This window comes from Elaeis guineensis, chromosome 8 (assembly GCF_000442705.2).
Source record: "Elaeis guineensis isolate ETL-2024a chromosome 8, EG11, whole genome shotgun sequence".
NCBI classification, from domain to species: domain Eukaryota; kingdom Viridiplantae; phylum Streptophyta; class Magnoliopsida; order Arecales; family Arecaceae; genus Elaeis; species Elaeis guineensis.
The window spans coordinates 18,763,160-18,835,248 of NC_026000.2; the positions used below are offsets into that span (position 1 = coordinate 18,763,160).

Genomic DNA, 72,089 nt, shown 5'->3' on the forward strand with positions numbered 1-72,089 from the left:
TAAATTTTTTAATATATGTTACATAGATTGATCTGACTAAGGATTTGGATTACTAGTTCTATTAAATATATATTAAAATGCTAAACTAATAATTTGATTTAAGGATATTTTAAAAATTTGTTGTTACATTACCAGTAATCTGATTATCATATCCAATATGTCAATCAAGATTTTCAATAATTTTACTATAATATTACCTGCATGTACCAAACACATTAATCAATATTACTGATAATCCACATTACTGGTAATCTATATTATTGACAATCCAAATTACCTGGTGATGTACCAAACGCCACCTTAGTGAAAGTCAAAAATTTCTTGATAAAGAGATTCATTGAGGGATTTCTAAGAAGATCCATTTCTTAGAATATCTTATGTTGGTGAAAGTTTTTCTCAGAAATCCTTCAGTAATTACCTAGGGATCGAAAACTTTCAGTAAAATTTTTTTTTTTAATAAAATTGAAAGCTACTTGCCAAGAACTGAGCATTTTCTAAGGAATTCAGTAACCAAAATGTACTCAAAAATCTCCCGAGGGATTCATCGAAGGAATATCTTTTGCTAAAAATTGGCTAGCTAAATAATTTATGAGAAAATTATTCCTCGCAGATCCCTTAGTGATAACCCCCAACGGTCCCTTGGTGCTGGTTTGAGGTTTGTTAAAAAATTTTTTGATAAATTTTTCATCTGACATTCTATTTTTCTTGCAAATCCCTTAATAAAGCTTCCACTTGGAAGACTATTTTGCAAATTAGTAGCAGGCCTGTATATATCATAATTCTCAATATATCAGTCATAACCTAATTTTTATAACATAACACAACAACACTTTTGAGTAAACACATATAAGCAAAACATATGTGAGTAAAGCTTCCACAAAATATAAGTTTAGCATCTATCAAGATTTCAATCAATAAGCAAACATAACACATCAAAATATTAAATAATTCAACTCCAGTTAGTATCCTGCATCAAACATAAGACTACATCTAATAAGTGCATAATCAAACATCAATTACATGAAGGATCGGTTGGAGGGTTATCTGACTTGCAACCTTCTTATAGAAGAGGTGACAATTACTCAGAGGATGTAAAATCAAGACTAGAAATAAGAAATCGCAGCATCTCCCTGTGTTGAGGGTTTATCAAAACCATTATAATATACTCCTATATAATCTTTATAGCTCCATAGGCGGCAGGGTAGGCAGTGGATGCACTCTTTGAAGGGCCGTCTGGTTGAGAGTAGAGCATGATAAAGGAGTTCTCGCGAGTACACTGGATGAATATGCTTGCAGCCTAAATCCGTCCACCTTATTCTTAGAAACACCTCATGTGACTTTCACCCATATAATAGCATCAAATGAAGCATGTGATTCAATTTTTGAGCCATACTTTTCTATAAAAGTAGCCTTATATGCCTCCTGCAACCATACATTGAAAAGGTTCAAGTTTTTTTTAAAAAAAATTGGATTAGCAAATATCTTTATTTTATGGATGATATGCATAAAAACAAAACAAATAGAACAATCATAATTTATCTGTTAATATAACACCTCAACTCTACAAACCTGAATATCCAAAATCTGTTAGGTATTTCTCAAAAATCTGACAAACTTTAATTAAAAATTATGACTTTCCAAAATAGCAAATGCACAACCTGTTAATAATGCAAACCAACCATTCAATATTTAATGCCTAACCATTCAATACTTATAAACATACATATGTTAATATATAGTAACATATAGAGATACTTAGATATAAAATTGAGAACTGTTGCTCCAAGAATTGATTTTGATGATCGCAAACCATTTGAGGGAACTACTAATGTGTTTCTTATTTTTGAAAAATATTTTTATGAAGTTTCAGATAGTTCAAAAGATTGAGTTTGAAAAGCTTCATCAAGCGTGCCACAATTGAAGCTTCTATAAATTGGAGAAGTTTTCGAAGCTTTTTGAGAGTGTCAAATTGATTTGAATCCATTTGAGAGTATTTGAAAGTATTTTGATAAGTTTCGAACCTTCAATGCATGAAAAATTAGATTGCAACAATATGGGGTGATCCATCTGGGTCATCCCTTTTCATTGAGTAGCCGACATACTTCTTTTTGCCCATGGTATGCAGTGGGATGACCCACTTGGGATGACCCATGCAGTGGGACGATCCACCTGGGATGACCCCTGAGACCCTGAGATCAAAACAGAAAGTCTAATTTCAGACTGGCCAAATGAGGCATCCCATGGGACTTTCCAATCATAGTGGGATGACCCATCTGGGACGATCCATTCTGGATGAGTTTGTAACGGCTAGTTTTCAGCCTATTTTTGGTACATTTAATACGCATCAAACACTATCCAACGGCTCTAAACTAACTCTAAGATATTCTCAAGGATAAATGGTGACTATAAATACTCTCTTGAAGTGAAAAATCATAAAAAAAAGCAAGCATTCAAGTTTAAATTCGAGAAAAGCTCTATCAGCCCTAAAGAGAGAAAAAAAGTATTTAATCACTTCACCAATCACTCTCCAGCTGCAATCAAGTATGAAATTTATTGAGGATGTTCAGTAAGAATTTCTTCTCCTTAAGTATTATATTTCTATTACATTTATTTTATTTATTTAAGGAAATAGTGTGCTGAATTTTCTATATCCTATTTTTCTTATATTGTATTTGGGTTTTTGAGTTTTAGAGGATTCCAAAGCTTGATTGGGTTGATCCGAACCCTAAATCAGATTACTGAGGATTGGTTTATTTTTGAAAAATAAGTATTCTTGCTTAGATAGCAAGGATCGGAGGTGTCCGACGTAGTGTAATCCTTGCAATCCGTTTAATTGATTGAATTTTGAAGTAGGGACTTGAGGAGTGGACGTAGGTGCAAGGTTGGCACCGAATCACTATAAATTCATTATGTTTGTTGTGCTTGTCTCTCTTTACTTGTTCTTTGTATCTTATACTTGCAATCTTATCATTTGTGTTTGAATTTATTTTTATTGAAAATCAACTCTCTCCACTCAAATACTTTAGCACATTGTTTTAGTACACTAATCTTTAAATTTTTAAAAAGATCCAATTCACCCCTCCTCTTGGGCTCCATATTTGGACAACAAGTGGTATCAGAGTCCGGTGCTCTAGTTCTTACTTGATTTAACCATCAAGAGCTAAAGATCTATGGTAGCCCAATTTGGCATATCCCTAGCCAAGGGGCAATTCACAAACCGACCTCCACTTTTCAATAGGTAAAACTACACCTATTAGAAAGTTCGGATGAGAATTTTTATTCAAGAACTTGACTATGACATATGGAGTGTCATAGTACATGGACCATACACACCCACTAAATTAATTGATGGTGTGTCTCTTCCTAAGCTGGAAGGTGAATGGGATGAACTTGATAAGAAAATGGCTCAGCTCAATGCTAAAGCCATGAATATTTTATATTGTACTTTGGATGCTAATGAATTTAATCACATTTTTACATGCAACTCAGCTAAAGAGATTTGGGATAGACTAGAAGTCACACACGAAGGCACAAACCAAATAAAAGAATCTAAAATCAATATGCTTGTATACAACTATGAACTGTTTAAAATGGAACCTGAAGAATCAATAACTTAAATGTTCACTCATTTCACTAACATCATAAATGGTTTAAAAAGTCTTGACAAATGTTATTCTAACAGTGATCTTGTGAAAAAAATACTTAGGTCCTTACCAAGATCATGGGAGGCAAAAGTCACTACAATCTAAGAGACCAAGAATTTGAATACTCTACCATTAGAGGAGCTGCTTGGATCCCTCATGACTCACGAACTGACCATGAAGCAACACACTGAGAAGAAAATCAAAAGAGAGAGGACCATAGCTCTCAAGTCGACAGCTCAGGAAGAAAAAGACACAAAAAAATCAGACAATAGCGAGGAAGATGAGGACTTGGCCCTGATTACCAAAAAATTTAGATGCTTTATGAGAAGAAAAAGACAAGGGATCAAGAGAAGACCACCAGTTAAGGGGGAGCCGAACAAAAAAAAAAGAAAAAGAACAATCCATCATCTACTATGAATGTAAGAAGCCGGGCTACTTCTGATCAGAATGCCCCCAGCTCAAGAAAGGCCAAAAGAAGTTTAAGAAGAAGAAGGCCATGATGGCTATATGGAGCGATAGTGATGACTCCATCACTGATAAAGAATCTCATGAAGAAGCCAATCTATGTCCTATGACATATGAAAATGAGGTAACATCCGAAACTCAAAATGAATTTACTTATGATGAACTGTTAGAAGCTTTTCATGAACTTTTGAATGATCTAAAAGAATTAGGAACAAAAAATAAAAATCTAAAATCAAGAAACCATGCATTAGCTAAGGAAAAAGAAGAAGTTGATAAAAAAAATGAAGAATTACAACTAAAGAATCAGTTTCTAATAAAAGAAAAAGATGAATTTTTTAGTCAAAATAAAACTCTTATAAAAGAAAATCAAAAATTAAAGGAAGAGGTAACCAAGTTAAAATCTATAGTTGACAGATTTACATTAAGTTCAAACAAACTTCAGATGATCATTGACAGTCAAAAAGCTGTATATGATAAAATCAAACTTGACTATAACACTCTAAGAAAGCAAAAATTTTTGAAAAATATTTTTATCAATACATCTACCAGAAAACTACCAAATATTACTTGTTTTAGATGTGGTAAGGTAGGACATAAAGCTTATTCATGTTTATTAAATAAATTTGGTATTAAAAATATTAAAAAAATATGAGTTCCAAAAAGAACCATTATGACTAACTCCAAAGGACCCAGTTAGCTTGAGTACCTAAGGTTAAAAGTTGATTTCATGTATACAGGTGTGTCTTGCATTCCAAGCAATAAAACGGAAGTGGTATCTGGACAGTGGATGCTCAAGACACATGACTGGTAATGAATCTCAATTCATTATATTGGAAGTCAAAAATGGAGGGATGGTTACTTTTGGAGATAATGACAAAGGAAAGATCATCGGTATTGGTAACATTGATATCACTCCCTCCACTTGTATTGAAAATGTATTACTTATAGATGATCTTAAGCATAATCTTTTAAGTATTAGTCAATTATGTGATAAAGGCTATAAAATAGTTTTTGAATCATCTATATGCATTGTAACTAGTCCCATTGATGTTAGCATAAGATTCATTGGACATAGGTATGACAATGTATACATAGTTAATTTGAATGATCTATCCTTACGAAATATGCAATATTTTATGGCTATGAATGCTAAAATCAATGAGACTAGTTGGCTTTGGCACCATAGGCTTGCACATATTAGTATGCACATACTTTCTAAAATCATTAAAAAATATTTGATTTTTGATTTGCTAAAAATTAATTTTGATAAAGACAAAATTTGTGATGCATGTCAATTAGGTAAACAAACAAGAGTTTTCTTTAAATTCAAAAATATTGTTTCAACTTTTAAACCTTTAGAACTCTTACATATGGATTTATTTGGTCCTACAAGGACAACTAGTCTAGGAGAAAAAAGATATGATTTTGTAATCATTGATAACTTTTTGTATTTTACTTGGGTTTTATTTTTAGCTTCTAAAGATGAAGCATTTTCAGCTTTCTCTAAGTTTTATCGAAAGATTTCAAATGAAAAAGGTTTACCAATTGTTTCTATTCGAAGTGACCATTGCACCAAATTTGAAAATAAAAATTTTAAAAAATTTTATGATGAAAAAGGCATAGATCATAATTTTTCAGCACCTAAAATATCACAACAAAATGAAGTTGTTGAAAGAAAAAAATAAAACTCTAGAAGAAATGGCCCGTACCATGCTATGTGAAAGCAGGCTCCCAAAGTACTTTTGAGCAGAAGCAATTAATACAGCATGTTACATTCTAAACCATACTTTAATAAGATCAATTTTTAAAAAAAAATACCTTATGAATTATGGAAGGGTAGAAAATCTAATATAGGCTATTTTCATATTTTTGATTGTCGGTGTTTTGTTTTAAATAATGACAAAGATAGCTTAGGTAAATTTGATGTTAAATCTGATGAAGCTATCTTTCTTGGCTATTCCACTTCTAGCAAAGTCTTTAGAGTATTTAATAAAAGAATACTAGTAGTGGAAGAGTCAATTTATATAGTTTTTGATAAAACTAATGATCTTCCATTAAGGAAGAGAGAGTGCTGATGATGCAAGTATCATAGAAGATGGAATGAAAGAACTCATTCTCAATGACTCAAATGAGCAAAATAAAGATCAATTGGATGAAAGCATCAATAATCAGAACATTCAAGAACAACCTCAAGACACAGGTAATCTTTCAAGGGAATGGAGGTATGTCTACAATCATCCTAAAGAATTAATAATTGGTGATCCGACACAAGGAGTAAGAACTAGATCCTCATTTAGAGATGTTTGTAATTATGCAGCTTTTGTTTCACATCTAGAACTTAAAACAATAGATGAAGATGAAAAAGATCATAATTGGATAATTGCCATATAAGAAGAGCTAAACTAATTTGAAAGAAACAATGTATGAACACTAGTTGCTAGACCTAAAAATCATCCCATAATAGGAACTAAATGGATGTATAGGAATAAATTAGATGAAGATGAAAATATAATAAGAAATAAAGCAAGATTAATTGCTAAAGGATACAATCAACAAGAAAGAATTAATTTTGATGAAATATTTGCTTCTGTTGCTAGACTAGAAGCAATAAGAATACTACTTACTTTTGATTGTTTTATGAACTTTAAATTGTTTCAAATAGATGTTAAGAGTACTTTTCTTAATGACTATATTGCTAAAGAAGTATATGTAGAACAATCTCCTGATTTTGAAAATCATAAATTTTTAAATCATGTGTTTAAGTTAAATAAAGCTTTATATGGATTAAAACAGGTACCTAGGGCATAGTATGAAAAATTAAGTAAATTTTTGTTAGAAAATAATTTTTTAAGAGAAAATATTGATACTACTCTTTTTATAAAAATAAAAAAATAAAAAAATTCTAGTTATACAGATATATATTGATGACATTATATTTGGATTTACTAATGAAGATTTATGCCAAGAGTTTGTCAAGCTCATGTAGGGGGGTTCGAGATGAGCGTGATAGAAAAATTTACTTTTTTTCTCAGACTCTAAATTAAATAAATGAAAGAAGGGATCTCCATCACCCAAAGTAAGTACACAAGAGAACTATTAAAAAAATTTAGAATGGAGAGCTCAAAAATTATAAGTACACCTATGATCCCTTCCTGTAAATTAAAAAAAGATGAGTATGGTAAAAATATTGATTCAAAGCTCTATAGAGGTACGATAGGCTTTTTATTGTATCTTATTGCTGGTAGATCTGATATAATGTTCAATATATGCATGTGTGCTAGATATCAATCTAATCCTAATGAATCTCACTTAAATACTGTTAAAAAAAATTTTAGATATTTAAAAGAAACACAAAACCTAAGTCTTTGATTTTTAAAACAATCTTCTATGGACTTAATAGATTATTCAGATGCTAACTTTGCTAGATATAAACTAGATAGAAAAAGTACTAGTAGAACTTGTCAATTTTTAAGAGTAAACTTAATCTCTTGGTTCATTAAGAAGTAAAATTTAATGGCATTGTCTACGGTCGAAGTCGAATACATTACCGTTGAAAGTTGCTGTGCTCAAATCCTGTGGATTAAACAACAACTCATAGATATTAATATTGAACTTAAAATATTCTCATAAAATTTGATAATACTAGTACCATCAATTTGACCAAAAATTTAATTCAACACTCTAGGTCAAAATATATTAAAATTAGACATCATTTTATAAGAGAACATATTCAAAATAATGATATAACACTTGAATACATAAATACTGAAAAACAACTAGCTGATATTTTCACCAAAGTATTAAATAAAAATAAATTTTATGAAATTAGAAGAGAATTGGATATTTTAGATCCTTCTGCTTGAATTTCAATCATAATTTCACTCCCAAAATTTTTTTAAAATTTTTTGACATCATTATCTTAATTTTGAGAGCCATCTATCTTTTTTTGAGATTTTTTCAAGATAATTAAAAATCATCAGTGCTATTCAGATACCTTTTTAGATTTTTTTATTGAAATACTCAATCAAAAATTATATTAAAATTTATCTGAACTTTTTATGATCATCTCAATTCGATTTGACCAATTTCAAATTCTTTTTTGAATTTTTTTTTTATTTTTAAATTTTTTTTCATCGTCTGAACCTTTTCTGGATGGGATGACCCATGTGGGACATCCCAATTGATCAGACAAACAGATTTTATGAGAGCCAACCGATTTTCTATTCCATTAAATGGGTTTTTGAGACATCTCAAACCTCAAAATGCTTCATCTCCATCTCATCCCAAACCTAGGAATCTCATTCTAGATCTCTCAAAAATCTCAAAAATCTCATGAAACTATGAATCACTCTCCTCAAATTTTTTGATCTCACGGCTCACTCTCTTGATTTCCCCAAATTCTAAATCCTAACCCACAAAATCTATGAGAAACTCTCCAAAATCATCTTCTCCTCTTAGTTTCACTTCAATCCACATCCTTCTCTATCCTCTTGACCATTATCCATCCTCTCCTTAGGACATGGCCCCCAAAATGAGGTTGCTGCAGAGAAGAAAGTCGGTTAGATCTTTGGAGGCTGAGGAAAGGAGGGAGAAGGCAGCATATGAGCCGACCCAAGCATCTCCACCGATCACTCCAAGTAAGATTCTCCTATTTGTAAGGAAAGTTGCTTTGGGTAGAAACGTAGACTTCAAATTTTTTAGGCATGATAGTTTTTTTATTGGAGAAAAACTAATTAAGCAAGGATGGAAATTTTTTTTAAGTTTGTCTGAGCCAGTGTATATTGATTTGGTTAAAAAATTTTACTCAAATTTGGTTTTCTCTAATGGTGTTTTGAGGTCTACTGTGAAGGAAGTCTAAATTATTTTGAATGCACCTAGGCTAGGTAGACTCCTTCAGATGCCTTATGAGGGTAGTTGCCTAGATAAACTACCCAAAAAAAAAATTAGACTTAGAACTATTCTTGAGAGAGATGATGTGGAAGGTTTCCTGAAGATTGAGGCCAAAGATTTTAGTGTAGAGATGAGGTTACTCCACCACATGGGGTCCAGAATTTTCTTCTCCAAAGGAAGAAGATATGATTTGATGACTGATAGAGATATCTACTTGATGCACCATATTGTTTCTGAGACTCTCTTGAACCTACCTTTCCTGATGATCGATGCCTTGAGGGAGGCCTTGAACAGATCCAAGGCTCTCTTGCCATATGGAATGGCTCTCATTGTGGATTTTAGAGAGTCTAAAGTGAGTTTTGAGGGAGAGGTTGTTTGTAGACTGTCATACACCGACACCTACAATAACCACTCCCATCGGTGCATGGGGTTTGTCAGAGTAGATGGCCGTTGGGCCAAGGGCCGAGCTACAGTAGTTGAGGAGGAGGAGCATGCTGAGGGGGGGTCCATCTTCTCCTGTGCTCAGGTCGAGTCCAGTTGATCACCATATTTCAGAGTCTGAGGTAGGATCCTCGGTCAGAGTACCTCCATTGAGCAGTACCGTACCTACTTTTAGCTTGGGGGATGTTGATATGGGACAGCTAGCTAAGAGAGTGGCAGGGATCTTATCTGTTCAGCTGCAGCGGTTTCAGGATCAGCTTCTTCAGCAATCTCACCAGTTCCAGCAGCAAATCCTCCAGTTGGTGCAGCAGCAGTGGCGGTAACAGTATTGTCAGACTCCATCGAGTACTTTCTCTGATCCTTCCTCAGACCTTTTTATAGTGCCACACATATCTTCACTGATAGAGCTCTTGTCTGATCTGAGTACTAGACTGGAGAGTGTGAAGAGCTCCCCACTCAGGTTCAGTGGCAAAATTTTTGATATTGAGAAGGAGATCAGATGGATTTTAGTTTCTCTATCGGGAGGAGCAAGCACTTCAACCACCACTTCACCTCAGCTGGACGATTTAGCTCGAGAGATAGAGAGACTCTACAGCCAGCTTCATTCTTCTCTTGAGTTGATTCAGATAGACATCAGAAACTCCAGAGACTTTATATCTGTTGATCTAGATGGGCTCCGACTTACAGTGAGGGAGATCTTGTCCCAGTTTGATGCCATTAGGACTCAGCTTCAGTCTAGACCCTCTGCATCTAGTGAGCCAGTCTTTGTTCAGCCCATTACTTTCCATCCTCCGGTATCTTCATCTCAGACCAGACCTTTCGATCGAGGATGAGGCTGATCATGTCTCACCTATCTTGATCTCGTGCTCGATGCCCAGTCTCACTGATTTCATTATTTTGTATTAGGTTACTTAGTTATATTTTGTAGATTGGATGTATGAGAGCTTTATGCTCATTATGACTCTTGTAACTTCTCTTTTTGATATTAATGAATGAGGTTATTATCATTTTATTTGGCTCATTTCTTTTTTGGATGAATGAATAGATGAATGTCTATTATACTTGAATGAATGCACTATTATATTGATACCTGATATGCAATCATAAAAAATCTTACTCCCTTTAGTTCATTTTTTCTTGATGATGTCAAAAATGGAGAGAATGGTATCATAATGGAGAAAATAGTTTATTGCCTATCTGAATTTTTAAAATTTACATGCTCTTTTAAATTTTTTGCTTTGATATAGTATTTTGCACTGATACGCCTCTGATATGTCTATTTTTACTCTGATACATCTATTTTTATCCTCATTTTGATACTATTTAAAAAATTACTCGGATACATCTATTTTTCTTAAGTGCTCTGGTATTTCTGATAATTTTATTTTTACATGAATGCCAAAATACCTCGATACATTTATTTTTGCTTTTACAAAATGCTCCAAATTCTTCTCTTTTAATTATTGATTTCATTCTTGCTTCAATATCAAAACAAGAAAAAGAGAAAGAAATATTCTTTTTACATTTATTGCTCTGATACTAAAAATAAAGAAGAGAAGAACAAAATTCTTTTATGAACCATCTCTGCTTCAATAAGAAATTTTTTTTTACGAATTAAACACTCTTTATATAAGAAAGGGAGAGATCTTTTTTAAAATGATCAAAATAATTATTTTTATCTGTTTTATATAAGAACGGGAAGAATTTTAACTGACTAAGAACAATCCTTAAAAAAACTCTGATACCTTCACAAATGAGTTTCAACAAAATGAATTGAAACATTAAAATTACTGAAAATATGTATTTCATGATTTTTTTTTCTGTTTAATCTTTGATATATTCCTACAAGTACTTCACAAACCCAAATTTGTTGAGCTTTAAGGACTTATTTTATAAACACTCAAATATTTTATCATCATCAAAAAGAGAAAGATTGTTGCTCCAAGAATTGATTTTGATGATCGCAAACCATTTGAGGGGACTACTAATGTGTTTCTTGTCTTTGAAGAATATTTTTGTGAAGTTCAGGTAGTCCAAAAGATTGAATTTGAAAAACTTTATCAAGTGTACCAAAATTAAAGTTTCTACAAGTTGGAGAAGTTTTTGAAGCCTTTTGAGAGTGTTAAATTGATTTGAATCCATTTGAGAGTATTTGAAAGTGTTCTGATAAGTTTTGAATCTTAAATGTATAAAAAATTAGATTGTAACAATATGGAGCGATCCATTTGGGTTATTCCTTTTCATTGAGTAGCTGATACGCTTCTTTTTGACTCATGACATGCAGTGGGACGATCCACTTCGGATGACCCATGCAGTGGGATGATCTACCTGGGACGACCCTTGAGACCCTGAGATCGAAATAGAAAGTCTGATTTTCAAACTAACCAGATAAGGCATCCCATGGGACTTCCCAACTTACAACCCATTTTTGATGCATTTAATGCACATTAAACACTCTCCAACGGCTCTAAACCAATTTTAAGACATTTTCAAGGATAAATGGTGACTATAAATACTCTTTTGAAGTGAAAAATCATAAAAAGAAGTAAGCATTCAAGTTCAAATCCGAAAAAAGCTCTATCAGCCCTAAAGAGAGAAAAAAAATATTTAATCACTTCACCAACCACTCTCCAGCTGCAATCAAGTGTAGAATTCATTGAGGATGTTCAGCAAGAGCTTCTTTTCCTTAAATATTATATTTCTATTGCATTTATTATGTTTATTTAAAGAGATAGTGTGCTAAATTTTTTGTACTTTATTTTTCTTATATTGTATTTGGCTTTTTGAGTTTTAGAGGATTCCAAAACTCGATTAGGTTGATTCGAACCCTGAATCGAATTGTTGAGGGTTGGTCTGTATCCGAAAAATAAGTATTCTTACTTGGATAGCAAAGATCGGAGGTCTCCAATGTGGTGTAATCCTTATAATCCGTTTAGTGGATTGAATTTCCAAATAGGGACTTAGGGAGTAGATGTAGGTGTAAGGTTGACACCGAACTACTATAAATTCTTTGTGTTTGTTATGCTTACCTCTCTTTACTTGTTCTTTGTACCTTATACTTGCAATCTTATCATTTATGTTTGAATTTATTTTTATTGAAAATCAATCCTCTCTACTCAAATACTTTAGCACATTGTTTTAGTGCATTAATCTTTAAATTTTTAAAAAGATCCAATTCACCCACCCTCTTGAGCTCTATATCTAGGCAACAAGAACCTATGCTAAATTTTTTGGATTTTGCATCCACGAACTCTCCTATCCCTTTCTTTTTATGGGTGTAGACAAAAAGCATTGCAATAATAAGTTTTGCATCATTCTCTTACATCAGTAATAAGTTATGATATCATAAATATATGATCGAATATAGACATCAATAATAATAGAAAAATACTTAATAAATTACCATCCTCCATTTATACATCACAAAAGGAACGAAATCCTTTGAATGCTTAGTAATCAATTATTTTTTTACTTCATTCAATTTTTTGAAGTAGCTTTAGACTTCTGCTGCTACTTATCTTGAAGCCAATGCTTCTGACACAACTTATCCCGTATCTCTTGCTTCATCTAATTAGGATGAACTTTGTCGATCATGTCTGCAAGTATAGCTCACGGATTCGTCTCCTTAACTCATCAACACATTTCTTTCATGCCTCACTCATCATACTAGTAAGTAGACATCTATTGGTACTCACCTAATATTTTCTAACATTATGATCTTTTACTGGAGACCATCTATACCTTGCCTACAAAACATGTCAAAGACTTACGATGTGTTAGCATAATAACTTACTCACATTATAAACTAAGTAAAAGCCTAATACATCATCTCAAATTTGTGCAACAACTCATCCTTGGTTGTTTGCTCCATCATTCCCCATAAAGGCCAAGTTTCTTTAAAGCATTGCTTCAGCCAAACATTCATCTGAAATGACACCTCAGTCTCGACAAATCTGTGCATTAAATATCAACCAAATTAATCATATGAAATAACCACAAAAATAGATGTCAAATAAAAACATATAATTACAAAATCTAGTTATTCATTTTTATTGTGATGGAAACTTTATCTGCTTCAATGGTTGGCTTAGAGGTAGGCTGGTTCGACCCTTTTGTACATATAGGGTCAATCGAACCCATATTGTCAGGCACATAAGTTGAAGGACGAAGGTATATTAAATAGCCTATCGTTAATCTATGAGCAATGAGCCATGCCCTTCAGCAGACGAAGGTATATTAAATAGCCTACCGTTAGATCATTGTGGGTGTCTCTCAGTATCTCCATCATGTTCATCTCAAAATCATTATCGAGATACTTCTCTTCCTCTACCAACCCTTTGATCAAGTTTGGATGCTCCATCATGTCTCATTATCCATGTTCACATATAAAGGTTAAATGCATATATTAGATATCATGAATCTAACTTAAGATCATATATATTATTTGCAATAATATATACAAACCCATAATGTAAGCACAGATCAAATAGTCAAAATAAATATTTGATAAATTATGATCAACATTATCCAAAATATATATAATTGTAAATAATCCAATATGATGATACATTAGACGACAACTAAATTTGAATATGAATAGCAACATTATTGCGATCAGGCAAACTCAAACTCATTTTCTTCCTTATCAAACTTATCATCGTCTTCAAATTTTTCTTCTTTCTCATCCTCCGTGTCCTCTTTATCCTCCTCTTCTTCTTTCTCTTCCTCTTTTACCACCGCTTCTTCTAGTTTTTGTTGCAACTTATGTATCTCATCATCATCAAGCATTTTTTATTGAGAGAAATCAACTAGCAAATTGGATGTGTCAAGTTTTTCATTAGCCTGAACTACAGATGGGTTTATGATATCATCCTCTTGATACATATCAATATCCAGAGATACATTGTTATCACTTGTATCTGCTAAAGAGATATTAAAAAAATTTCTAGCTCTAGTTTTACACATAGCCCACCAATCATATGTCTCCCTACTATGGCACGATAAATGGTATAATATACTTGTTATGCTTGTTGTGCCAATACAAAAGATAGTCCATGGGTTCTTTTTCCAAATAAAAGAGGAGCAAAACCACCATCAAGGTAGATGATTTTCTCTTCTCCAATGGCCTAGTCCGATTTTTCAGAGAAGTCCCCAATAGCCTCTCCCATCCTTTCTTTTGATCTCCTTTAACCGACCATCCTCCATTGTCGAAGGCTTCTGTAATGGCAAAAGATCGCGTAGATGGTAGGAGCCCTCAGTCCTATAAAATCATCCATTTTTATTTCTCCATACAATCTCATTTACATACTGATAATCTGACTTTACACTGTATAAGTATATATATCAAAAAAAAAATATGTGATATTTTGTTGCATATTTTTTTAAATGCCGCTGTGTCCGCACAAAAATGTTTCTTTCTTTATGTGGCCGCAAAAAAAATTTGTATAATTTTTTTTTTAATATATTTTAAAAAAATTAAAAAGATTCTGCTTCCTCATTTTTTTTTTCGATTTCCTCTCTCCACCCGTCTCCATCTCTTTCGCTCACTATTTCCATAGTCCTCTCAACCCCTATGTTCATTCCTCTCCTCCCGTTTCACTCTCTAACTCTCCCCACTATTTTCTCCTTGCCCAACCACCCTATCTGGACAGCCCTCTCCACCACTCTATTTATCTCTCTCTCCACCCCTCTCACTATCTATCTTTACACCCCTCTCCACCACTCTATTTGTCCCTCTCTCTGCCTGTTTCACCCTTTACTCTCTCCAATGTCCTCCTTTTATCCGACTACCCAATTTGGACCGACCACTCTCCTCTTCCATGTGATGCAAACAAAGGACACGAGGGTTGCCGTCTCACCGCCAACAACCCCCTATGGAATCGATGGAAACCAAACTCACCAAAAAGAAAGGAACCACAATCTGATTTTGGGCCAGACGAGACCTCCCTTGTTCAAATGATGCATCACCGAAGGAGGAAGACTAAGGTTCACCTACCAGCAAACCTCGGGCTTTTGATGAATATCAGAAAATGAGAGGAAGAAAAAAAAAAAAGAGAAAGAAAACTCACGAGAGACTCACTTCTTCTCCACTGCATTGGCAGGGAAACAGCGGTTACCGCTATGCCCTTTAAAAAGGCATTCAACCCACCTTCTCTCCCGCTACTGACTCTACTGAAAAGACTAAATCCTTTCTCTCACCACCGGACAACCAAATTCCTTCACAGCCTCCACAGTCCTTTCCGATCATAAGTTTTTTTTTTTTGAACCAAAATGGTACAGTTCTATTCCTCCAAATTGACATGCCAATCATTTTGCCAACCTACGCCTCCCTTTCTATTATTAACCTCCTTAACCTAGCCTAAATAGCTAGAAAAATGGGGTACAATAATCCTTTAATGGCCTTCTAAACCTACGGTAAATCTACACCTTACCTATTCGCGATGATCTGACATGGCATGACCGAGAACAATCCACTTCCATTCATCGCTGTCCTTTTCTTTCTATTTTTTTCCTCTCTCTCAGCACAGGTGCAATGGGCGGTGGACAGTTGGTATCCCAGATCGTTGACATGTGGCACCTCGGCTACAGGATTCGGACGTGTGGCACAGGACTGCAGTAGAAAATGTTGCATAGCTGGCATCACAAATCACTGCCACCTGGATCCAAGCTACGGGATTTGGACATGTGGCAGGTTCACCATGTTCTGGCATATGGCGTCCTGGGAAACCCATGGACTGCCCTTTAATGCAGTGCATGGATGAGATGCAGACAAAGTTTTGGCATTTATTTCTTCAGAAAATTTTCTGATCATCCTATAATAGTCCTTCCATTCATCATGAAGGTACTGAAAGTTAATCAAAAACTGATAAATCTAGCATCATCTAAGCAAAAGTTGATGCTTCATGGAGCTGGCACGAGTGACATTACTTGGGCCGTGATTGCGGAAACTGTCATCCCACCTTCATCGTTGCGAATATTTTTTTATTATTTTTATTTTTTGTTTGCTGCAGATGGATCGTGTCTTAAATTTTCCTACAATCTTATTGTATCAGGTGCTCACTGCTAAAGTAAAAGATCTACTCAGGAACTTGCTATGCTGTGAAAAATATTTTCTTGAAGTCACAATATAATAGGATTTGGTGAAGTATTCAAGTATAGTTTCTTTAAATTTCCTTTGATTTCTATGCATAACTGATTTGCAAAGAATGCAGCATGGTAAGATTTTCAAGTTCTGTAAAACTGACATAATTTCATTCATGGCTATGAATTTGGATAAATTATGCTTAACATAGCTTCAATTCTCAGTCGTCTTGTCCAACAGATAGGAAAAGTTGTCTGATAGAATTTTATTCACCAGTGAATAACAAGATCAAAGATGCAGTAATGTATTTTATAAGAAAAAAAATTAGCATTTTATTGGTCAGAACTTTGTTATATTATCAATTTGCTTGGATATTGTTGAGCAGATTCATTTGTTGCTGCTTCTCAAGGAGCCTTAAGTAATCATCACATAGAAAACATTTTGCTCATCCAAGAAATTTTTGTGTGAATATTGCACTGGTACAAGTGGATATTTTTGTGTCCCATTTCTGAACATAAATACTTCATCCCCCATCAACTAAAAGTTTATGGTGAGAAGACCCTTCACGATCATGGCTTCTTGCATTGTAGGGTTTTACATACAACAATCCTTGTTTCTTTTGACACGTTGCTTCAGAAACCTCTACTGAATCTTAAGCAGGCTCCTGGATGATTCATAACAAGAATAAATCCATTTCTCTAGTATTCTCTTTGACTTTCTATAGTTCTTTGCATTCTGATGATTATATAATTGATTGGACTAAAGCTTTGAGAAGTTTAACTGGCAGCTATGAAGAGTATTATGTAGTGATTAGCATGGTTATCAAAGAACACAAGTATAGAAGCACGAAAAACCTACTGTTTGGCAATCTAGCAAATCCAGGAGAAGAATCTGACGGCTATAATCAGGACATGGTATCATCACCTTTGCTGTGCTCCTATTTACAGTTATCTATGGTTGAGTTGGTGGTAGTAGCAATTTAGGGTATGCAAGCACCATCCCAACTGATTCTTATTCCCCATTATTACCATTTTCTGCGTCGCTTCTTTGTTGTGTCTCACCAACTCGGTGTTTTATTATGCTATTTGCACAAATTAAAGATAAAAGTGATGGAAAGTCATGAAAAGGTGAATAAAGAATAGGGTTGTTGCGGCCAATTCCTTATTGCATCCGTTGTCAGAGAAGAGCACCTGCAAAATAAAGTTTTCATTGATTGGAGTTATGTCTGACAGAGATCCTCTGATACTTAAGTCAATGAAAAGTGATCAAATAATAAGTAGAAAATAAGAAATGACAGAGTTTTAGCCCCAAATTATCCTTTCATTGCCTATTTCCTTACGTCCCAGTTATAGATGATTCGGATGTAACCGTCGAACATGTGGTCCCGCTTTTTATAGCACTAAAGGTAGTTAACCCTGATTATCGGATTATAATCATGGACTTAGTGGGCCGTTTATGCCCACTAACAGTCGTGACATAGTTATTAGCCATGATTGTAGTATCATAATTGTAGATTAGGCAGTCGGCCATGAAGATGCTGTTTGGGTCATGACAGTCAGTCGGCCATGATGATCAGTCGGCCAGTCGGCTATGATGGTCAGTCGACAGTCGACCATGACAGTCGGTTGTTTGACAGTCGGCTATTGATCAGTCAGTCATGATAGTCAATTGGCTATGAAGATGCTGCATCGACCATGAAGATGCTGCATCGGCCAGATGATTAATTTTGAAGAAGTCTCAAATTGATCAAAACTATTAGGGATCAATAGCCGAAGTGGGGTCAACTAAAATCCAATGCGGAGTCGGCAACTGACAAGAGAGGTCCATGGGCGAGATAAGTCATCATTTCTTTATGCCAACCGGAGATTGTTTGATGGTTTATGACTGAGAGTGGATCGGAAACCGATATAGTATCGGTGACCGTCTGAAGATGCTAATAGCCGATAAGATGTTAGTGTACTAATGGTATGATTTTGATATATTTTAACACTCTCTCCATTGCTATTATCAGACTAAGCAGCATATTCATTTTCTTCTTTTATCAAGGTTTGGTCTTTGTAGCCACTGTCAGGAAAGTACCTGATGGTGTTGGTGATAATCAATACAATATTGTCAGTTCCACACCCCACCAGATATAAATGCTTTGCTCAACCCTATACATCTTGAATGGTGTGTGAAGGGATATCTATCATAGCAAGTCAAAGTTCTATCAATTCTACAAAGCTTGCATTCATCGTTACTTCCATCGAAAGTAGCATCTGGCATCTGAATATGGTTCTACTTTTACTTTAGAGTTTAGAAGTTATATGTTTGATTTGACATATATAGAATTGGAAGAGCCGACCTTGAATCGGACAGTCGATAAAAAATTGAGAGAGTAAATCCGAATATCCCAACAAGGATAATAATAGAAAAAAGTTATTATGAAAAGGATTAAAATAAAATCAGAGACGGCCACACATGAGAATACATAGTGGATGACGCTTCACACCCAAACAATCAGAACAAGAATTGATTATTAAGATTACTGTCGTTACAATTATGATGACATGGTCAGTTAATATGATGGATTTGAAGAGAGCTCTAAGTATTGCTAGTGCATAACATAATCGAGAATGCATTTTGGTTCGCAATTGGAACCATAATTGTAATGGATTGGAGTAAGCAAAATGATTATATTTTTTGATGTATTTGATTTTAATTAGAATTGGAATCGAAATAGAATTGAAATACTAGATAAGAGTCTAAATTGAATTTTAGAGGTTTAGGGCATTCGCATCTTCTGGGAATCAAAACCAAAAAGAGACCCCTCAACGAAAGAGTTGGAATTAGAGCCGCTTATTTTATTTCCAAGCCCAACTCTCTCAAACCAAATATATCCTCAATATTTTATGGTTAACATGGTTCATACACTTGAATCACAAGACTGTGAAAAGAGAATTAGCATAAAGAAATTTTTTATACACTATGCGGTGTAAAAAAATACACCACCCCATCTGATTAGGTCACATAGATACCGCTTTCTAATACGCATTTAATATCTGTAATTTAAATTTTTCATTTAAAATTTTGAATGATAAAAATACTCTTCATCTTCTACAAAAATTATAACATCTTATTATTAAATTATGATTTTTTGTATATAAAATGTCATAATTTTTTTTTCAAAAATTATAAAGAGAGAAGAATATTTTTATCATTAAAAATTTATAAAATTTTAGATGGTAAAAATATATTTTTTTATAATATTATGTAATCATCTTTTATATGTAAAAAATTTTAATTTGATCAATCGTATCTAATCAGATGGGATGGTATATTTTTTTTCAAAGAATTATAACGTGGTCCAGATCCGGCCCAGTGGAGCGGCGAAATAAGACCCTACTAAACCCATGCCACTCGGAGTCGGTCTACGCTCCATTTCCCAACTTGAGAGAAGCACACGGAGGAGAAAAACTAGAAGACGGTGCAGCACAGCTGCACAAGACAAAAAGAAGTCAGGTAGACGAGAGAGAGAGAGAGAGAGAGAGAGAGAGAGAGATGAGCTCTCGATACCCGCTTCACACACTTCTACACTCCTTCCGTTTCCGCCTCCTCGCCCGATCCATCTCCTCTACTCCCTGCGTCGAGAGCGGCGGATGGTTCGACAAGATCAAAGGCGTCTTCACCGGCAAATCCACCACCGATTCCAAGTCCTCCTCCTCCTCCTTCTCCCTCATCGGTCAGCCTCTCTCTCTCTCTCGTTGTAATTATAAAATCAATTGATTGATTTGTGGCGTGGTGTTGATATGGAGCGGGCGGCTGCAGAATTTGCCGATCAGATGGACAAGGCGCGGATGCTGGGATCCTTCAGGAAGTTCGAGGTGGGGCGCAGCAGCGCTACCATGTCCGAGGCTTTCAAGAAGCACATCGCCATCCTTCGCTACCTTGGCTCCATCGATCCAACGGGAGAGGTTCCCTCCACCCCCACCCTTTTTTCTACAAAAAAGGAATTTTCTTCTAATTTATCGATCAAATGCTTACTACGCACACTTTTATGTAATTTCAAACCTCGGTTCGACGTCAGTATGAAGAAATAGATGGTTCTTCTGTCTTTTTTCCGCAAAAAGATTAGATTTTGCTAGATTTTATGCGGTTCTGTTTGTAAGCTACTATTTGGAATTGATGTTGCACTTGCAGAATCTCAAAGCTAGCCACAAACGTGATGCGACAAAGCATTGTAATTGCGCGATAGCTGACGTTGAGGATGTACTGGCGAAGTACACGTGGGCCAAAGAGGCACAGAAGAAAATTGATAAGTTAAAGGAGGAAGGAAAGCCATTGCCAAAGAACTTTAACGAGGTACTTCTGTTTCGATTAATTAACATATTTAAATGAAGAAATTTGAACTATTATTACCCGGATGGAGTTATATGCTATATGGAGTGGATCTTTTATTTTATCACTCCAAGATCTGAGTGTGGTGTTGTTTTTGGCAAATCTTAAGAGATGTTGCAAGAAAACCTATTCAAAACGAAAGAGAGGTTGGGGCCAGATCATCAGTTATTTTCTAGTTAAATGGCAGATTTTGATTATTTTACCATCGAAAATGTGCAGTCCTGTTTTATTGTTCTTTTAAAGTGAATGTGCGTACATGCCATTGCAATCCTTCTCTCTCTCTCTCTCTCTCTCTCTCTCTTGCTGTTAAAAATTTAAAATTTGGCTTCATATTAAAGTTCTCTATGGGCAAGTTGTGGTAAGGAATGATAAATATGAGCATGTAAACTGTGTGACTAAGATTGCTAGCAAATTTTTTTCTTTCAGATGTTGTTGATCTCAAACAAAATGACAAATTTTATCTTGATTGACAGGTTCTTTCTCTGATCATTTTGAAATTACTTCACACAATCCGTCCTGTTTAAGAAGATTGCTGTTCCCGCTCATACATTATAAAGCATTTGGTGAAATTAATTGTGCCATATCATTTTCTACGGCCCCTTTGTAGAGCCTCCATCAAAAGCAAAAACCTGTGTCATGTTATTCTGATTTGATGAGACAACCTATTGGTCTAATAGCTGGTATTGGTTTGATATCCAGTATGATTAACCAGGTCCAAGAATTGTATGGAGCCTTCTTAGTTGTCTATAAATTGTAGTTTCGGGGATGGATTTAGTTAGAAATATTAGCTAAATATCCCAGAACTCTATAAAATTGTTAATTTGTCATGGATTAATTTGGATTGGAATTAACTCACGTTATTTGAATTGTGGAATGTAACAAAGGAGTTCTAAAATGAAGATTGGATTTACTCAGCAGATGGCAGATGACCATTCTGGTTAACTTCTGCTAGAAGATATGTCATCATAATTTTCATTTTTTTTCCATGCTTTTTTTTTCTTTTGCAGGCAGGGGTAGTTGCATGATCTGTTATTTCCTTAAATTTAGGTTTTACTGATACAACTAACAAAGATTCTACACTATCGATGAAGATTGATCCTTGGGTTCATCAAGTATCATCAAGGCTATTGTGAGAATGTTCTATATAACTGACAGGATTGTGGTATGCCCATAGTGAAGTCAGATTACAATGTGTGCTTGAATTTTTCATTCTGACACTAGATAGCATGTTAGAATTTGAACTCTTTGACATGTAAGTGCCAATGTGATGGATCATTTTGCCATAAGCATTAGCTTTTAATATCAACTATGTTTTATTTCTGATACATAAATAAGAAGGACCACTTTTTAAGATACTGAGCCTTATTCTTGTTTTGTAGGTGCAAAAACTGATGGGCTCAACACCAGTGGATGCTGGCAGATCTAATTTGGCAAAGAGTGGGGCAATAAGCAGAAATGCTCTCTGCCCATGCGGATCCAAAAAGAGATATAAAAGGTCTGAAGTTGCTGACTTTATTAATATTCAATTCCAAACTTGAACATTTGATAGTTTATTATTTTTCAGTGAGATGAACTGGTGAAGTTTCAAAAACAGAAATTAAGGGAACAAGGTTGGCTATATGATGAGCCCACAACCTGGCTTAGCTTATCATGAGTGTGATTAAAGATGACAATGGATTATTTATTGGAGAAAACAATGTTTGACCAATAGATGAGCAATTGCAACATATATGTTGCTATCTTTGACTGTCCTATTGATTTACACTTAGGACCTACCCCTTCGTAAGGGTAATTTGGAACGTCAATTGATAATTGTCAAATTTTTTATTCCTCCTTTCTTTTAGACAAACCTTCTTACCTCATGCAAGGCTTGTGATGGTTCTGAAATAGAAATCAGATAACCTTAACCATCAAGCCTTGTCCTAATATATTTAGGTTTGACTTTATACCTGTCAAAAGCTATCCCTAGTGTTATTACAAACTGTTCTAAATCCTTTATCGAAACTTCTGTGCATGTTAGATTAAAATTTCCCCGTTCTCTAGACATTTTGATGCAGATTAGAGCACCAATTCTTACTAGGGTCTCTTCATATTTGTTGAGGTCCAGGACACTTTCACATAGTTTTCCATCAATTTGTCAATGGGTGCACCTTTTGCACCTCCTTCGATGTAGTCATTTCATCCACAACTGCATCCACCCGTGCTGTGTTCATCTTTGTTTGTTTGAAGTTTGAACCCTTCTTGTTGCCCAACATGGTGTGCCAATTTGTTCTCTTATGAGATTTACCCCAAGTTGTCATGATATGCTTCTGTGTTGGTCTATAAATTACCCAGGTTATCATGATATGCATATGTCGCAGAGCAACCCAGAGACCCTTCACCATGTCATCCGGTCTATTCTGATTCCATTTAATCTTGTTTTCATCATATTCATCATTCTTTCATATGATAGATCAACGAGAACAAAGCTGACTTGTTGACTTCCGATAAACGTGATTGGCCCATTCTAGATCATCTTCTGGAATCATATAACTGTCAAAAGTGAGTAACTTTTCATCAAAACTGTTGTAGTCTGATTACTGATAAGGTTCGGCCGATGCCTGCCTCCCCCCAAACCAAACTTGCAAGTTCCCCACCAAAAGCTCTCCAAACAGTACCTTTTGTCCATGATTTTGCAACACTAATATTGTCACTCCCTTATTTTATATTTTGAACTAACATATAACATGGTGACCAGAAAAAAGAGAAAGTTTTTATTAATTATTTAATTAATATTAATTTTTGTAAGAAAAGAAAATAGATATTAGTTTTAATTAAATAGTCAAGATAAAGATTTTTGTTTTAAGATGTGGTATGTAATGAAATGGAGATGAGATTTTAGAGCAGGTGGCATTCTCTAGGTAGAATTCGGGTGACCAAATTCAAGTGATCTACTATTTCTTTGTTTCCAGAGCAGGACCACATTATAGCATTTGATGATACAACCTTGTTTACTTTATATCACAACATTGATCCCCTGTAACCAAACCCATTTTGCTAGATGTCTAATCTAGTGGCATGGTGGATGAAGTTGCATCTTTGCATGGTATGATGCCCAGTGAATCTTGTTATTAATGGGTTTAGTTAATGCTGCTTACTGATATGCTTGATGTGTTGAATGGTCATCTATTTCTTTTCCTGTTTGCCAAAGAACTAGTTTTGAGCTAACCTTTTTCTTTATTCTAGACATGCTAAACACTAGTTATGACATATGAAATATATTTGCCATCAGTTGAAGATTTGGTTTTATTTGCTTAATTGCTTTATCCCTTTATGTAGAGAATATTTAGTTTTATTAAATCATGCTTTCAAGATGGACTTTGAATTGATTTATTTATTTTTTTTTAATGTAGTTCTTTGGGGTTAGTATAGAAGATTTAATAGTAGCTGAATTTAAAGAATAATTATTCTTAGTGGAAAAAGATTGGTTTTCATACAGATTTTTGAGATGCTTGTACCTCAAATAATCTGTGTAGCAACATCAAGGACAAGGAATGTAACTTGTGGTTTATGTATTTTGAACCAAGGTATGCTGTATCTGTCGGTACCATATCATACTAGGCATACCACACTACTACCGAACCAGTACACAATCTTGTATTGTACCAATACTCGGTATGCCTCATAGTCTCATGCCATAGTAACCGTACCATATATCAACACTGTAATAAAATGGTACCAATTTGGGGTCTGATGCTGAGACAGTGAATCTTGTTCTAAACAATAAAATTGTCATTGATGAGAAGTTCATGGACCCAAACCAAATGAAGCAGTGATAGTTTATCCTCATCAGGCAACTGTAATTCATATATCGGTCTTCTGGTGCAGAGTGCTTTCTCTCTGATTTTCATTGTTAAAGAATATTTCCAATTTTTGAGCTAATATATTGCAGCTTATGAGCAATGAATAAGTTTTTGTGATTTCCCAAGAAGCCAAACATGAGAACTGTTATATTTTATTTAAATTTTCCCCTTTGATATCATGGTTTTACTTGAAGAAGAGGCCTTCACACGTCTGTTAGGGTTTCATTGTGCAGATCCTTTACTATTGGTGCTTATCCAAGAGAAGATGTTTGGAAATGGCACTTGTGCTATAATCTGTTGATCTGCAGGTTTTTTGACCCTTCCCTGGATTTGAAACGCATATTGATGCCTCCCTCTCTGGTCCAAGCTGAATATGCTCAACCCATCACTTTTTACCTTTGAATGTTCCCATACCTAAACTTCCTCTAATATGCAGTATGTGCATCACTTAATGTTTTTAAATGAATTGATAACCATTACAAAATGCAGAGCCTATTTGCAGATTGTGCAAATGATGTCTCTTTTTCTAGCCATTTAAATACTAAATTGTTTACAAATAAGCAAATATTCTACTTCCTGTAATGTCTCTGACAGTCTATCAGCTGATGTTGGAAAAATATGTTTGGCAGATTGTAATATCCAACTATGTGATTTTTGTGTTAGATTGTTCAATGAACTACTACTCATTTAGGTTGTCAAAATGGTATAAGGTTATTCAACAAAATATGAACATATGAATATTATCCTCATGCCGGGTTTTAGAGCTTCTTGTGTATTTTGAACAGGTGCTGCGGAATGACCTGAAGTGGCCACAGCTGGTGGATTTGAACTTCTCCAACTTATGTGAGATACGCAACTTGGGGAAGTGGAACTGGCTGTCAACCACATCAAATTTGTATGTAGTTGAAAGTCATGCTCTTGTTTTTTCTGTAATTGAGTGCTTTAGGTTACATTGCTCGGGGTAGTGATGCTCTGAATGTTAACCGTTCTCTTGAAATGAAGGCAATTTACTTCTGGTTGGAGGGAGGAGGTTGAGACTGTGGCAGTTAAAGCATTGACCACGCTATCATCAACTGCAATACTGACGCTGCAAAGATCCTCATTGTTAAGTTAGCTATCAAAGAAAATGGAAGACGGCAATTTCTGTTGATTCAGAAATTGAAGCCATGGCGTACCAACAGAGTGGTCATGTTTTTAGTTGAGGGATAATCTGCAGAGTTGAAGCTTTGATTAGGTAATAAATATGAAGCAACTAGTCTTAATCAAAATGGTGTTTCATCTATTTAATTCTCATTACCCTTCTTCATTTTTAATCATGGGTAAGACATTAATGGGAATTAAAGGTTCGATATGCTGTGCTTGTTGATGGTAGGTTTTGAATTGTAGCGTTGTTCCACATTCATTTACAAAGTTTGAGGCGGAGAAGAGACACGGTAAGAAATGCAGTTATGTGTGAGTTGGTTTTATAGATTTTAAAATAAATATTTAATCCTTTGTGGTTTCCAAACTGTCAAGGTGCACAATTTTTTTTTAGGGAAAAAAAAAAAAGAAAAGAGAAGAGGATCATTTGGGTTCTGAATGAGTTGGGATCCAATCTCTATACTGGTAATCTATGATATGGGAATAGTGCAGTATTTCTCAAATACTAGGCATTATCCATTGTAACTTATTTCTTTTAAGGAAGATCCTGCATTCTTATTGAACCCCAGCGGATCGGGGTGTACAACCTGGCCCTATACAATACCAGCACCTGAATCTTCACAGGTAAAGGGGAAATGCCTGTTGTCATCAGCTTCCTCAAGATTGGCATTTGGTCGTCAAGATTCACACTCATCGGCTTTCTGTTTGATTCTCACTTTCAAACACCATCGAAGATCGAAGTCTCTCCATGAGGAATCAATGCGAGTATTCTGAAGGCCATGGCATATCTAGCATCGATTGGATAGCAATGCTTAACCCATTTAACCCTTTTAACTTGATTTAACCCATTACAAGTTGCCAGATTTATCTATTTAATAGAATGATTGGATTTGAATTTTTGATCTGTTTAATAAATAGACTTGATTCAGATTGACAGATATTGATTTATGCTTTATCCAACCTGATCAGATTGGCTACAGGGTTCGACCATTTCAGAACTGGGCCCTCTGTTAACATCTGCAACCCTGCATGCAGTCTCCGAGCCACCATTCTCACGAAGGATTGCTCGGTCGTGAGAAGACAAGAATGTTGGTCAATGAGCATGGTGTAATTGTGGCCTCCATTTGGGAAGATGATCGGGGAATTGGTGAGGTTCACACTTCTTTCAAAAAACTGTCGTTCCTTGAATGGTAAATAACTGAATTAAATGAGACATTTTCTGAAAAAGGAGTATATGAAGAATAAGATATTTATCTAATATGAAGTCGTTTGACAAAACCTGGCTCCCATAACATTTCAGTATCATATAAAAAAAATTGTATATAAGAAATATTTAAATGATTAACAAAGATACTTAAAATCTCCTTGCTAAGTTTAAGGTACATCCATAACCATATTTTTTTGTACATCATATTATTTTGGTAAATATAGATAAACGTTAATGTAAAATAACATTAATTTATGAGAAGAGATTTAGGAAACCAATAAATCAGCCTACCATCCCGAAAACCCAAGAAATTATGTAAGCTAAAACCTTTCAGTACACACTATACGGTGCAGCTAAAGGAATTTTCTTTGGACCCATTCAACCCACCTATCTAATGGAAGAGATGGTAGGTTTTGGAGATAGAGCTCCAACAACAGTTTTCGAAAAAAAATTAAAATCTTCAATTGATTAAGCTTTTAAAAAAAGATTCTAACCGCCGACATTCTAGCTAAGAAAGGAGTCCATGACCCAAGCTTATGCCCTCTCTGTGATAACCATCATGAAACAGCAGATCATCTCCTTGTTTCATGCATTTACTCTTCCTTTATTTAGACCCAACTGCTGCAGTATATTAACAACTATCATCTTCCCACCGAATTATCTGATTTCTGGGGTGATTGAAGATCGGGACTATCAAATCTGATCGTGAATAAAACTTTCGACTCTCTACTGGCTGTTTGTTGTTGATGTATTTGGTTAGAAAAGAACAATAGAGTTTTCAACTTTGAAACTCTCTCAGCCCCTGAACTCTTTAGGTGAATCATCTTCTTCTTCGATAACTAGACAGCCCATATGCAGAAAGATGGCTTTGTGGATCTAAGAAAGTACCTTTATGCATCCAAAATGTCTAACACCGAAAGCTGATCATTTTTCTGCATGCACGATCTACATGATGTCTCACCTCTACCCATGGAAGCATGTGAAGTTATCAAATGATCTGATTCTGAGATAAGGATCTTTCTTATCCATGTAACCTTATCCTTTTCTTTTTAAAAATAATATCTTCGGCCTTGTAATTATAACCTTATAATATTATTAATATAAATAGGGGCCAGTCCCTCTTTTGAAAGGGAAAAATGGTCTCTAAATTCAATTCAAATGTAAAGATCCAAATGAGAAAATAATAATACATATAAGTTAGAGAAATTCTTTGTGCACCACAATCGATATAGAAAATCTGACTTAGAACACACTATCTTATCCAATTAATCTACATAATCATCACTTTCCAATATTTAGTACTTGCAGATTATCTTTTTCATTTAAAAATTTTATATGATAAAAATATCTTTATTTTTTAGTTATGATATTACTTTTTAAAAATTATGACATTCGTTCTTAAAAATTATGACATCTACCTTCGAAAGAAAAAAGATACTATAATTTTTACGAAGAGATGCCATAATTCTATGAAAAAAATATCATAACTTTTATCAAAGAATGTTATAATTCTGTAAAAAAATATCATAATTTTTTTTAAAAAAATATTATAATTTTTATAAAAAATATCATGATTTTTTTTAAAAAAAATTATTATTTAAAATTTTAAATAAATAATTAAAATTATAAATATTAAATACACGATGAAAAATGATAATTGCATGATTCAATGAAATAAAGTGATACACCCCACATTAGATTTTCTACGCCGCAAGCTGTGCACAAAAAATTTCTCGTTAAGTTAGTATAATCACAACCACTTGCATAAGCCAATCATATGCGAAAACGGTCAAGGGAATTGAGTCGACCCTATCCAAAGAGTATAGGTTGACAGAGCAAGCGCAATGAACAATTTCCCAAGGATGCTAGCTGCGAAAATACAGATCCTCTCAAAGTCTCCCTAAAACCGGAAAGGTTCAGTTCACCAGCAGCCATCCATGCATTGCAGAAGTGCTGGTGATTAGGCAGGCCATTGATAAAATGACCCGGGCAGCGATAAAATGACCAGATGGTCTCCAACATGCAAGAATTATTAAGAAAAACATATGGACAACAAAAGCATAAAACAATCAGAACATTAGTATGGATAAATATTGGGAAAAAAAAAATACTTGCCAACCAGCAAGGAGGGAACATGAGGAATGCGACTCAGATTTGTATTACAAAGAGGCAGCTGGTGAAACACAATTCTCTCGACAAAAACCTTCTCTGAGTGCCACCAAACATGCAGTTGAGAACATCAAAGATTGAAAATTAATTGTTAAGAAATGGTTTTTCATCTTGTGGGCCGAGACCAGGTTGTCTCTGAGGTGATGCTATTTCCATAGTAGACTTCCTTTGTTGATTCATCCCAATAAGCCTGCAGATAAACAAAGCATTAGGAACAAGCTCAAATGTACTTCCTCGTATCAAAACAGAAAAAAAGAAAAAGGAAATACAGCAAAAGAAAAAGTCTTTTTCTTTTCAACTGCAAATATGCCTCCTTTCTACAATTTAGACTCAAGCCAACAACATTTTATCAAAATATGCATGTTTGACCAAAGCCAAGACGTAAAACATCTCTTTATAAGTAGTTTATAGGAGATGGAATCATGTTGAAAACTCTAGTTTTTCTATGTACTACGACACTTGATCTTAAACAAAAGACAACAAGGGTTTTTCTTATGTACAAAAAGTAAAAAAATCAGGACTAATACACCCATCAGTACAATAGTCTACTTGCATTATTTTTAAGCAAGTTTTTTCATTAAAAAAAAAAGAGATAAGGAATAAAAAATAAGATGCATCTGGTCACTCAAATTGGATTTCTTTAGAAGCATTGCAATGAAAATTCGGATGTCCATATTTAGGAAAAATAAAGGTAGATGTGCTGCTAGGCAAACCTGCCATCCGGAAGGGAGATCTTTGGAGAGTTGTACTAGATCAGGCTGCTTTTTCTCATTCTCAACTCCCTGCTCCCTTGGTGCTTCACCTGCTTCAGCTTTCGTTTCTGCTCTCCTGCGTTTTACTCGTTCACGCCTGTGCAGTCCATATGCAATCAAATTATTATGTGTTTGTTTCACCTTCCATAAGCTTAAAATGAAACACAGTGATGCACAGTCACAAAGTCCAAATAGACAAGATGAACTAAAGCAGATGCAGAATCTCAATGAGGTAATTTGGCATTTCCCATGTCGTTTCACTTCTTTTTCAGTTCAAGGGATGTTAGAGTTAAAGTAATTATTATTGACAATGAATCTTGGAAATGGCTAGCAGATACTCTAGGAATATATACAAGGAACATAACACAGACACCCTATCAGTGAAGTAGGATGCTACTGCTATCATATGATCATACTAAACAAGAACCTCACATCAAACAAAAAACAAAATTTCTAGATATCTAATCAAGGTGATGGTATCCCCCATGCATCTCTGTTTATATCATGGTCTGCCTAGACATCATGCCCACTTTCTTTTATAGAAAATAACCCACTATCAATAGAGATAAGCACAAAACACTAACCATTCATCATAAATCAAAGCATCACATGCATTGCTAGTGTCTAGTCCAAGGATTTAGTTCGTTCCACATTAGCCCATACCACGTGGTATTGACCATGCAGAACATATATAGGCAAAGTACCAAGCTACACACCTCTGCATCATGTGTACAGCTCTGGACTGGTCCATGCTGACAAGAGGCCACCATGCCCCTGCATGACTGGCACAGCATGGCGTGATACAGTTCCATAGTCAATTATGCTAGTTCTCACTAGCATGGGTATGATAATGGTGTTCCGGTTTTTCATATGACAGACACCCACATGCAAGAACACATGCACACACGTACTTAACAGTAACTTCATCAAAAAATGAAAAAAAAATATATATATATATATATATTTTTTTTTTTTTTCCTTAGTATTATTATAAGACATGCAAAAAAAAAAAAAAAAAACAACAGTAACTTTATCAACATATAACATATATATTACTATTATTATCAGATACATACTGTCAACACTAACTTCATCAAATTAAAAAAAAAAATCTTAGTATTATTATAAGATATCACTACAATCATAAATGAAAGTTTTGAACTTTGGGCCTCAAAGAAAACATACCAGTCACCACCCAAAGGAACAAAATTAGCATTATCTTGAGCCTCCCCACTTGCAATCTGACGTGTACGCCATTCCTGTATTTGTGAATAAGTAAACACTAGAAGGGAAGAAAAGGGGCCAGCAACAAATTATACAACAAATAAACAGAAAATGCATTCATAAATACCTCAATTTCCTTCTGACGCTTTTTTTCTAAGATCTCATAAGCATTTTCAGGTTCCTCATCCTCATTCCCATGTAATTCCTCTTTTGCAGCCTTCCACTGATAAAATGAAAATACCATTTAGAATATTGTTCAGGTGCAGCCAAGTGCACATTGACACACATGCAGTGTGTAAGTAATGGTTTCAGTTCACAAAGAAGCTAATAAGATGTGAAACATACCTTATCCACCAAACTGGAAACCTTCTTGTTGGACCTCAAAGTTGGAGCAACTGCAACTGTACGCTTCTTGCTACGTGCAACTGGTATAAGAGACAGGAGAATAGAACATCATTTAGCAAAGAAATAATGGTATATGGCACCAGAAGAAAAACACTTGTAGAAGCAAGGCATGTGCATGCACACATGTTTGTACAAACACCCATATACACACGAACCCAGGCACACATGCAAGCGCAGCCACCCACGCACACATGGGTGAGTGCATCTGCAGTAACACTCTTATATGTGGAAACAATTCGTAACTCCAAATGCTCCTATACCTAATAGCCCCAAAAAAAAAACCTTTTTTCTGTGAGACTTAATGGCTCCCTTTTTCTCTCCTTTATATTTTTCCCATTCTCTCACCTTGTGATTCATAAAGAATGCGGTTCCTCTCATCGATTTGGTTCCTCATACAGTCTCTCTACATTCGCCCTTCTATTGCCCCATTAGGCGATGCCCAATCATTTTTTCAGATGGAGTTATAGTGGCATTTCACCTTTATCACACCCAATATCTTGGAATTCCTCCCATCTCAAATGACAGCCTCAAGCATTAAGTACCAGTGTCTTGCCTATCCATGTGTAGCACTCCTCTCTCAACCATCCAACAGAAATCCATGCATTCCTGTTGCATCTCATTTAATCCTTATATTCCAATTTTCTATCTCACTTAATCTTTATATTCCAATTTTCTATCCAGAGTCTAGCATATGCAATGAACATGAGAGGTTGCATCAACAGTTGTGATCCCCAGTCTAACATTTTTCTCTTATACATGTAATTTCAAATGCACTCCCAATTTTGAGAGGTACACTTTCTATTGTTTCTCTCCCTCAAGCCCTATTTGGTCCAGCGATAATGCCAAATAAAATGGAATACTGCTTTTCTCACAAAACAGCAATCCATTCTCCGAAGCAAAACAAATCAGTAAGAGCCAAAGGCCTTTAGGAAAAAAAAAACTACTAACTCACATGGCTTACCAGAGATAAATAAATTCAGGTAAAGAGTTAGAATACATTATTTCAGTTTATCCCTCCATTTTCTCCAAAACTTTACAACCATTCCACTTGGATAATACTATTCCCAACCCAAACAAAGCCTCGGACTAACAGCTGACCTGAGTGGGCTGTTTTTATTTAGGATGGAAATAGTATATTAGTTTGGAAACAACCTCATAAATGAATGGACTTCAATTCATATTAACAGCACTGTATATTTATACAGATTTTAGTATGAAACTATGACATTTTCTAAACAGAAACAAAACTAAAAAATGGCAGTATTGACTATTATATAATGCCCATTCAGCTTTCATAAGTCATAACATATAATTACATACATTATATTATTTAGCTTCCACATATATATTGTAACATAATGGATAATTTATGGATTGTAAATGTTTACAATAAAACCACTTTTTTATGGTTATTTTTTGTATGATCTCTCAAATCAGAGTTCCTTTTCTTATTTAATCAAAGATGCATTTGGAATGTTAACATTGAAATCCATATATAACTTGTTACTGAGTGTAAAAAGCATAAGCATGTGTGCCATAACTAGTGTCTGCATGTATGCATGTGTGTGTAAAAAGTTTCCTAGGGACTCTGACCTTTGGATTGGTTCTTTTGGGAAGCTGAAGATGGTGCGGCAGTGGCACTTCCATTCCCCAAAGCAGTTACAGCAGCTTGGACTGTGGATGCAATGGAATCTGCTTGCACACTGGCTGTCTCAGTCTCGCTGGTAACTGCACACATATCAGATGTAGGCTTCACCTGGGATAAGGAAGTCCTCTCAGAATCCACAGCAGACCCAACAGATCTTGTATAATCTGCTGCAGTAACAGCACTATGATAATTGACAGGTGCAGATTCAACATAAAACCCAGATCCTGTACTACTGACTACAGGTGCATGAGGAACAGCACCACTTGAAAGGTCATAGTATGCTATAGGTTCAGCAGGATTAACATCTGCAGCCACTTCAGGAAAAGCACTTGCAATAGCTGGTTCATAATAAGATGGTGGCTGAGGTTGAGCAACATGAGAGCCATCAGCTTGTGCATAATAATTAGCATTTGTAACTTCACTTGCTACAGGAGCATAATACTCATATGTTGGAAGAGTGTATGCCAAGTTATACTGATCCTGGTAAGGAGGCAGGGTATTATCATAAGTTGGAGGACATGGTGCGGGTGCAGGTGGTTCTTCAGGTGGAGGTGGAGGAACTGGTTCACTGTCAGGAGGTGGGGGAGGAATCCACTCTTCATCTGGAGGAGGTGGAATGCTAGAATCATCTAATGGAATGGAAGGGCACTCCAATGCTGATGAATTTGATTGAATTATCTGTTCTGTTGAAGCACGACATTCTGCACTTGATAAAGCCTCAGCAACTGTCTGGCCTGCAACAGTTTCTTCATCAACCTCCATTTCCACATCCATGTCCACATCTTCAGCATGTAAATCACCTTTGGGCTCCAAAATCTCTGCTGCATTCTCACTTCCCATGCTGTGGGTGACTGAACCAGAAGAAAGCCCTATAATCCTGACATTTTCAGTCTCAGGCATGCAGTTGCTGGCTTCACTCTGTACTTTCACCACATCATTGCTAAGAGAAGAGCAATTATTTTCAGCATCACCAGATGTGCTGTTCCTTTCAACCACATCAGATCCTGTTTCTATGCGATGTGGCACAGAACATTCTTCCTTCCAGGAAGGATTTTGCTCAGTCTCTACTTTGCTGTCGTTTTTAGATTGAACAAGACTAGAAGACTCCCCTTTGACAATAGCGGACTCAAGTTGCTTAAGCTGTGTTTCTGTATGCCACCAGAATGGAAGCAGAGATGATCCATACGACGATAGTGCTTTACAATCAGATATTCTGATTTCAATCTCCTTTGCAGTCCACTGAAGTCCTCCAAGACATATCTGGGACCTAAAACCACCATATCTTTTGGATATAAAAAAATGCACCATATTTTTGGAAACACGAATTAAAAAAAAAAAAGGAAAAAGTAAAGGTATAGAAAGAAACAACAAAGAAGCAGAAATAGTAAATACCCGTCTAATGCCTTCAATCTCTGCAATAAATTTTCACCATATTTCACCAACCGAATAGAATGAACATCTACCATTTCATAGCATCCAGGTCTTGTCAAAAGTTTATCTTCACTCGATAAAGGACATTCTTCCCCTGAGTTAGTCATATGCTCCGAAAGGAGAAGTGTGGATTGTTGCAATGAACCAAAAGCAGACAGTGCAGATGATTCCTCACAAGGTATGCCAACTAAAGCAGTGTTGTAATGTGCTAAACCTTGATTTACATCATAAGCTGCATGTACAATCTCTCCATTTACGCCCATCTCCACACTTCCATAGGTTTCCATGCTTCTGGAGATTGGATCACCACCGCCATGACCATCAGCAACCAAAACATTTGAATATGATGCCAATTGGGTGTCAGAATGAGTATGAGCAGGCACACTGTAATCTACTTTTTCATCAGTAGCTGAAGAAACATTTTCCTCGCTGCTTGTTCCTGCTATAGCCAATTCATTAGGTATCACCCATGAGGTTTCCCCTGTCACAGTATTCCAGTAATAACATTGATTGCTCTGCTCATGCATGACAACCTTCCAACCACCAGTCATATCACCGATAATTTGCATTCCAGAAGTGTCAGGAACAGTTTTAGTTGCGGAATCAGATTCACTGTATTGAGTAGCCACCATAGTATTGTTACTTTCATTTGCATCATGGCCATCCACGTTCTTGAGAGTATCCAGTTGATCTGAGTCTTGTTTGACATCACCAGAAGTAGTGGCTTTCTCATTGTTGTTTCCTGTATTCCCACCTGCATCTGCACTTTCTTGTACCTGTCAAAATCAACATTTTATTATCAGTGGGCAGATCCCGGAGAAAAAACCTACATATAATAGATCTGACAGAACATATAAATCACAGCTAACAGTTATTGCCACAAAATGTAAGCATGTTTATGACTCATTAATTGAAAAATTAGAATTACAAGAGGCTAACAAGAAAACCTTGATGGGCCGCAAAAATATACCAAAAGAAAATGCAAGATGATGTATGAACAAACAAGTCATAATACAAATCGGAACACTAAATGGTCCAAAACAGCTATCATATGGCAACACCACAGGCAAACAACCAAAGGATTAGTAAAGTATTTTTGTCACATAAGCAACAGTAGGGACCAGAAATCATCAAACATGTGATTTTTTATGTATAAGCTAGGGACAATAATATGACACATGATTTCAACAGTTTCAATCAAAGTTGACTCAAGTAGACTCTGTATTGCAGAAGGTAAAAGGAAAATTCAAGCCATCAATCACCTGGCCATCCATATTAACTGAAGAACTCTCCTCAACAGCATGCTTTGGCTGTTTACTTGCTTCCTCATCCAACTCGTCATCACTATACTGTCCGAGTAACAATAAGGGATTCTCCTGTTTCTGACCTGAGGAAACAAATTCACTTGTAAAATATCTCAAAAACCAATAAAGGCTGCTCAGAGCAACCACTTTAGGTACAACAAAGAAACATGCATAAAATTTCCAGTTCAATAATAGTCAAATATAAAGGAATATAAGCTTTATAAGCTTTAATTCTCTGTTGAATGAATACAGAATTTATCACAGTCACCTGGCAATCATAAACAAAAATCATGTCAGGAGGTAGAAACCAAATAAAGCTAGAGACATACGAACCGAGAAGGCAATTTTTTCCTCCTGAAATCTCCACGCCTAGATGATGCCAAAAGATAATAACAGGTTGGGAGTCATTCAATTTTCTCAATGGCAGCCTGATCTGAAATGATTACTGAATGTTCCTCAGACCTCAGCCACCCTACATAACCAGACACTCGGTGCATACAACAAGCTTGTACAACATTTCGAAAATTCCACCAAAAATATGCTGTGCAGGCATATCTTCTCTACATAGCCCTTTCAAAGAAATTGATGAAACCCACCTGAAGGAGATGGTGAAGTCGGGACCCCAGCTTGGTGGTCCTTATCTAGTTCCCCTCCTACTTCATCATGTAAAGAACTGTCCACCATCTCTCCTATAATTAAAAAAGAATAAGTGTCAGTACAGCATAAATAGAAACTTGCTAATCCACTAAGCATACAAGATACCATAAGAAAGAATGGCCAAACAACTCATCCATTACCTTAAAAGCAAAATTTAGCTGTGAGGTGGACAAAGTTAACTTAAAAAAAAAAAAAGCACTTCTCATGGACTGAATAGTGCCCAAGCTAACATACCGAAGGACTTGAATCATAAGTTACTAATTGAAGTCATAACCACAACCATCAAGCTTAGTCCCAGCTACTTTGGGTTGGGTACATCAAGTACAAATTGAAGCCAATACAATCTAAATGCAAAAGCATGTGCAGGAAACATAACTATCAAGCCATGTCCAAATTATCGTGCTTATCTGCTGGAATCTGATCATGCCCTCTGCAATAACGTAGCACATATCCCAAGCAATAGCCCAGTGGATGGAGATTTAGTACAAAAGCATTCAATCATTCTCCAGTCCACTTTACACTCAATCATTCTTTAGTCCACTTTACATTTAATTATTCTTTATCCACTGCTTCATTTATACTATCAAAAATTTGTACTATTTCAAAAATTTAACATTTAAGCATGGCTTCATCAATATGCAGTAAATGTAAATAAATAATCAAAAACACTTTCAAGATACATTGTACTTTGAACATCTGTATAAATTCATACTAAAAGAATATTAGTAAGATAGAATAATATTGTTTTAACTTAAGTGGTAGAAATTGCTAAGATTCCTCAACCATCCACCTTGTTGGAGGTCAGAGCTAGGGTGTAAGGTTTTGAATGGAAGACCATTTGCAGTCAAATTTTTTGACATTTTAGGTTTTTCCCTTGTTAATACAATGTGAAACTTCTTTCCAATTTGACGTATCATGCTACCTTCGTAGCATCCATGTACTAAATGTATACATACATGATAATATGTGCTTATATATTTTATATGCATGACCCAATATCTATATAAACCTATGTTTTTATGGTCCTCGATAGATACACAGATAGATACATATGTTGAAAGAGCACAGATACATGCATGCATCCATGCATCCATGCATTAATAATCACATTCCTAGACATATAAATTTACACATACTGTTTCTAATCAACGTGAAAAGGAAGGGCGCCTATGGATTCATCTAATTCTTTTTTCTCTTCCAACTGAGAATATTGATAAATAAGTTCCTATTTAAATTCATGCACCTCTTTTTGCATACATAGATACATGCATATGAAGATATGATGATCCAGTGAGAGTCTAGAACACATGATGTATATCAATTGCCTGGTGACTACACATAATAGCAGTTGCCTGATGAAATAACTCCAGTATTATCGCAAGCTTGACATTTTAGTTGCCACAAACTTCTACCAAAATACTTTATTTGCATTGCATATTTTCCTGATCTCACTATCGCCCTTGTTACATAAGCACTTCTTCATCCTGAATTATTTTAAAAGAACAACTTTTGTAAGCATTCACCTGATGTTGTTCTCACTTCCACTGATTTGGGGAATCAAGCGAGATTGGTTGTACCAACACGAGAAACCGTACCATGACATTCCGGAGTGTACCGACATAGGAAGATCTGGAGAGGAAGGGGAGAGAGAGGAAGAAAGAGAGAGGGATGGCAAAAGATAGAGGCTGAGAAAGAGTGAAATCTCCTTCACTGTCAGGGTTGCCCTTGTTTTGTTTCAAAACATGGAGCCCTTTTTTTTTTTTGAGATTTCCAAATTGAAGGCGGCAATTGATTTGCCAACTTCACTTAGTGAAGTTTGCCGACTTCACTAAGTGAAGTCTCTCTCACTCTCTCTTGGCCTCTCTCTCCCTCTTTCCTCCCTCTCCCTCTCCCATCCTCTCTCTCCTTCTCCCTTGCCTGATTTTTCGAACTGAGGGGCGAAACCATGCTAATTTTCCCTGGGTACGGTTTAGGATGTCCAAAACCAGACACTTCTGGACGGTATGGTGAACCTTCAATAATGCTTTAACGCAAGTATGTGAATCCTTTTTTCCCTTTTTTTTTTCCCTCGATGTGCATTGCATTTATAAGAATGCTAGAATAAATAACATTAAAGATGGCATAGAAAAGGGTGATCCTATGGGTCCTATATCCAGATATAGGACAGAATGCATATATGCATCATATGCAATGTTCTTCTGCTTCATCAATTAACGGTTTCCCAGAGTTGCCATGACATGCATGGAGTAAGCACAATAACAATTAAAGGGATTTCCTGGATTCTGGAGTATAGACAGTACAATCATGGTTCACCGGCACGGAGAATCCCAACTTCCAGAAAAGAAGCAATAGCCAAAATCTAACAACGTATGCCAATAAATAGAAGATTCCATGCAATTAAGCTAGGTTCCATGCAGCTCAATTCTTATATGATCATAGCTGAACCATTTCCCTTGTCGGATCTGGTATCAGAGGGGAGGGAAGGATTCTCAAACAAGTCACTCTATTATTCACTGTGCTACTGACTTCAAAATCACCGAATTCAAACTCCTAGACTGAATAACCATTGTTTGAAAAAATCATCTTTTTTTCCCGATCTCGTGCCGAAATTTTTGTCGAACTATCACACTAGAAAATTATGAGGCTAAATACCTCAGGCAGATAAAAAAACAGAAAAGACACTTCTCGCGATGCTGATTCATATGAGTTTCCGAAGCCAGGAAACCTTTTTTATTATCTTTCAAAAGGATTAAAAATAAGATTGCTTAAATCAAGGATATGAGAATCGTGAGAAAGAGAAACCAAAGAAAAAGGTTAATTACATGAGAAATCTCAGAAAAATCACTCTTTTTTGAGATACATCGATCAGAATAGCCAAAAATATCGATCTCGTGGGATCACATAGCAACTAAAATTTAACCACAATCCAAATTTTCCAGGAAATCGACGTCCAGAAACCCACCAGCAGAAAAAGAACAAAGGGAAGCGCCCAAACCCTGGAAAAAAAAAAAAAGGCGAGGGGGGACAAAGATACGACAACAGAAGGAGGGGAGGCAATTGGAGAATACCAGAGGGTTCCGCGCAAAGATCGAGCTTTACCCTCCGACCCGCAGCCATCATGGCCGCGAGGCGGCGCTCCTTCCTCTTTCCCATCGATCACAAGAACGAGCTCCCTCGAGGCCGAGAAAGATGCTAGGAAACCCAATTCTTGGCGAACTAGGGTTTTTTAGAGGGGAAGAAGCCAAGATGAGGTGGGAAGCGCGGAGAGAGCCGAAAACGCGAGATACGTTCTTGGTCTGCCCTAGGCCTCGGACAAAAAGAGGGGTATGGCCGTATAGGCACCCACACTACGTATGCACGTGGCATCACACGTGAATGGTGAAGGGGTTACAGCATACGAACCCGGGCCGGCTCTCCTTCCCGATAAGGGTTCTCAAGAGGGTTGTCACCCCATCCGAGCTCCACCCAGATCCACACTCGGACCCGTAAGCGCATGGACTAGGGTCCGAAGACAGATCTGAGGATGTTTTTGTTTACGGGGCTTTTGGGCATGGGTCAACTTAAACTTACCCAACCCTAATCCAACAAAATTATATATATATATATATATATATATATATATATATAAAGATATAATTTTTATTTTATAATATCAACCTGGTTTATAATGTGTAGCTAACTTTTACGGCCCTTGCATTTTTTTTAATAAAATTTACTTGAGGTGAATTAGCAATAAATAGTCTCTAATAGGATTCCAACAACAATGTTATTTTGCTGCATGACATCTCATAAATTATTATTGATGGATATAGAGATCATGATAGGTATTATTTCCTCAAATGATTGCAATTCTACTTGCCTGTTCAGCTGCTACCACTACAGTTACAAATAGCAATGCACTTGCCAATATTTATTAAACTGCTGGCCCAGTAGTAAAGGATCAAAGCATGCCACTTTGTTTCTGAGTCAACTGCATGATCTTATTATCTCTAGTTACATTCTCCATGAGCATCTCTACACTCAGTGATCAACCTTTTATTATGACACTACATTCCTATGTGCAATATATGCTAATTTGGTTTTTTGGTTTCTTTATATTTTGTACAAGTTTTTTGCGTTTATTTTTATTATTGTCTGTATATTTTCTGTGTACACAATTTAACCTATAATAAAGCTTGACTCCCTACTTTACCAACAAAAAAAAAAAAGATATTATTTATCTCATCTTGTGCGTTTTTAGGATGGTTAAATAAACTTTGTAATGGATAAAATTTTATTGTCTTTATCTATACCTAATCTTTACTCAATCCCACTTCTATCCATTCATATTTGAAAATTACAACATTGTGGGTATTATATTCTGCTGCTTTTTCACATCCATAAGTGCTTGCAGGTGCTATATTATAGCTTTTACAATATTCTACACTAAGAGACATGTGATATATTATTGTATTATCTAGGCTCTCTTACATCTTATTTTAATGTCATATTCAAGAAAATTTGTTATATATGACAATGTTATATCTTTTACTATAACCTTAGTCATGCTCTAGTTAAGAGGTCTGTTATCTGTTTCAATGCTCTATTCAAAGAGGCTTACTATATGTTATTGTGTTATATGTTGCTGTGTTATCTAGGATCTACTCTTTACATTCCCGAAGGATCTAATTGCTTTAGTTTTTAAGATCTGTTTTACTACATTTTGGATTTTAATTTGTTCTGTTATAGTTCATTTGCTTTCTTTTTTTGTATCGGTTTCTTTGTATCTTTCATTTATTTTGAAACATTATTATTATCCTATTAGTTTGCGCTCCTTTTGTACCCGAACTCAACTTTATACCTTAATAAAGCTTAGGTTCCTCTAGTTACCAAAAAAACAGCCATGTGAGGAGCAAAAGAATGAACATGTTTAGATGGAGAGATGGTTGACTACAGAAATTGTGGGAGTTATAAGAATTGACAATTAGCTCATGTTTTCTAATTGTTCATGCATGAAAGCAAGGAAGAAACATTGTGGAGTCCCTCTCTCTCTCTCTCTCCACATTTCAGCAAATGCTTGGAGCACAATGATGCTGATTGTAGGATGAATATACCACTTTTTGTTAAATATCATATATACTAAGGCTTAGCTCAAATTAAAGATGCTCTAAATATTTAATGATGATTAAGTTAAATTAAGAACTTATCGTGTAAAGAACTAATAAATTTAGAAAGATTTATAGCTTGTGAGTATATGTACAAGAGTTTTATAGTGAAGGCCTAATCAAAGAAAGTTTACCTCAAGGAGAATCTAGAGTGACGAAGATCTTGCTTTGGGAGAGAGGGAAAGGAAAGTAAAATTATGATCCAAAATCTTTTTTCAAAAGTATTACATTTAGCCCAATAGAACATAGATTTTATACTAGAAACCCTTCAACCATGTTGATTTATTTTTCTGTTATGCTATCATTGTTGCCCAGCCTGAAGCAGATAAACAATAGAGGTATACACATGGAAAAGTGGTCAAGATGAATTTCAGCTGCCTATATGCAATTCTATATTACCATGTAACATTATCTTGACTGAGAGAAAACTCTCATTTTTGGATGAATTTAGTCCTAAATCTATATTCTTGAGAATAAATGTTATAATGTGCTGCAATTATTTTTTAAAAAATAATTCTAAGGGATCTATATTTGCCATTATTTCCTCATCTGCACATTATATTATCGGGGTATCTAGATTTATAACCTTATATATAGCACTTGTACATTGCCTTATGTTTTCATCAATTGCATATTTAAATATTGTGCATTATATTATATAGAGAATTTAATAATCAACCCCTTTTTTTTAGCAATATCAATCTTGGATTCTTTAGAGGACAAGTTCTAAAGGAAGTGTGTACAAGCAATTGGTGGTAAATGATCACATAATTTAGAATTGTATAGTTTGAAGATTATAACTGTTAAGGTATAATTTTTTGGTTGGACTAAGTCCACTGCTGAATTGATGGACCTGTTCAGCAATGAAGGTATGGATTGCATTCTTTTCAAATTTATCCATCCTTGTACATGTTGATCCATAGTTGGACTGATGTATCAGCTAAATGGAGCTGATTCAACCAATAATTACTTTTTTATGAAGAAATGGATCATTTTGTAGCTACATTAACTTTTTTTAATAATTTAATGTGGGGTCAGGATATGAACTTCGTCATGTTCTATATTTTTTTCCATACAACAGCACATATATGAAATTCATTTATATTTAGAAATATAGACTAATAAATCATCTCATGCTAGTGTGACACTATCATATGCCTCTTTCTCCTTTTCAGTGTCAAACTTCAATTTTTTTGATAAAATAAATGCATTAAATTAAATTAAAGATGAATAAATCATCTATGAGAATCAAAAAATAAAATATTAAAAAACTAAAAAGAAAGATTCATCTGAAATATCCAAAATATTGATCTCATATGATTAGTCATATCAGTAACTATCTGTTGCTGCATCTTTTCGATGAGGTGTGATGAGGCAAGACAACTCGGATTGACCGTCTAGCTAGAATAGACAAGCACTAGTTAGGATTTCAATTAATTGCAAGAAAGTCTGCTCACACTGGAGAAAAAAATGAGGGTTTCTCTGAAGAAAACCCTTCGATACTTAAATCAGAGTGTCGAAGAGAGAGAATAGTAAGAAAGATAGTGAAAATAGTAGTAGGAGATAGTATCTAGAGATTCCTCCCTTGCTTCCCCTTTCTTTTCTTTTATATGAAAGTTTGTTAGGCGGTTAGCAACCATTCAAATCGGATAGTAGATTATTGGCAGGTTGTTAGTGATTGGTTACGGAGCCAGCTGTCCACATGTAGAAAGTAGGTGCTATTACAACTGAATGCCAACTCAATTGTTGGAGAACTCCCAGGAGGTGTGGAGATATGAAAACGATAGCAAACCATCAAGAAGAGGGGCGGCAAAGAGATGGATGGCTGAAATTTGGGTGCTAGGATGGGCGCCGTCTTGGAAACCCTAAGCGCTAGGGTTTCTTCTTCTTCTTTGGGATTGGTGGCTAGGATTTTTGGGAGAGAGATGCTAGGGCATGAGAGAGAGAGAGAGAGAAGAGAGAGAATATCTAGGAGAAAATGGTTTCAATTCATTGATTCGTATCAAACCAATTACAACTTATACACACACACACATATATACATACAAACAATTGGTCAACATGACCCAACCCAAAAACTTTCAATGCTAACCCACCTGTGATCGCACTTATCCAAGTCCATGTACACCCATGACTTGTATGCTCTCATCCTTCTAGGACCCAAACCTATCCCAATAATAGACTAGCCCCTCAAAGCCCATAACTCCTAGGCCTCAAGATCGTGAAGGTAGCCTACCTCCACCCTGGGCCCAAACCTGCCCTAGAACCTCCATGAATGCTTCATGTGCTTCAAACCTTGATCTTCCACTTGGCTATCAGAGGTTTGAGAGCACCACATATGAACATGCAAATCTCCATCTTGGTATCCCAAAGTCGTTGCAAAATCTGATATGTCCATCAGCCCCATCAACATTACACACCTGTGAAAGCTGCCCCTCGGAAGAGTCTTTGTAAGTGAATCTACTAGATTCTCCCTCGTGTGAGTTTTGACTAGCTCCATCTCGCCTACTTCCATTAGCTCTCTGATTCGGTAGTATCTGATATTGATGTGCTTGATCCTTATATGGTAGACAGAGTTTTGAACCAATAATAGTGCACTTTGACTGACACAGTGCACCCTGACAGCTCTCTATGCAAGTCCTGTTGGATGTATGCCTTAGAAGTTAGAAGCTAATCTTGGCTGATGCATATTATATCTCTAGAACATGATTTTGTACTTTAAAGATATTTATATTACCATTCATATTATGTGTCCATGAATCATCCAAGGGATTAATAAGATGAGATACATATTCTCAAAGAGTTGAGAATTTGAGACATGTATCATTGATGGTTAATTCTTAAATTGCTTCTAGTCATAGGATCATCATGGGGATGGTGATTGATCCAGATAGACTATTGCACGGATCACTTCCTTCGAGTAAATAAGTCTCGAGTCTGCGGTGTAGTGACACTGAAGCGAGAGTGCAGGTGGTTATTAGAGAACAACTAGCATTGAGTGTGACCAACACGAGAAGTCACATGGATGTCTGTTCACTCGTTAGTAACTTTCTCGATGCTGCAGTTGTATGACTGATCTTTTGACCTACGGTGCTACAGCTGCTCGCAGTGAGATTGCTGGAGTTTGACTGACATATAAACATGAGTTGTAGTAGATATTGGCGACAGTTGGTCCACTGTAGGAGTAGTGTGTACATCTACATGGGATCTATCGATTCTAGCAGAAGAGAGTAGTCCTATGGAATTTATGAAGCTGAGTCTTTAAGTCTATGACCATAGCAATGTGATTAATGGAAAAGAGTTTTTATGAGGATCATACATAGACTTGAGCTGATTGAATCTATCATATGATTGATGATGAGATTTGATAATTTATCCATGATCTGTCATCTGATCGAGACTCACGATAGAGAAACTGTATCATATATTAACTAGAGGTTCATCACCTTTTATTCTGCTGGATTGCCACTACATACTGTTAAGTGTCACTGTTGGATTGTGAGATCCACGAGCATCATTTTGATGATCGATGATCCTTGATGGACAGAGTTGGAATGGATACAACCCATTGAAAAGAGTTTCAATGATATTGTGATAGGGATCATAATATATCTCACTACCAGACAGAATAGAACCTATGAGATCACATATAAAGAGATTTTTGATTGATCAGATGGTTAAGTTATGATTATGAATCGTAATAAAATTTGATTATCAATTTGATTGATGATTGATCCAATATAAAAATTGCATTAACTCGTTAAAGAGTTAGTGAGTTATAGGAGGATTAATTAGCAATTAGATTACTAATTGGCTCAATATGATTGAGCAATGGAACTTACATCAAGTCTAATTAAATTAGATTTAATTTGATTTGACATGGATTTGATTTGATCAAACCTAATTAGATTATGAGATAATCAAATTGCATGAGAGAATGATTCCTAATTGAATTAGGATTTAAGTTTGACTTAATTCCTAATTAGACTAAGATCTAATCAAGAATGTTAGAATTTCTATTTGGACTCGAAATTTTTATTTTCGTGGGTACACCAAATTCTAATTGGATTAGGCTTAAATTAAGTTTGACTCAAGCACCAAAAGAGAGTCCAAAAAGATTAAGACTCCTCTAATTAGGTGACATCTAATCTAAATAGTTTAAGTTCTAAATCAGATTTAGATTTTTATCTATTTGGGTCTAATCAATTTCTAATATGATTAAGATTGGTTGAAGTTTAAATCAATTTAAACCAGTTACCTAAAGAAGAGTCCTAAGTGGATTAAACTCCTCTCTCCATGCACCTTAAAACAGCCCTACGTTAAACCTGTTTTGTGCACCAAAAGAAGCCCACGGCCAACCAGTTGTTTAACACCATCTTTCTCCCTTTTTAGCATGTAAGAAGAAGTCCTAAAAATCTTTTCTTTCATGAGATAGCTGGGCGCAAATCTGATTGATATTGGGCAGCATAAAATCTAGAGTCTAAGGGTGCAAGGACTCTTATCCCCTACCCAAATTAGAACTCCCTTTTGCCTATTTAAACAAGGGACTTATGGGACGGTTTGAGAACCTGATAGAGATCAGATGAGATGCCAAAAATCAGGAGATTTGTGCGTGGAAAATAAAAAGGGAGAGAGGTGCGATGTGAGGGTGGAGGGCGTGAGGTATGTTTGCTTGATCCCTTCTTTCTTGCACAACTAAAGGTTGGTTGTTGGAGACTCTCCTCTCTCTCTTTTATCCTTATTTGGATATAGGTGTCTCCTCTTCTTTTTGTTCAAAAGTTAATAAAAATTTTTATATCTCTATTATAGAGATTTGGTGCATGAATTTTAGGAAGAAAAGAGAAGAAAGGATTCTTCTCATGATCTCTAGCATAGAGATCAACATCCTTCTACTTCTTCTTCTTCTCTAAGATTGTCTTGAGAGAAAAGAAGATTTTCAACCATCAAGATGCAATCTCTGCAAGGGAGCTAGTACTCCGATGAGATCAAAAAATTTCTGATCAGATCAAAGTCTTGTATGGATATCCGTAAAGGTCGGATACTTGTACGGCTATAAGGGACCTTCAGAAGACATCCATGATCATCAGTTCACGGTGAAGATTGATCCATGCCAAGATACATTCTCTATTTATTTTTTTCTATTTGATTTCTGTATCTGAATTCTATCTCACATATGATGATCATGTTTATGGTTTTAAGATTTGATCTTATGCATGCTTAAATTAAATTAGATTTAATCTAAAAATTTTTAAATTCTGCTGCATACTCATTTTAAAAAATTTGCATGCATAAAATTATGAAACTCGAACAGTAGTATCAGAGTCACATTATATGTATAAAATTAGGATTTAGATTTGAAATTTGTAGAAAAAAATTTTAGATGTAAAAGGTTTTGATGTCGTTCTGACATAACATTGTCCTAGCATAATTTGTTATGCTGAATGGTTGTCCTAGAACGATATTAAAATTTTTATTTAAATAAAATTTTGGATCTGATTGTTATAGCATATATGTGATATATGCTTTACTGATTAGATCTAAAAAGAATTTCGAGATCTATTTTGATTCATGTATATGATATATGAAAGTATGTTTAGGACTGAAATTTATTTTTATGACATGAACTTATTCATGTATATGATATATATTTGTATGTATGTTCTGAAATTATTTTGAGATCAAAATTACTTTTCATGTAAAGAATTAGATATGAAAATTTAGATTTAAGATCTAAAATTAGTATTTATGTATAAGGGATTGGTCATGGATAGATCAAATTAGGTCATGTAATTAGATTACATCTAAGATTTCTGATTTGATCATATTGAGTCTAAATTGATTTAGTAATTGATCAAACTGAGTCAAGTATTGATTAGGATGAGGTCAATAGAGCTAAAGATCATACAATTATTGTTGATTGAATTGATTGACATCCATATGTAAAATCAATTAACCTAAAGATCTAATTCGGCTCTATGACTCGAATCTGATTCACTTAAGCTAACTTATTTGGATCAATTGTCCAATTGATGTCTAAGGCAAGTGATTGAAAGTGGTTATTTAATTGATTCTATTTATTGATCTGATCAATTTATTGGTGTCTAAAGAATGCAACGGAGGGACCCCACCAATCTCTATTTATCTGATCAATTTGGAAGATTGAGTCTCAAATATGGTTGCTTGGCAGTTTGATTTAGCCCATGCCAATTAGATCAATCATATAATGACTAATTAGATGAGATCTAAACTCAAATCTCTCCACAAATATTAAGTCCAATGGTCTTCCACCGTTGTAGATGTGCGGGCATGCTACCGACGTTGATTGTTCTCAATTGATCACAGTGGTTCAGTTGCATCAAAAATATACAACTACTTTATTAGCAAAGAGTTGCTCCAGAGTAAAGATGGGGTTGGGGCCAATAACTGTTAGGTGAGGGACCCAATGATGGCTTTACACCTGCTTGTGAACGGTGGGTCAAACTTAACTAAGAAGTGCGAGCAATAATTGTTAAGTGAGCTTTCATGACTTAGAGACCAAGTAGCTACAACATACCTAGAGAAGCATTTGGGCAAAGAATTGTCCATGCATCGATATTCATTTGTATTATCAATAACTGTTAGGTGAGGTGCACGACATCAGTAGGACCGCAGCACCCACTAAAAATTTAGTTGTCGCGTTAGTATTTTCATTTCTCCACTCGAAGAGTATGAAAGATCTGATAAAATAGTGGAGTCTCTTTTTGCATCTAAAAGTTTTTAGGATAAATTATCAAATAAGTACAAACATCCAATTAGAATCTTTGCTCTCTGCTGTTTATTGTATCAGCTTTCAACCCTTTAGCTCAAATCCTAGATATCAATCGATTAACCGAAACTGATTACATAGACTAGCTCACAAACTTAAAAATTATTCTTAATTTTAAAAAATTAAGCAATGTTCTTTATCAGATTATTCTGATATTAACAACCTGTCCAACTCAAAGTCAACGAATTATACTTGATGAGTGGATGGACAATGATAATTAAGATAGGTGCTAAATATTGAAGTCCATGTTAGATGAACTCCAACATATGTATGAGCACATGTAAACTACCAACAACTTATTGATTCATCTACAAGTGTTGTGAGGTAATCAGAGTTACACAGCGCATGTAATACGTGATGGACAGTCAGTCTATGATCGTTATTCGATAATGATCAAAGATATTAAGGAGCTTAAAAGGCTCGATATGATCATGCATAAGAAATTACTTATGGATTTGATCCTACGATCCTCAATTAGTTTATATGGATAGTTTATGGTAAATTACCATATGAATGACCATCATGGCACCTTATCTGAATTGATCAAAGTATTGCTAATAAAAGAACTTTGAAAGAGTTCAGAGGTAACTACCTAAAGAGCTTAAAGAAACAAAATTACGTCTAGAGTAGGCATGTCAAAATTATTCAATACTATCCTTACGATTTCTTCTTCTCTTAGTTGAGCTATAGACTCTAGTGATTTTTATAGAGTCTATGAGAAGGTAGAGGGCTGAGAAAGTAATCCTTAAAATTAGTAATAGGGCAAGAGTTGTTGCTGTGGCCATGGGTATCTGTCATTTGTGATTATCATTTAGATTTAGTTCTTAGAGACAGTCTCTATCATTTGCATGGTGATGCATTTGTGAACTTAATTGAGCAAGTAGTAAATGTCATTGGATCTAAAAGATCCAAAATTGAGATAAACTTTAAAGTATATATGGGACCTTAGGCTAGGTCGTATAGGAGAAGAAATGATTAACAAACTAGAAAATTATGGGCTTTTGGGCTCATTGACTGTTGAGTCATATCTAATTTGTGTATTATCTCTTTAAAAATATATGACCAAGCTACTCTTGTGGGATAAGAGGAAAATGATCATTGAGATACTTATCCTTGTACATATTTGATGTGTGTAGCCCATGTGATGTGCTACTGAAAGGAGTTATCTCTACTTCGTTACCTTTACCGATGATCAGTCATGGTATAGGTATGTATATGAGATACAAATCTAAAATTTTTGAAAGGTTCAAATAATTCAGATGTAAAATAGAGAAGTAAATTAAAAAATTTTTAAAGATACTTTGATCGGATCAAAGATACAATACTGAAAAAAAAAATTTCAGTTATCTCATAAAATGACATAGTTTCATATTAGACCACTCTTTGTACATCTCAGCTCAATAAGATAATTAAGAAGAGTCATGAGACTATATGAGATATGGTCTGATCCATAATAAACTTCACTGATTTATTTATATTTCTTTAGGAACATGCTTTAATTCTATAGAAATTGGGTTCTCTCTAAACCTATTCCTATCACACCGTATGAGATATGGTATGGTGAGAACTGAATCTTGATTATTTTGAGATCCAAGGATATCCAGCCTGTGTCAAAGACAGCAGGAGGATATATTAGAGGATAGGTCTATAAAGCTCATCCTAAAAGAGTTTGGGATACTACTTTCTGATAGAATCATAATGTGATTATGACCCGACATGCAATCTTTTGAAAAATTATTTAACCAAGATGAAGCAGTGAAAAGAAAGTTAAGCTCGAAGAGAGTGTCTCTGAAGAGCAACGAGTCATTGGACCTAAAGAATATATTCTTGATGAGGTAGTAGACATATATTTCTCTTTCACCTCGTACACATAGTAGGATCTCTAATCCTCTAGAAAGATATTTGGGTATGCTTAACAAATGATGTAGAGAAAACTATTTCTCATAGGAGATGAAAAACATAGAGATGATCCCAAAACCTACAACGAGACGATGTAAGACATCAACTCCAAGAAAAGGATGTGAATTAGCTTTCCTGACTGGATAGCTTATGGATTTTACTTCTTATGATAGGAGATCATAAAGTCTACAATACTCTTGGAGCTGGAATAATCATTTTGATGATATGATCAAATTATCTGATCAGAAAAGAGGAATTATGTATTTTCAAAAGGATCAGTGGGAGTGTCTAATGCTGACATCGGTTAATATATGGTTGTATATAGAATTCTTCATGAAAGACATAAAGCAGACGTCCTAAAAATCTATAGAGATAGATGTAATTGGATGCTTGTGTTTTCACAGATAAAGTACAGAGAATAGATGCTAAAAGAGTTCAGCATGAAAATCTCAGAGAGGGGTCAGCTATCCTCTCGAGCATAGATGTATGTCATATAATGTACTTAAACTGATATAATTAATACTGTGAATGTCACGAGTAGATATCAGTTGTATCCAGGCTGAGAGCACTGGATTGCTTTAAAAACATCCTTAAGTATTTAAGAAGAACTAAGAATTTATTCTTAATTTGGAGAAAGATCAAAGCTAGGAGTGGGAGGATACACCAATTCAGATTTTATGTCTGTCATTGATGGTAGAATATCTATATCATGGGATGTATTTTTATGTCGATATTTTGAAAGAATTTCAAATAATCGATCGATGGAAGCTAAGTACACTGTAGATGAGTAGGATACATTCTGGTTCTAATGTTAGTTGCAGAACTAGTTGTCATACCATCAGATGCTGTGACACTACACTGCAAAGACAATGACACCATAGCCTTTGTTAAGGAGCCTAGGTCTCACCAGATATCCAAGCACATAAAACAGCAGAATACGCGACTATCTCAAGTAGAAATATATAGAGGTGCAGAGAGCAAACCCCACATGAGATGTGATTGACCCACTGGTAAGTCACTTAACTAGCAAAAAATTAAAGCCAATCTTGTGAAGATGGAGCTTGGTATATGGCAGATTGACTTTAGTGCAAGTGAGAGATTATTGGATGTATGTCCTAGAAGCCAATCTTGGCTCACGCATATTATATCTCTAGGATATGATTTTGTACTTTATGGGCATTTATATTACCATTTATGTTATTTGTCCATGAATCATCCAAGGGATTAACAAGTTGATGACATATATTCTCAAAGAGTTGAAAATTTGAGACATATGTCATTGATGGTTAATTTCTAAATTGCTCCTGATCATAGGATCATCATGGAGATGCTGATTGATCCAGATAGACCAGTACACAGATCACTTCCTTCGGATAGATGGGTCTTGAGTCTATGGTGTAGTGACACTGGAGCGAGAGTGCAGGTGGTTGTTAGAGAACAACTAGCATTGAGCGTGACCAACATGAGAAGTCAATGGATATCTGCTCACTTATTAGTGACTTTCTCGATACTGTAATTGTATGACTGATCCTTTAACCTGCGATGCTACAGCTGCTCGCAGTGAGGCTGCTGGAATTTGACTGATACATAAATATGGGTCTCAATGAGCTCTTGTGGTAGATATTGACGACAGTTGGTCTATTGTAAGAGTAGGATGTACACCTAGATGAGATCTATCGATCATAGCAGAAGGGAATAGTCCTATGAAATTTATGAAGCTGAGTCTTTAAGTCCATAGTTATAGCAGTATGATTAATAGAAAAGAGTTTTCATGAGGATCATACATAGACTCGAGCTGATTGAATCTATTATATGATCGATGAAGTTTGACGATTTATCCATGACCTGCCATCTGATCGGGACTCACGATAAAGGGACTGTATCATACGTTAACTGCACCTAGAGATTCATCACCTTTTATTCTGCAGGGTTGCCACTACATACTGCTAGGTGTCACTGATAGATTGTGAGACCCACGAGCATCATTTTGATGATCGATGATCTTTGATGGATAGAGTTGGAATGGTTTCAATCCATTGAAAAGAGTTTCAATGATATTATGATAGAGATCACAATATATCTCACTACCAGAAAGAATAGAACCTATGGGGTCATACACAAAGAGGCTTTTAACTAAACAGATGGTTGAATTACAATTATGAATTATAACAGGATTTGATTATCAATTTGATTGATGATTGATCTAATGCAAAAATTGCATTAACTCGCTAAAGAGTTAGTAAGTTATAGGAGGATTATTTAGCATTTGGATTGCTAATTGGCTCAATATGATTGAGCAATGGGGCTTGCATCAAGTCTAATTAAATTAGATTTAATTTGATTTGATATAAATTTGATTTGATCAAACCTAATTGGGTTATAAGATAATCAAATTACATGGGAGAATGATTCCTAATTGAATTAGGATTTGAGTTTGACTTAATTTCTAATTAGATTAGAATCTAATCAAGAATGTTTGAATTTCTATTTGGACTAAAAATTTTTATTTTCATGGATGCACCAAATTCTAATTAGATTAGAATTAAATTGAATTTGACTCAAACATCAAGAGAAAGTCCAAAAGGACTAGGACTCCTCTAATTAGGTAACATCTAATCTAAATAGTTTGAGTTCCAAATCAGATTTAAATTTCTATCTATTTAGATCTAAACAATTTCTAATATGATTAGGATTGGTTAGAGTTTAAATTAGTTTAAACCAGCCACCTAAAGAAGAGTCCTAAGTAAATTAAACTCCTCCCTCCATGCACCTTAAAACAGCCCCACATTAAACCAGTTTTGTGCGCATTGGGTGGATGTATGGCCAAGACACTACCTCCCAAGACCTTTTCGATACCACGCAATGCAGCAGGAAGAAAGAAGAAATAAACAGAAAACAATCAAATACATGGATCAGCCAAAAAATGGCTCACTTCCACAGAGCATGCAAACTTCACTATGAGAAAAGAAATATTACAAGAGGAGATCTCATCCTCAACCCTCGTACACTCAATTTCTTCCTCACAGAAAATTCTCCCTCATAAAAGCTCTCTCCAGGAAGACCCCCTTGAACCCCTGAAGTGACCGCTGCCTGCTGTCCAAGAGCCTTCTGCTCCTCCTCTTGACATCTCAACGTGTCTCTCCCTTTCTCCACGGGTTCGGGCTCTTCTCTGCTGAAGCCCATGTGCGCCGCACTCAAGAAACCAAACCATATGGTCTCTGTTCCCACACACACACCTTTTAAAGGCCTTAAACGACCTAATTAGAACCTGCTTAGAAGTCCTAATCAGGCCCAATCAAGTTTCGGACCATTGGATTGTCACCGCAATCAACCCACGCCCTCCGATCGTGCATTGATCCATGGAATAGTGCCGTAGACCATGCAAAATGCATGAACAATGCTTCTGCGGTCCATGCGAACTCCTGTGCACCGCCAGGTCCACAATGGACCAGGCAACGGGCTCCCAGCCGCGCGCTGCCATGTGCGGCCGTGCCGTCGCCGACCGTCCACGATCCTCCATCGCTCTAGATTTCGTGTCATCTTCTCTCGCACATATCTCCTCCGTCCGGACTCTGTTTGGGGTGATCTTGGTCTCGTTGGATTTCATTTTTTGTCTGAACCTTGCTGTAGGCTCAATATGGACCGAATCTTGAGATATCAAATTCTAACAAAAAGAAGTCCACGTCCAACCAGTTTTTTAACGCCATCTTTCTCCCTTTTTAGCATGTAAGGAGTCCTAAAAATTCTTTCTTCCGTGAGATAGCTGGGTGCAAATCTGATTTGTATTGGGCGGCATAAAATCTAGAGTCCAAGGGTGCAAGGACTCTTATCCCCTACCCAAATTAGAACTCCCTTTTGCCTATTTAAACAAGAGACTTATGGGACGGTTTGACGACCTGATAGAGATCAGATGAGATGCCAAAAATCAGAAGATTTGTGCATGAAAAATAAAAAGGGAGAGAGGTGCAATGTGAGGGTGGAGGGTGTGAGGTATGTTTGCTTGATCCCTTCTTTCTTACACAACTAAAGATTGGTTGTTGGGGACTCTTCTCTCTCTCTTTTGTCTTTGTTTAGACATGGGTGTCTCCTCTCCTTTTTATCCAAAAGTTGGACAAAAATTTTTATATCTCTATTGTAGAGATTTGGTGCATGAGTTTTAGGAAGAAAAGAAAATAAAGGATTCTTCTTATGATCTTTAGCATAGAGATCAACATCCTCCTACTTCTTCTTCTTCTCTAAGATTATCTTGAGAGAAAAGAAGATTTTCAACCATCAAGATGCGATCTCTGTAAGGGAGCTAGCACTCCGGTAAGATCAAAAAACTTCTGATCAGATTAGAGTCTTGTGTGGATACCCATAGAGGTCGGACATTTGTGCGGCTACAAGGGATCTTCAGAAGATATCCATGATCATCAGTTCATGATGAAGATTGATCCATGCCAAGGTACATTCTCTATTTATTTTTTCTATTTAATTTCTGTATCTAAATCCTATCTCATATATGATGATCCTATTTATGATTTTAAGATTTGATCTTATGCATGCTTAGATTAAATTAGATTTAATCTAAAAAATTTTAAATTTCACTGCATATTCGTTTTGAAAAATTTGCATGTATGAAACTATGAAACTCCAATAAGTCCCATCTCTAAAACTAATCCTTTCAGCCACAATACTTCTTTTGCTGCCTCCATAATGCCAATGTACTCCGCTTCAATTATAGATAATACTGTGATAGGTTGTAAGCATGACCTCCATGAGATTGGACCCCATTCAAGCTAAACACAAATCCTATGGTAGAACGCCTGGTGTTCATGTCTCCTGTAATATTCGCATCCATAAATCTAACCATCTGACCCTGAGCTTCCTTGGACATGTTGGAGCATCCCTCAAAATCATCTGGCTGCCCATAGCAAATGCCGACTCCAACTGTGCCCACTAAGTACTTAAAGATACCTTTTAGTGTTCTCTAATGCTTGTTGCTAGGGTCCACCATGAACCTACTAACCTGGCTCACTGCATGGGCACGATCCAGCCTATAACACACCATCGCATACATGAGGCTTTCCATATCTGAAGCATATGATATCCTCTCCATCTCCTCAGCCTTCATCTCGATCTGGGGTGATATAGACTTTGAAAGTTTAATATGACCGACTAATGGCAGTGCTGTCGGTTTTGCATCCTTTATACCAAACCTCTCCAAAATCTTTCAAATGTAACCTCTCTGAAATAAATACAGCACCCTCTTAGTTCTGTTCCTTAGGATTTTTATGCCTTGGATCTTCTTGGCAGGACCTAAATCTTTCATCTTGAACTTCCGAGACAAGACTGCCTTCAAATCTTGCACTACAATTTTACTCCTGCATGCTATCAACATATCGTCTACATACAAAAGTAGATACAACCTAGACTCATTCTCAAGCAATTTAACATATACACAAGGGTCATACTTACACCTGATAAGGCCAATGCTCCTCACATACTTATCGAAGCGCTTATGTCACTACCTCGGTGACTGCTTCAATCTATACAGTGATTTTTATAGTAAGCAAACATTTTCTTCTGACCCTAATTCTAAGAATCTCTTTGGTTGCTCCATGTAGATCTTCTCCTCTAAATTCCTATGAAGGAAGGTCATCTTCACATACATCTGCTCCATTCCATATTGTACTCGATCACAAGCGACTGCAGCATCCGAATTGAAGTATGACACACAACATGAGAAAAGATCTCTGTGTAGTCCACTCTTCTCTCTATGAATATCTCTTGGCAATAAGTCTTGCCTCATACCTCACTCCACTTTACTCTGAAGATGTCTTCTTTCTTGTAAACACCCATTTGGAGCCAATAGATCGAGCATCTTTCAATAGATCCACCAACTGCCATGTCTGATTCTTTCTTAGAGATTTCATCTCCTCCTTCATAGCTTTCATCCATGACTCTCTGTCTGAACTCTATGTGGCCTCTTCATAACTCTCTGGATCTCCATCTGTAGAAATGAGAGCATAAGAAATGGTCTCGTCAATACCAAACCGCACTAGCTTGCGGATGGTGCACCTAGGCTTGTTCAGTGCCACTCCAAACATGCTGTGTCCCAATTTTGATATGTGCGGCTCTGTTTGCATCTTCTTCTGGATAGATAGCTCCTTTTTCTAGTCCTCCACATGTGTAGGAGTGTTCCTATCTAGCTCCACCTCAAAAGAAATATGTTTAGATGTAGAAGTTGAAGGTACATCACCTAACTGCAAAGATTGTCCACTGTTATCCTGTCATACCTTCTCAGCATCATTTGGACCTCTTTGCCTCTCCTAAATGCTCTTCTCATCAAAAATGGCATTCCTAATGATTGTGGACTTCTGAGAATGAGGATCCTATAGTAGGTAGCCTTTTACTCCTTATGGATATCCGATGAAGATCAGCTTCTGCGATTTTGAATCCAACTTACTCCTTTCGATTGCTTCACATGTGCATAGATTGGACAACCAAAAACTTTCAGATGGCAAAGCTCTATCTTCTTTTCATTCCAGATCTCCTCTAAAATTCTTTCTTTGAGCTTGCTAAGAGAAGACCTATTGACAAGAAAACAAAAAAAGATTATAGCATCACCCCAAAAAGATTTTGGAAGTGATGCTTGCAGCCTCAAGCTCCTAGCCTTCTCTGTAAGTGTGCAGTTCATCCTTTCTTCCATACCATTCTATTGGGGAGTCATCCTTATTGTGAAATGTCATTTGATACCATTCTCCTCACAATAATTGCTAAACTCATGGCTTGTAAACTCCTCTCCATTATTAGTCCTGAGGCACTTCATTGGTTTCTATGTCTCCTTTTCAACTTCAGCTCTCCAGATTTTAAATCGAACAAACATCTCTAATTTTTTTTTTGATTAAATACATGTAAACCTTCCTTGAAAAATCATCAATAGAGGTCAAAAATATCTTGCCCCATTTTTGGTCGAAACAGGGGTTGGTCCCCATACATCCGAGTGTACCAACTCAAGCACTTCCGCACCATGCTTGAAACTATTGGCAAATCTAACTCTGTGCTGTTTGCCATAGATGTATGGTTCATAAAGGTTAATTTTCTCCTTCTTCAATACTAAAATCAAACTTTTCTTGCTCAATTCAGTGAGCCCTCTGTCACTTATATGATCCATCCGATAGTGCCATAGCCGATAAGCCAACTGCTCCTCCTGTGCTGCTGCAAACACCTCTGTAGCATATGTCACAACTGAGCCCTCAATGCTGTAGAGATTATTGCTCAACCTCCTATCTCTTATCACTACCAAAACTCCCTTAGTAATCTTCAAACATCCACTGTTCGGTTGGCTACTGAAAGCATAACCCTGCTTTTCGAAGTAGCCCAGTGAATCAGGTTCTTCTTCAGCTCCGAGATGTGTTTGACATTTATAAGTATCCATATGACTCCATTATACATCCTCACCCTTATTGTGTCTACTATAGCAACCTTACAAGGATGGTCATCATCAAGGCTAACACTCCCTCCATCAGTTTTGACATAGGTTGCAAACCAGTCTCGATGCGAGGTGTAATGATGTGAACATGCTAAATCAAGTATCCACTCACTGTTATATCCGGTGGAACAACCTAAAACCATCAATAAATCATCTTTACTATCCTCAGACGAATTGGTACCATGCTAGCCGAACCACCCTTCAAAACATCTTTTCCATTCTAATTCTTCAGAAGCGGGCAGTTCCTTTTAAAGTACCTAACTTTATGGTACTTGTAATACTTTGCAGTTTTCATCTGACTTCGAAACTTAGATCTATCCTTGGACTTGCCTTTAACCCTCTCTTTAGGTCTCCTATGGCTCTCATTCATGGTAAGAATCTCAAAATTTGAGCCTTGCTTGCAGATATTCTCCCTCTGCTTGTTTGACCTCAGAACTCCAACAACCTCCTCAAAATTCAGTGTTTCTTTCCCATATACCAAGGTTGTTATGAGGCCATCAAATGATATAGAAAGTGAATACAACAGCAACAATGCCCTATCCTCCTCATCAATCTTCACATCAAGACTCATCACATCCAAGCAAACTTGATTGAACTTTTAGATATGACTAATGAGATCTCCTCCCTCAGGTATTCTCAAACTCTACAACTGCTTCTTCAACCATAGTTTGTTTGTCATGTTCTTACCCATATATATCTTCTCCCAAAGCCCCTTTGCCATGGTCTCCATGCACATCTTAGGTAAAACTTGATCAGCCAAGCACATCCTAATTGTGATATATGCAATCTCCTCTAGCTCCTCCTAATCTTCAACACTGATCTTTTCAGATCCTTTCTTCACCAAGATCTCATAGATCTTTTGTTGTACCAGCAAATCTTTCATCCTTTGTTACCAAAGGGTGAAATTTTTCTTGTCATCAAACTTGTCAAACTCTACTTTAATACTACTTGATGCTATTGCAAACAACCAACAAGCAAACAATACCCAAAATAAAAATTCTGCAATCAACTTTAAAATAGAAAATTATTTTTGCACCTTACCAAGATCAAATCTAATTCTAATCTTCCTCCTGAGCAACTAGATGTTGGGGAACCTCTTCTTCTTGGCTCCTACCACATGTAGAAGCTCTCATCAAGGTTTGGAGAGCACCACGAAGAAGGTACAAAGAGATTTGAGAAGAACATGTTGCTATAGAAAATTTTTGGGTGCGCAGAATTTTTCTTCCTTCACGTATAATGATTCCTTCGCTTCCCACGTGTCACAAGATATTGTGAGGCTCTTCTCCTTGACTCTTACCATGTAAAAAAGCCCTCACTAGGTCTTTAAATCCTAGAAACAGTAAGAAGATAATTCAAGAAGGAGTTGGATAGGGATTCCTAGAGCGACTAGTTTTTCCTTTGCCATGGTACCTTACGCTACACCTTATGCTTTAAGAATTTTTTCTTTTCTCCAACACCCCATCAAGCTCTGATATTAAATATTGGAGAACTCTCAAGAGGTGTGGAGACCTGAAAACAGCAGCAAACCATCAAGAAGAGGGGCGGCAAGGAGATGGATGGCTGAAATTTGGGTGCTAGGATGGGCGCCCCCTTGGAAACCCTAGGCGCTAGGATTTCTTCTTCTTCCTTAGGATTGGTGGCAAGGGTTTTTGAGAGAGAGATACTAGGGCATGAGAGAGAGAGAGAGTAGAAAGAATGTCTGGATGAAAGTGGTTTTAATTCATTGATTCATATCAAACCAATTACAACTTCTACACACACACACAATTGGTCAACGTGACCCAATCCAAAAACTTTCAATACTAATCCACATGTGATCGCACTCATCCAAGCCCATGTACACTCATAACTTGTATGCTCTCACCCTCTTTGGATCGAAACCTAGTCTAATAATAGATTAGCCCCTCAATGCCCATAACTCTCGGGCCTCAAGATCATGAAGGCAGCCTGCCTCTACCCTAGTACCCAAACCAGCCCTAGAATCTTCATGAATGCTTCATGGACTTCAAATTTTGACTTTCCTCTTGGCCATCAGAGGCTTGGGAGCACCACTCTGAGCCTACATCAGCATCATCTATGAGCCAAAAGCTTTTTCTGATGTTCGAACTGTAGGACGGCTTATAGAGAATTGGGATAGAGATGAGATAAGATCAACCGAACTCTGATGATTCAGACCTCATCCAGGTGTCGATCTTACATGGTCGATCAACAGTCGATGATATTATCTCTATGAAGGGTGCACATCCTAGGTCATCTATGTCATAATGCCAAGTGTCTGCCACATCTTTGAAGATCGGACCATCATCAGTCGGACCAAATATAGTCCAACACTTGCCGTCTACTTCTTAGTCCGAAGTATTTCATACTAAAAAGTAGATCATCATTTGGATTTCAAAATCGCATGCTGAAGCAAGCTTATTTATTATTGTGAAGCTTTGATGATGCAACTGAAGCGGTTGAACACCACTTCGGATTTTCACTGATGTGATGAGAGTTGTGTTAGACTCAGAAACATCAATGACTTGCATCAGATTATTGTTGAAATAATACTTTAATTGGTGCCTACAATCATCAGACGCTCCTAGATCTGATCACCATTCGGCACTTGTAACGGTATGAGCTCTATTACTGAACGATCACAACGTCATTCTACATTAATTACCCATCGTGGCACACTATCTGAATTTGAAAAAAGTACTGACATGTCCTTTTTGCTATAATATCAAAATAGAATTTAAGGCGTCGTAATGATTTCGAAAAGAGATGGCTTCCAGTATGCCATCTCAGTTCATTGCATGACGCCATGTGGCAATGCCCTAGGCGTTGTATGATAAGAATAAGAAGATCACGACCGTCAATGTTCTCATATTAATAAGGTCATCTATGCTTGACTTCATCCTTCCGTCATCGCTGCTAGAACTCTTGTTCTTGAAGTTTACTTTCTGAACAAGTATCTTTCAGTATTTCTTTATCGAGTTTTCGATAAGAAGTTTTTCAGTCGATTCTTTTTTTTGTTTCTTTATTCCCTTAGCTTAGGTTCTTCAAGTTCTTTATTGTTTGTTAAGTTTCTACACTTCTTTTCTTGACTTTATAGCTTCTCATAATCTTAGAGAAACTAGTAACTCTAAATCTGCGAAAGAGTCTAGGATAGCTATTTTTGATGAGGCTTCCTGCGGTCGAGGCTGTGCACCAATGGGATCTGATCACGAAGAGTCTCATCTTACAGAATCAGACCTGAAAAAATTTTGGATTCAGTACTTCATCTCATCTTCTTTTAGGTTAGTTGCATCTAGAAAGGAAGATAGGATCTTAATTCCTCTGGAGGGTTATGTCGCCTTCTATGTGGAGACACTTCTCTTTGGACTTCAATTTTTTCTTCATCTTTTTATCTGCAATGAATTAGATTACTATAGGATCCTTCCCACTTAGATTGCTTCAAACAGAATTCGGTCCTTGATTGTCTTCATTTTAATTTATGATATCATCAAAGTTTTTCCTAGGTGCTTGCTCTTTAGATCCCTATTTTTTTTGAAAAAATGTCCCTACGATAAGGATTGGTGGCACTTCTCCCTCCGTTCGAAGTGCAAAATAGTGGCTGGCCTCCTTTCTTCCATTCATAGTTAGAAGAATAAGTATTTCTTCATCTTTTCAGATCAATCTTGGGGATTTAAGACCACCTAGGATAAGCCTTGGCTAGAACCAAACTCTAAGAAGGAATCTTTCGAGGAGGACTTAGGAGATTACAATAAACTGGTTGGGTTCCATGTATCCTAGTTCAAAAATCTTTTGATCGAGTAGGATCTGTTCGACGCAGGCATTAGCCACGTTGCTCCCCAATGTAGGTCACTATTTTTTATGCTTCTTATTATTTTGTCTTCTTTTGCTGCATACTCTTAACCTTCCTTTTATTTTCATCATTGTAGAGATGAAGTTGACGTTTGATGACCTTACCGATGTGTAGACGAAGAAGAAGAAGAAAAAGAGATCGTGCCCACCTTCAGAAGCCAAGCCCTTAAAGAGGAAGAAATTGGTCACCTCCGGTCCTCCTCGGATTCAACCGAAGTCTTCTGATGAGAGGGTGGCCACATCGGATAAGGAGCTGAGGCCGAAAGCTTTGGATGTCCCTCTATCCAAAATGGAGGTCATCATCCTGATGAGAATGGTGCCGGGATCACCTTCAGAAGATGTTTGGTCTTCTTCTGATCCTACAGCTAAGAAGAAGACTTTGACACTAATGAAAACTCTCGAGGAGAACGCATCAGCAATGTTGGATAGTCAGCTCATCAGTGAGCTGACAAATCTTCTCATCTTCCCATAGATCGGAAGCAATGGAGGAGTCCTTTAGTAGAAAATGTACTACTTCGACTAGCATCATTTCAGTGAGTTCTTTTCTTTTTTCTTTTGTTTTTCTCACCTCTATTCCTTTATTCCTTCTTTCCTTTTCTAACTCCTATTCCTTGTGCAGATAATATATTCCTTTGTCTTCATAAGGGAAGCTTTAGCCGAACATGGTCAAGCCAAGGCTCTCCTAGAGAAGGAGCTAAAAAGGGTTGAGGAAGAGCTGAGGACAATTAAGAAAAAGCTAGAGTCCACCTTTAAGAATGCCGAAGATAATAAAGTTTGATTGGAGGTCGAACTTGAAGAATGTTAGAAGAAAATAAAGTCATTGGAGGAGGATGTCTAGAAGAAGCAAGTCGAGAGGAGGGATGTGGCTGACCACCAGTAGTATAAGAAGAAGATCGAAGCAGCCCGCCTCGCCATTGAGGAAAAGATCGGGCACGCGAGGTCTAGGCAGTGGAGGATTACAAAGCATTTCCCAAGTTCAAGTCCGAAGTCATTGAAGGTGCTGTCTCCTTATATGACATCGACTTCAAGCAGTGTCTTGAGAAGGTAAAAAGATTCTTCTCCAAAATCGACGCCAGCCACATCATCCCATAATTGGTGAGCCGATGAAGAGTGAAGACGAAAAGGAAGAGGCCATACCTTCTGAAACGGCAGCTCCTTTAGATGCTTTAGCTCTTACCGAAGCAATGATCATCACTATAGTCGATGTTTTGGCTTCCGACCAAGAGTGGATGGAAGTTCACCCCAAAGTCAATGCTAAGGTCCCTCCTTTCACTCCAATCAAAGACTCAGACCCAAAATAACTCGAAGACCAGCCAAGCTCGAACGTTACTACCAAAGCTTCATCTCTTACATAACTTTATGTAATTTATCTTTTGTTTTGCTATCATCTTTTGTGAAAATATTGTAACATAAAGATCTTGTAATGAAAGAAAGTATTTTTCTTCCAATATTCTTTTCCTTCTTTTATCATCTCCTTGATTTTTTTCATGCTTGCAGCCTACTTGAAAGGCTTATACATTTCGTAGAAAAAAAATGATCTCGATGATGAGAAAAAGGTTTCAGAGTCAACCATCAAAGCGACCAAGATACGAGCAATCACCGAGAGTACAGGCATGTTCTTCTGGACATATGAAATAGGCTTCAACCGATGCATCACAAAGATAAAAGAGTTCTTTCCAAACATCAACATGACATTCCTGACACTGATGGGCATTGACATCGAGTAGCTATGCCACGAAATGTGGAGTGCTCCTGCTGACACATTCGTTTAACTCACCAGGACTTCTCTAGATGTGGCCATCACAATTGGCGGATCTTCAGAAAGTCAGGGCTACATCGAGGATTGAGGACTGAAGCCCCAAAGTTTCAAGGTTACCACCCAAACATTCCAAAACCCCCAAAAGTCGAGGAAGATTATCGGGGAGATCTAAAGGATGCAGGAGGCAATGAGATCTCTCACACATATTTTGTATCTCTTTTTATTTTCTCTCTTTTTTTTTCATGAAGAATGTAACACATTGGATTGTAAAGACACTTCATTTTAATGAAATGATTTATTCTATGAATTCTCTCTTTGTCACTTTTTAATTCAATTTTAAGTCTTATTGACTCAAAATGAAGTTGCTTTGTACAATGTAGAACATAGGCCGAAGCAACACTAATGAGAGCCGATGCAAATTATAACTTTTAGCAACACATATAATTTGAAATAAGGATTGCATTGCTAATTTACTTTAATAATAAGACTTATTGATAGTACATCCTCAGATATTCAGAATGCCAAGTCTGAGGTATAGGAGTACCATCAAGTTCTTCGATTTGAAACGATTTAGATCAAATCACATCGGCAATTCTGTAGAGTCCTTTTCAGTTCAGAGCTAGCTTATCTTGCTCGATAGGTTTAGATACCTCGAAGCATCTAAGGATAAGGTCACCATATCTAAAGAACTTTAGTTTTATCCTGGAGTTGTAGCAGTGAGCCACTCTTTACTGATAAGAGGTCATTTTGATTCGAGCTCATTCTCTGACTTTCTTGAGAAAGTTCAGTTCAGAGTGGAGATGATTAGAATTTTCTTGCTCATTGAAACTTTTTACTCTGTATGATGGTAGATCGATCTCCATTAGGATGACAGCTTCTACATCAAAGGCTAGCTTGAAGGACATTTCACCAGTTGGTGTTTGGAGTGTTGTTCGGCATGCCCATAGCATATTGTAGAGTTCGTCAGTCCAAAATCTTTTAGTTTGGTCAAATCTCTTTTTTCATCCTTGGAGAATAGTCTGAGTTGTGATGTCGACTTCTCCATTTAATTGAGGATGCTTAATAGAAGTAAATCGATATTCGATGTGAAGCTCAGAGCAAAATTTTTTGAACTTCTTATTGTCGAACTATTTGTCATTATCGGTTATGATTATCCTTAGGAGACCAAATCAGCATATTATTAATTTCTAGACAAAATTTTTGGCCTTCTGTTCGATGATTTGTGCCAAAGGTTCACCTTCCATCCACTTAATGAAGAATCAATTGCCACAATAAGAAACTTTCTTTGACCTGATGCCATCAAAAAAAGATCGAGGATGTCCATGCCCCACATCATAAAAGATCAAGAACATGAGATAAGAGTGAGATGAGACACCAGCTTGTGCTGAATATTTACATATCTTTGACATTGGTTGCACTTCTGCACAATTCTCTATATCTTTTTGCATTGAAGACCAATAAAATCCTTGACCTAGCACTTTGTGGGCTAATGACCTGCTTTTTAAGTGATTGCTACAGATGCTTTTGTGCACCTCTCGAAGCAAATAGTCAGCTTTAGATGACCTTAATTAGGCATTTAAGCAATGGCATTGAAAATGACTTCTTATATAATTTGCCATTGAGAAGAACATACCACAGGACTTGCCGCTTAATTCTTCTTGCCTCCTTCTAATCGATCGGAGTGGAACCGTTGGATAGATATTTAATCAGTGGATCCATTCAACTTGACTCGTTATAGATCTGATTGATGCTTGGAGCTTTTTCGATTCTTGAGACATTTAGATGCTCGATGTAGATCTTCTATCCCAAATTAGTGGAGTTTGAAGTGGCTAAATGAAAAAGTGCATCAACTCGAGTATTCTCCGATCTCGAGATCTACTAAATATTAAGCTTTTCAAAGCTTGTAAATAGATCCTTTATCTTTTGAAGATATTTAGATATTATAGGACTCTTGACTTCATACTCACCTCGTATCTGACTCACAATGAGCTGAGAATCAGATAATACCTTAACTTCTTTAGTGTGGAGCTCTTTTGATTTTTTAGTTTGACGATGAGTGCTTTATACTCAGCTAAATTATTTATTATGCTAAATTTGAACCTTAACACATACTTGACGATAACTCCATTGGGGTTGTTCAGAATCAATCCTGTGTCACTTCTTTGAGAATTTAAAGCTCCATCCATGTGCACAATTCATCAATGATCTCCTGCACTGATCTTTGATTCAGAAGTATTGATACTTAGCTTTCCTTTAGAGATCGTGCATTTGACGATGAAATCTGCTAGTACATGCACCTTTATTGTGTACAAGGTCGATACTTGATGTTGAACTCTCCAAACTCAATTGTCCACTTCATCAGATGTCTAGACATATCCTGTCTTTGAAGTATTACTTTCAGGGGCTGATCAGTTAGCACAACAACAATATGAGCTTGAAAGTACGATCGAAGATGTTTGCTAGCGATGACAAGTGAATAGATTATCTGTTCGATTCTTATGGATCTGATTTCTACATCTCTTAAGACTTTACTGGTGTCATAGATCAGTTTTTGTACTCTAGCTTCTTCTCGAATGAGAACTAAACTTATTATCTGTGAGATGATAGATAGATATAGGTATAGTTTCTCACCTTCGATGGATTTTGACAAAAGAGGTGCCGATCCCAAGTACTTCTTGAGTTTCAAAGGTAGATCGGCATTCATTTGATGACTCAAAGTTCTTTACTTGCTTTATTGCTTTAAAGAACAGGAGACACTTTTCAGCCAATTTAGATATAAAATAGCTAAGTGCTGCCACCCTTCAAGTTAGGCATTAAACTTCTTTTTTTTTGGTTGAATGCTTTATTTCCAAAAGCACTCGAATTTCCTCCGACTTCGCTTCAATTTTTTACTGGGTCATCATGAAGCCAAGAAATTTTTTGGAGTTCACTCCGAATGCATATTTACTTGGGTTCAACTTCATTTGGTAACTCCTAAGCTCGTTGAAGGCTTCATTGAGATCAGTGATGTGCTGATCAGCTTCTACATTTTTTACTAGTATGTCATCCAAATACACTTTCATGTTGCGATCAATTTATTTTTTGAATATTTTATTGACAAGGCACTAGTAGGTTGCACCCATATTCTTTAATCCGAAAGGCATCATTTTGTAACAGTATAATCCTCATTCAGTTATCAAGATTATTTTTTCTTCATCTTCTGGCACCATCCGAATTTAGTTATAATCCGAGAATGTATCCATGAAGATTAAAAGCTTATGGCCTAAGGTGGCATCCACCAACTGATTGATTTTTGATAAAGAAAAGCCATCTTTGGGGCAAGCTTTATTGAGATCGATGTAGTCAATGCAGATCCTCCACTTACTATTGATTTTCTTTACCATGACCACATTGGCGATCCAATCTGATAGTGCATCTTTCAGATGAATCCTATCTTGAGGAGCTTATCAACTTTCTTATTAATTGTATTTTGCCTTTCTGGGCAAAGCTTCTTTTTTTTGCCGAATGAGGTGATGATAAGAATCAATATTTAGCTTATGTGTAATGACATCGGATGAAATATCTAACATGTCAGATGCCGACCAAACAAACATATTGGTATTTGACTGAAAAAAGTCAATCAGCTACTCCTTAAAAAATTTTGATAGAAGTTCTCCAATCTTGACGATTCGATCAGGAACGTCTCCAAGTTAAACTTTAATAAGTTACTCCACTACTTCTCCTTGACTTTCATCTTCTTCCTTTCTTAAGTCTAACCCTTCAATTGGTGAAGTTTCCTTGAGCTTGTTTTCTTCGACCATTACCATGAAGCATTATCTAGCAAGTACTTGATCACCTCTGATTTCTCCTATTGAGATAATTGCTCTCAGAGCATTCAGTCCAGGTCATCCAAGAATTGCATTGTATACTGAAGGTATTCGGATCACAAAGAAGTTGAGCAGTATGGTTGCTTATCGAGATGATTTTTCTATGGTTACTAGTAGTTCTACTTTATCTTATACCACTGTTGAATCATCAAAGAATCCAACCAGTGATGTATTGATCCGTTTGAGTTATTCTTTGGACAATTTCATTCTTTGAAAAGCATCATAAAATAAGACATCTATAAAACTTTCATTATCAATCAAAATTCTCTTTACATCATAATTTGTTACTGTTATTAAAATAATAACAGCTTCATTATGAAGAGTTTGGACTTCGCCTACATCATCATTGGAAAGAGAAATAACATCATTGGAGGAGAGATTTGCTTCCCCAATTCATCGCCTCTTCTGGATGGATCCTTCAGTTTTCTCTTCTCTTTTGCCCCCTTATTGCTAGCAAGATCCGAGATCATGTTGATGATGCTAGTCTTTGGGAGATTGCTATGATTATCACCCACATCGGGGTTCACCTAATGTGATTCCTCCATCGGTCCTTTTCCTTTATTGCAAACATATTTCATGAGATATCCTCAATGGATCAGATCTTCAATTTCATCCCTCAATTGGTGACACTCTTTGATATCATGATCATGATCTTGATGAAAATTATTGGGGTAGATCCCTCAATTATAAAATACGGATCATCCGCTTAAGATCATAACAACGTTCGGAAAGCGGATGTTGATACCACATGAGAAAAAAAAGAAAGAATAACAAATAAACATAATGAAAATACATGGATCGATTTTAAGCCTACCTCCAAGGGGCATGCAAGCTTCATTACGAGAGAAACAAAAATAAAGAATACAAAAAAAACTCACCACTTAACCGTTGTACAAGAGTCTCTCAACAACAAGCCCCAAAATTCTCATAAAAACTCTCTAAAACTTCTCAAGAAGTTTCTCTATACGATCAGGACATCACTAGCTATTCGACACAATAAACAACCCATCAATCGAAGTTATATAGCCTTCAAAAATTCTAAAATAGTATTTCACTAGGAGACTGAGTTCAAATCAAATCCAACATCAATTCTGACCATCCGATCCTTATCGACTCGAACCAGAGCTATCTGATTGCATATACTGTATCCAGATCATGTTTGAACTCGATCTAGGCCATCCGATCTCCATCGATTGTGACATTAGCCATCAAATCATGCCTTCAATCCATGCGCAACCCCATGAGCCATGATATCTCGTACGGTTCATGGTGGATTGCAATACCCAAGCGAGCCTAGGCGTGTGCACGCTCGTGCCTATCTGGGCTGGCCTAGTGCGCTGTCAAGCCTGGTCCGCACCGCCATCGGCCTGTGTCAGCCCGTGGGCTCCTCCGACGACCCATGGGTCGTATCAATTGCTCCCGATATTCTCTCATATGTATCTTCTCTGTATGGACTCCGTTTGGGCTGTTCTTAGACTCGTTGAATTTTGTTCGTAGTCTTGGACTTTATCCTAAGCTCAGTATGAATCGAATCTCAAGATATTTTTTTCAACAATCTCTATCTCAACTCAATGTTCAACCTCCACCTATCTTTGAGAGCTTGTGATCTGTCTCGCCCCCATGCCCTGGGGCACACCTACTATCTCATGGATGGACAAATATAGAAGTCAAGTCAGGCCACTCGATCCCACCTCCATCATGGATAGTGTCCACTCTGACCAAAGATCTACTCGAAAAAGTCTCTTGTGATAATAGGAACTTCACTCTGCGATGTCGCCTCTCGTCCTCTCGAGTCTCCCATCTCGTGCCCGATCCATCTCCACTTCGCACTGGGCTCCTCTTAGCTCCTGAAGCTCCAACTAGCACTAGGCTCCCTACCATGTAATAATATCCTCCTCTGATCTTCTTTTCCTCCAATATCATCCTATCACCATGCATAACCTTTAGAATTCCATCACCAGTTACCCACCTGTAGCCATTCGAATTCAATCTGCTCAGTGATATAAGATTTTATTTGAAATTAAATATGTATCGGATCTCACCCAATCTCCTCATTGCACCATCATGTATCCTCTAACTGACCATCTCAGTGTCCCTAATTGCACAACTCGATCCATCCAGTAGATGAACAATGCCCTCATTGCTCTCCAAGGAGTCAAACAGCTTCTCTCTGTAACATACATAATGGGTGCATACAAAATCTAAAATTTATTACTAGAAAGAAGTAGATACCTCATCAGATATCAACAGAATATCATCCTCTGACTTGCTACTGACCGTCACTGTAGCAGCCCTCGTCCAATCTCTAAGTTGAGGATAATCTCTGACACGATGTCCCAACTTATCACACTGATAGCATCTGATCTTCTTAGTGTCCCTTGTCTTGGATCTAGATCATCATTCTCGCGATCTTCTATCGCTCTGTCTGCTACCATCTGCTCCTCTAAAAATCACCAAAACTGAGCTGCCACCATTTGAGCTTGAAGTCTGGTTCTCTCGTCTGAGAACCTCATTCTAGAGAATCATCGTGGTGATCTCGTCCATCTTGATGGTGCTCTTTCTCACTAGAAGAACAGTCATCAATGACTCATACGAAGGAGGAAGCGATGCTAGCATGACCAACGTTCTGGTCTTCTCCTTAACCTTCTCACTTATGTTGAGAAGATTGGTGAGAATCTTCTGAAAGTGGTTGAGATTCTCCTACACGCTCTGTCCTTCATCCATCCGCGATTGGTAGAACTACCTCCATAAGAAAAGAGCATTGGTAAGGGACTTCGTCATATACAACTCCTCGAGCTTCGACTACAGCACTGTCGGAAAAATCTCGTCAAGTACATGAATCATCATCTCATCCGTTAGGTACATACGGATGGTACTCACCATCTACATCTGTTATCGCTTCCAGATCTTCTCCTCCATGGTAACCAACTTTTTCTCATTCAAGAGAGCGTCAATCAATCCGTGTTGGATGAGCACATCCTTCACCCTTACTTATCATAAGGAGAAATTGCTCTTCCCGTTGAACTGGTTAATCTCCACCTTGACTGTGCTTGTCTTCTTTATTTTCTATCTCGATCAAGACCACCTCTGTTTGGACTACCTAATACCACTTGTCCATCATAACCTGGCTCTAATACCATTTGTTGGGATAGATTCCTCAATTGCGGAACACGGATCACCTGTCCAAGATCACAATAACATCCGAAAAGCAAATGTTGATACCACATGAGAAAAAAAAAAGAACAACAAATAAACATAATAAAAATATATGGATCAATCTCAAGCCTACCTCTACGAGGTGTGCAAGCTTCACTATGAGAGAAACAAAAATAAAGAATACAAGAGGAACTCATCATTCAATTCTTGTACAAAAATCTCTCAACAAAGAGCCTCAAAATCCTCATAAAAGCTCTTTAAAATTTTTTGAAAAGTCTCTCTATATGGCTAGCACATCATCAGCTATCCGACACAATAAACAGCTCGTCAATCAGAGTTATATAGCCTCCAAAAATTTTAAAATAGTATTTTATTAGGAGACCGAGTCTAAATCAAATCTAAAATCAATTTTGACTATCCGATCGTGACTGGCTCGAACCAAAGCCATTCGATCATGCAAACTATATCCAGATCATGCCCAAATTTGATCTGAGCCATCTGATCCTCATCAGCTATGACATCAACCATCGGATCACCCCTCCTATCCACATGCGGCCCTATGAGCCATGATATCCCGTGCGGTCCACGGTGGACCATGATACCCAGACAGGCCTGGGTGCTTGCACAGCCCACGTGCATGTTCATGCCTATCTTAGCCGGCCTAGTGCACTATCGGGCCTGGTCTGCACTGTCGTCGGCCTGTGGGCTCCTCCAATGGCCCATGGGCCGTACCAACTACTCCCGATATTCTTTCGTACATATCTTCTCTGTCTGGACTCCATTTGAACTGTTCTTGTACTCATTGAATTCTGTTTGTCATCTTGAATCTTATCCTAGACTTATTATGGACCGAATCTCAAGATATTTTTTTCAACAAAAATAAAAATGCTTCTTTTTGTCCCTATGGTTTGCTGGCGCTCTCATCTTTTCAGGCCAACATACGTAGTCTTGGCCTTCGCTCTCCATCAAAATCTGGAGAATATAGTTGTGGAAGCACCGCAGGGACCTCTTCATCCTCTTATACTTTTTGAGTGAGCTTCTCCCCATTCTTTTCGAGCTCCATGATCTTTCTCACGGGGCCTCTTCTTCTCGCTATTCTTCTTCCCTTCTTCTTAATGATGAAGGACATCACTCTCCTTAGCTTGTGTATACTTTTATACTTGGATGAGGAGATTGACGTAGTTCTTTGGAAAGTTCTTATTGAAAAAGAAGATCAGGTGTTTATCTCTAAGTCTTTGCTTCATTGCCGACATGACGACAGACTTATTAAAGTCTCAGACTTGAAGCATGGTGGCGTTGAAATACGCCATGTAGTCTCTTAGCAATTTTTCTTCTTTTTGCTTAATAGAGAAGAGCCGGTCATTGTTCTTCAGTTGTGGCCTCTGGCTATTGAAGTGTACACAAACTACGTTCCCAGCTACTCGAAGAAGTGGATTGATCCACGTGGAAAGCTAGAAAACAAG

General features: G+C 36.5%; 2 protein-coding genes across 10 annotated transcripts; one reads left to right on the plus strand and one right to left on the minus strand.

Annotated features, from left to right (window-relative positions):
* Positions 1–19,923: 19,923 nt before the first annotated feature.
* LOC105049945 (uncharacterized) lies at positions 19,924–27,175 on the plus strand. Of its 8 annotated transcripts, none has more exons than XM_073242610.1 (9): positions 19,924–20,242; positions 20,329–20,474; positions 20,701–20,862; positions 22,278–22,393; positions 25,526–25,635; positions 25,743–25,974; positions 26,113–26,173; positions 26,256–26,345; positions 26,425–26,816. In XM_073242610.1, exons 1-5 carry the CDS (start codon positions 20,062–20,064, stop codon positions 25,542–25,544), a joined length of 624 nt encoding a protein of 207 aa, XP_073098711.1. In that variant the 5' UTR covers positions 19,924–20,061; the 3' UTR covers positions 25,545–25,635; positions 25,743–25,974; positions 26,113–26,173; positions 26,256–26,345; positions 26,425–26,816. The 8 variants fall into 8 exon arrangements, with proteins under 8 accessions (XP_073098711.1, XP_073098712.1, XP_073098710.1 ...); XM_073242611.1 differs by having other exon boundaries at positions 26,275–26,345; XM_073242609.1 differs by lacking the exons at positions 26,256–26,345; positions 26,425–26,816 and adding an exon at positions 26,850–27,175.
* A 1,973-nt stretch (positions 27,176–29,148) lies between these two features.
* LOC105049946 (uncharacterized) lies at positions 29,149–39,991 on the minus strand. 2 transcript variants are annotated; one of them, XM_010929756.4, is made up of 10 exons: positions 39,746–39,991; positions 36,617–36,709; positions 35,979–36,103; positions 34,678–35,492; positions 33,231–34,552; positions 31,578–31,657; positions 31,360–31,455; positions 31,194–31,267; positions 29,970–30,105; positions 29,149–29,446 (listed from the first exon to the last, which is right to left on the minus strand). In XM_010929756.4, the coding sequence occupies exons 1-10, from the start codon at positions 39,828–39,830 to the stop codon at positions 29,363–29,365; spliced, it is 2,910 nt and encodes a 969-aa protein (XP_010928058.1). In that variant the 5' UTR covers positions 39,831–39,991; the 3' UTR covers positions 29,149–29,362. The 2 variants fall into 2 exon arrangements, with proteins under 2 accessions (XP_010928058.1, XP_010928059.1); XM_010929757.4 differs by having other exon boundaries at positions 36,354–36,709; positions 39,746–39,967.
* Between the last annotated feature and the right edge of the window lie 32,098 nt (positions 39,992–72,089).

Coding starts and splice junctions, on each gene's coding strand:
- LOC105049945 (XM_073242609.1), top strand. CDS start 20,062: ATGAGCTCTCGATACCCGCTTCACACACTTCTACACTCCTTCCGTTTC. Junction 20,475..20,700: donor CCATCGATCCAACGGGAGAG/GTTCCCTCCACC, acceptor TTGCACTTGCAG/AATCTCAAAGCTAGCCACAA. Junction 20,863..22,277: donor TGCCAAAGAACTTTAACGAG/GTACTTCTGTTT, acceptor CTTGTTTTGTAG/GTGCAAAAACTGATGGGCTC.
- LOC105049946 (XM_010929756.4), bottom strand. CDS start 39,830: ATGGGAAAGAGGAAGGAGCGCCGCCTCGCGGCCATGATGGCTGCGGGT. Junction 36,710..39,745: donor TCTTTGCGCGGAACCCTCTG/GTATTCTCCAAT, acceptor TTTTAATTATAG/GAGAGATGGTGGACAGTTCT. Junction 29,447..29,969: donor ATCTCCCTTCCGGATGGCAG/GTTTGCCTAGCA, acceptor GTTTATCTGCAG/GCTTATTGGGATGAATCAAC.